The 72,089-nt window shown below is 34.4% G+C and overlaps 1 protein-coding gene across 1 annotated transcript; it reads right to left on the reverse strand.

Moving 5' to 3' along the window:
- Nucleotides 1-1,432: 1,432 nt before the first annotated feature.
- Nucleotides 1,433-26,370, reverse strand: LOC150104716 (major facilitator superfamily domain-containing protein 6-like). Its single transcript, XM_090395615.1, has 3 exons — nucleotides 24,918-26,370; nucleotides 3,320-3,487; nucleotides 1,433-1,560 (listed from the first exon to the last, which is right to left on the reverse strand). The coding sequence occupies exons 1-3, from the start codon at nucleotides 26,368-26,370 to the stop codon at nucleotides 1,433-1,435; spliced, it is 1,749 nt and encodes a 582-aa protein (XP_090251741.1).
- Nucleotides 26,371-72,089: the final 45,719 nt, after the last annotated feature.

Genomic DNA, 72,089 nt, shown 5'->3' on the forward strand with positions numbered 1-72,089 from the left:
TCCGAATCATCACTAACAATGAGATCTACTATTATCACTTCACACCTGATTCAAATGTATTCGATGACATGGAAGCTTCCAGAGATAAAAAAAAAGTGATTCAAATGAGATTAATAATGAGATTCATAATGGAATCTCATTAGGACGTTCTTCCAAATAGAAAGTACGCTAATTGGAACCAATATTTCCAGTATTGGTAGCTAAAACATGCTGGATATATTAAGGAAAGAAAAAAGACCAGGAGTGATGACAAATGGTGATTCTGTCCATGAAAGTACATCACTACATCCTGTTCGAAGATGCAAGAGAACAGAAGAACATTCAATATGCACCGAGTTCTTAGCTATGAATATTTAAAAAAAAATTAGCTTTTGTGAATAGAGATTAATTGGTATTTCATATATTTTAGAATATGATGTTGATTTAAACTTCAACTTATGGTGTTATAATGAAAACAAAGTTGCAAATCATTATTGCTTGTGTTACTTTTAATTATTTTGAATTGATTAATTTTTTGAAAGAGGAATATGCTTGTTTCTTTCACCAGAAACTTTCACCTCCCCAAAAAAGATAATTGCTAAGTTACCATGAAAATGAAAATATTCCATTGTTTCTTCAGTGCATTATTAGTTGCATTTTGAGACATTTGGATAATAACATTCTTTTCGTACTTAGTTTGATTACAGTGATTTTTAGGATTATTTGCATGCAGAAATCTTCCACATTTGTAATAATTAAATACGAACTTTAATAATAATTATAAAGGAAATGGTTTATATAGACCTCTAACTGTCGATGTAGGGAGATGTGATCTGTTTATAGGAAATCTTTAATTATCTCAAGCATAAAATGACATTTTTCTTGAATTAAAAAACAGGTAGAAAGAAAGAAACTTAATTGTCCAGCCGCTATTCAATGTCAACTAGTTGCTAGCGCCTTTTGTTCACACCTCTTAATACTATCTAAATTACTATTGAAAGTACTTTGCTTTTTTTTTTTAGAGAAGAGGTGCAAGAGATCCGGTTTGGTAGTAATTTTTTTTAGAGAAGAGTTTAATCCAGTTTGGTAGTAATACTATAATAGTGTAAATAACGTAAGAAAGTGAAGAATACAAATCGAGTTTTGTACAAATGTGGTAAAACTAATGATATATGTATTACCTACAATCTGTATCTTGCAGCGTTTCCGAAGAAGAAAATTAATAAAATGTGGTATGTTTGTATACAGGTGCAATCTGTTAAGTGTAAGTAAACTGCATACTAAGTAAATCATAACATCTCTCATGACAGGCCTACGCTGTCATGATCGTTTGGGTATGGCATTTGCGTTTTCTCTTCTGCTGTTAATACGCTGGGCTTAAGCTGAGATGAATGGTTGAGTCAACGAACTATGACCTACGTAATTTTTTTCTTGCATGCCTACAGTCCTCAGGCTATTTCGAGTCTTCCTTTCTATCTGTTAATTCCGACTCCTCCTCTGTGGTTAAAGGTTGATGGCCTCTGGTATTTCCATTGGGACGTCTCTCTCCAAGTTGGTACCACGATCCATTAACAGATGGCACTGAGAGAGAAAAGGTTAGGTTTATTATTGAGAACGAAGTAATAAACGATATTTATAGAAAATATCGAATTCGCAGAGTTATAAAAAATCTTAATAACAATTCTTAAAGAAAAATAGGAAACGCAGCTTTATTTTTAGCTGGTCTATAAGAAACAAGTGTTTGCGTTGTTTGATATTTATATTTAATGTATTCTATTAGAATCACTCTTCAAGGAGTTTCATAGTATACCTGTACTATTTTAAAGTATTCCGGAAAGAACTGTAAGGATTTTTGTATTATCATCCGAGTTCATCCTCTTGACCAGTTGACCTCTTGAAACAGTTGACCATACGTAGGTTACAATTTTGAAACACTTTGTCGGTTACAATTTTGAAACAATCTATCATATTCGTCTATATGTCAGGTTGATAAGAGTATTCCTTTCTCATAAAACAGCGAATAAGAATAATTTTCTATGTACAAAACTAGTTGTGACATTATTCGCACATGGATAATGGAGCGAAATTATGAAATAATGCAATTTACCATATGTAATTGTGTATAATAACCGGGAGTTATTTATTGCATTTAATTATTTAACAGTTATTTAAAAATAGTGGGATATTGGAGTCTTTCTTGACACAGACATATAACATCTTCAGCATGCATCTTCATCCTCCAAGAACTTACGTGTCCGGTTCTAATTCTGCGCAAATCCCAACTCTACTTAACTTTAGAACTATGTTTTTACATTTGTAGTGGTGCACCTAAACCTGCATGAGCATTGTCGATGCAATTAAGAAGAAATCTAATATATTATATTCTCTCTCTCTCTCTCTCTCTCTCTCTCTCTCTCTCTCTCTCTCACACACACACACACACACACACACACACACACACACACACACACTGCAATCGCTGTCTCACCAACAGTCTGTGTTGCATTTTTTCCCATTTCAATTCAACTATAGCTATACTGAACCTGCTTCTCCTCACCTCTTTTTTCGTTTTTCTTCTTTCTGAAAAAAGCATTTCTCAAGGATTACGACTTATAGCTGTTCAAAAAGGAATGCTAACAGAGATTCCGTCTATTTCTTAGCTCCTTCTTTAGCACTACTAATTTGGTTTTATTCTGAAATCTCTCGTGTATATATTGTTTATCTATTCTACTCCTGAATTCTGGCCCTCATTACCTTTTCTAAAACCCTATCAACCACTCAAAAATTCTAACTGATGTCTAATGTCCTGCTTATTTTTACACTACAGTATTCATCACAATCGGATCATCATGTTTTCACTACTTTCACCATTCTTCATGCATCCCTTCAGCACACTTTCTGATATCCTATCCATTTACACTGATGTGTTTTATTAAAATGTTGAAATATCATTCCCACAATTAGACATTCCCACGTAATGAAATAAAGCTATAAAATTTCATTTCACTTTAAAAAAGATACACCTTCAGCTAATCATTGATGCATGGACAGTACAGATGTGAGACAGGTGTGACGGAATGTTTCCTTACCAGGTGAGGCCTAAAGCCACAGTAGTGGTTACATATCATAGTCAATGAACCAGGTGACTTTGCCAACGCGAAAAGATACACCTTGTTATTTTAAAATCTTCTGTGTCCAAACTTAACTTACTAAAATTGTTTTAAAGTGTAAAAAAAAAAAAAAAAAAAAAAAAAAAAAACCGAAACTAGTGCTCTGCGCATGCATGAGACTGTATATACAATGTACATTATATATACTGTATACAAACGAACCACTGTACCTGGAATCTCAACTTGATTCTTACGATTTCTTCGCTTGATCCAAAGGTGATATATTCCGAGGTACAGAAGACCCATTATAGCAGAAAACACTGAAAATCCCCGCAAGGTCTTTCGGAATCCATACACTTCTGTCACGAAGCCTCCTGTAAGACTACCTAAAGCACGACCTGAAATAAAAAAATGAAAAGATAATTATTATCATCAGACGCGTGTCATTGCCAATCATTCAATAAGGTACATCTACTGAGAGAGAGAGAGAGAGAGAGAGAGAGAGAGAGAGAGAGAGAGAGAGAGATTGCTTTTCTCATTTCGAAATTTACAGCATATTTCCAATAGGCCAGTGAACTCTAAATTTATTATCTCTTTATAATAAGCCATCGCTCTGTGCGTTATGGAAAGAGTGCATACTAATCTAAATGTACATGCCATAATGAAGAAGAATGTATTCTAAGAAAACATTTGTACAGTTTGAGATTAAAATTTTCCTCACGTGTTTTCAATAGTCTAAAGAAGTGGTGCAATGCTTTCAATATATTCAGGAGAATCCTACATACCTCATTCCGTCATATATCTTTTACTTATTAGGTCAAATATCCAATTGCAGCCAAATAACTTGATTTTGAGAATCACTCTGATGACCATTGACTTTAATATAGTTATTATTTATTAGAAAATAAAAATCGTAAATAATATTTTTGACGTAATCATTAGAGATGATTCCTCCACATAATATAACTCTAATGTGCTGTTTGATTGTAGAGATTTTTAGTTTGGTTAATGTGACAGTCTGTCTCTTAATTTATTCAAATCAGTAAACGATTTCGAATAAGTGTAGTCTTCCTGTTTCGCCTACCTTTTGCTTTTCTGTCAGAAGAAAGGTACCTTTCTCACTAAACCTCTTTAAAATCGCATTAACGGTACATAAACCAACACCACACTCATTGGCAATTTGTCTTTGAGTCACGGATGTGAAAAGTACATATTTTTGAACCCTTTCTTGGAGATTCATCCATTTTATAGAGTTAACAAAATGAATAAAACACTACGAATGTCAACTTGTTTACACTATTAAAAGCGCACAACACTATTAATAAACATCGTAGAGACAGAAATACGCGACACTCAACTAAATTAGTAGTGAAGTAAAACCACAACAGAAAATAGTAAACCGAAACTAAAACCAAAATTATTGTGAACTAAAACAAAAACAAACCAAAACCAAAAACTTTACGAAAATTCAGCTAGTTTGGATTAATTTGTTCGCTACTATATAAAAGTACATTGTTCATAAACATGCTGTCTTCATTTAAATAACCAAGATTGGAGGATAGGATAAATAGCAAGTCCAGCAAGGTTTTATTTCGTAAATAACCTCATAAATTTGTATAGGGTTAACAGTAGTTAACTGCAACAAATCATAAATCCGTCTGACCACTGAATACTGTTTTCCCATTTGGAGATGGCGTGCATATCTCCCTAAAATACTTGAATTGGTACAGAAGATGGCAGAGTGTTTAATGACCCATCTCATATCGACTTACTTCATTCGCTTTCACAAGAGATGTTCACTTATTCCTGCTTGCATTTTTTACATATATTTCCATGGTCAGTGTTTATCGGAATTGCATTTGCGATTCCCCTCCCCCACTTTTCTATGACCTGTTATGACTGTTTCAACGCCTCAAAGATTTTGATACCCAATCTAGCATAATAGTCAACCAAGTTCTGAAAAAAAGTATAATATAAATAGGTAATTCAAATAAAAAAATGAACATAGGTAAAACTGTTTTAATTTGACTTGCTTCAATGCATATAAATTTTATATTACACTTTGTATATTATAAAACATAAATTGAACTCAACGCGGAAAAATAAAATCCAAGTTAATGTGATTCTTCAGCTTGATGTCTGCTGCAAAGAGGTTTTATTTGAGGTACTAATTTAGTCAATTTCAATCTCAAATTTCCACGGTTTGTGATGATATTCAGACGATTTCTTTTTTTTTTCAGTAACAAGTCATTTACAGCACTAAATAACTTGTAACAAGTAATTAGATATATGAAGAGCCAAAGGCTTCAATTCAAAAAAAGAAACGATATGGAATGTAATATCCCTTAACTTAAACATTATAACAAGTAATGTTTCAGTAACAAGTCATTTACCTCATATTCAACTAAATATGACGACGGGAAGAGCAACAGTAATTTTCTTGCAAAACTAGTTGAATTTGGGTATTTCGTTTCTGTCTCGTCACAAATCCATGGCATTGTTCCTTTTATGTTGAATATAATTCTAATAGACTTATCATTTTGCATTTCTGAGAGTTCTTGATACCGCATGGCCACAACCATTAAGTCCACTAGCATTGGCTGAGTTATCCAAGATGGAAAATCAATTTCTTTTAAAGCAGAAAATCTGTCATTTAAATCACAGGCCGTATTGTTCAGGTGATCCGCAATAACAAGTACAGCAGCATCAGTTACCTCCAGGGCCGCGCCAACCCGAGGGCAACATTGATAGGGCGACATTTTATGTAGCTAATATCTAATTTGGATTATACAATGCAGTATTAGGGACGACCGATAAAAGTTTGCACCCGGGCGGCAAATACCCTTGGCGTGCCACTTACCTCACACTTATTTAGCCAATAAAATTGGTAAAACGTTTTGGCTGAAATATTCTATTCTTTTGACGTAATTTCAGAAAAGCCATGAAGTCAAATATTTTAGCCTTTGCATCAACAAGGGTCGTATTTGCTCCTTGCAGGTGCTGATTTAACATATTCAGTTTTTCAAAGATTTCTGTCAAATAACTCACAAATGATTGACCATCAACTGCTTGTAGGAGTTTCATTTCAGTTTTGTCATTGAAAAACTCACTAAGAATATGAAATAGTTTCATGAATCTTCTCAGGCATTTCCCCTGTGACAGCCATCTCACATCGGTGCGAAGCAATAGTCTTACATGATCAGCGGTTTTATCCTCACAACATTGTTTGAACTGAACGCTCACATCATTTGGAATTAACTTTGATAGTGTTGATATATTTTATAAATATCTCATTTAAAACAGATGAAAGTTTTTTGGAAACTAAATTTTCTCTGTTAATAGCACAATGCACAAGCAACATTTCAGGATTGTCATCCTTCATTAATTTTAAACAGCCACGTTTACATAATAGGAGCACCATCTGTAGCACAAGATGTAATATTTTTCATTGATATTTGAGTTTCATCCAAATAATTTTTGAGTTTATTGTATATATCAATGGCAGCAGTGGTAGTTTTCAATACTTCACAGAACAATATTTCTTCAGTAAATTCATGACAGGGTGGTACATGACAATGGTGTACCACCCTGGTACACCATTGTCATGTACCTAGGTAGTCTGAAAAGTTCTCGGCCTAACAATGAAAAAATGAATTTATAATTTCAAAATTATTTTTATTTTTCAACGTATCCTTCCTTAAGACTAATACTATTCCAGCAATGTTCCAGCTATTATTCCGTCCCTGTAGTGGTCTCAGTAAGATCTGCAAAATACTCTTCTACAGCTGCAATCACTAAATATTCTCTTGATTCGAAGAAAAACGCTGACCAGCGAGGAAGATTTTTAGTTTTGGGAAGAGATAGAAGTCAGAGGGAGCCAAAGCTGGGGAATAAGGTGGATGTTCCAACAATTCATAGTGCAGATCACTTAATTTTCCCATCGTATCTTACATAGGCCATCAATACAGCCTCACTGGCTTTTACAGTTGATTCATCCATCTGTATTGAGAATTTCCTTGATCTCAACTTTTCAACAAGTTGTGTTTCCACATCTTTAGCTATCTCATCGATTCTTTTGCTAATAGTGTTATTGCTCAGTGGCATTCCTTTGACACCTTTCTCCAGAACTGTTCTGAGAAAAGTTGATATTGCTGGCTTAATGAAATCCTCCCCTATAGTATGATTTTTTCCTAATTTAGCTATGAGCAGAGAAATTTAATAACTAGCTTCAAGAGTGCGATTTTGTGTAGCAGTTCGTACAGAAAACAATGAATGACTCTATTGTTGATCTTTTCTCAAACGTCTAATTTAGAGACTTCAATTGGTTCAAATCAAAGTTCACATAAGCGTTATATTTCACCATCAAATGTGCTTCGAGATGACCTTTTTTCATTGGTTCGTTGGTCAAACAATGTTCGCACAAAGGACAGAATGGTGACCGTTCATCCTGAGCAGCAGGTATGAAACCAAACTTCAAAATACTCATGTGAATAGTGACGAACTTTATTCTTGCTTGCACTACCTCATTTTATGCATGGGGTTAGCGACTGAAAGGAAACAAATCGGTTTATACAGTATACTGTAGGTATGTGTGAATTATACAAGGAAATTAATGGCGTATAACCAGAGCCGGCTCTACCGACGGTGAAACACGTGCATTTGCACAGGGCGACAAAATTGGCCTAAACTATACGAAAAATAAATCATAAAAAAAGTCATTTATTCCTTCTCTGTTGAAACCAGATTTCAGCATGTCGTTAGTTAAATTTTTACATAATAAAACTTCATTTTACAAAAAAAAATTATAATCAATTAAAATAATGCAGTATTATGTTGCGTTTAATATCGCACTGTCAGTGTTAATATCAGACGACGTGACAAAGCAGAACACCTATCTTGCATTTATTTCCGATTCCATTGTTGCATTGAGTTGATCTCGACCTGAGGGTAAATCTCATTTAACCAATGAGGAATTTCCTTGGATTAGAGAAATTATAATACACTGGTCTTATTTGTGATTTTGCGAATATGAAAGCAAGAAACATTTCGTTTTAAACAGTAGGTTTGCATTTTAACAGTGAAAATGTAAATTAACTTATATTAAGACATGACACGTGTTCTAAAATCTAAAAAAAAAAATTATATTTCCCATAGTTACGTATTTGTGATTTAGCAGTTCTTCATTCTACATGACATGATGAGCATTACTTACATGTAAGTTAATAGTAATACATTATAAAAACAATATTTTTAGGTTGTGTTGATAGTATTTGTGATAGTAATGAATTTTGAAGCAATAAAATTATTGATTTTTCAAATAAACTTTTCATAATTTCCACTTTTGTATAACTTAATTAAAATTTACAGCAGGTGCATTTACTCTGCGTTTGACAAGTACACTCGTCTTCGCTTGTTTTTAATTATCCATGCAGATGCACATTTTCGGAACAAAATTCCACCGTTAAAGGGTTAATCGTCTCTCTCTTTCTGTAAAAAAATATAGTTTATGATCATTTTTCATTAGCTAATGCTATTTAGAATTTATGATCAGACATGTTGAAGCCTAGCTTAACATCCTGGCTTTTAAGACGTCATTAAAAGAGTTTTTTACGGAGAAGGGGCAGCAAAATATGCTATTGTACGGGGCGACAAAATTCCTAGGGTCCGCACTGCGTGTAACATGTATTTATACTACTACAAACACATATAATAAATAAAAAGTTAAAATAATAAAGTAAAATTTTACAACTATACCGTCACATGTAGAGAAAAAAAAAATATGAGAGATTATGTTTTCAACTGTCAAACGAACCTAATACAATCGTGGCAAAGTGTTGATTTTATTTAAATTGATAGAACGTAGCGCAACTTTTGGCTAACCAGAAAACTAACAACATGTAAAAATGTTACATAAAAAATCGCCCTGCTAGCATAAAAATATTGACAATATATATAAAAAAAATTAAACAAACTTGTCTGGTTGTTTCTATAACAAAAAAACTGCACAAAGTTACATTGGCATACTTTTCAGAAGTGACAGATGTTATTATCTAACCTTAATACACTTACGCCGCCAAGTATTTATGTTGCCTGCTGTACTACTATTGCCAGCTTTTTTCTCTGAAAGTCAGGGTTGCAACATCGATAATTTATCGCCAAAAATTATCGAAAATACTATGTCGGTGAGATGTGACGAATGCAACATGATTTTCTAATTGCCCCCCAAAATATTCAAATTGCCCCACGTTGGGAAACACTACAGCTAAGTTGCAAACTTGCAGAACAAAGTTTTCTTTCTTCTTATTCATTTCTTATGCTGATATATTGTAAAACAGTTTCTTCTCTTATGTTATGTATTTCCTGAAAACATCAATCTGCAGATCTTCAAATCATGTCAGTAGATTTCTATTTTCCCTCAGCCTTCTACCCATCCACATTTCTGTTATCCTTTAGGATGAACAACCCCATACCTGTATAGGATTGCCATAAAAATCGCATTTAGTGACCGATAGTGATATTTTACCATGTTATATTACTTAGCCTTTTATTATGTAGAAGGGGGTTAAGTAATATACTATATTATATAATACATATAGGCATACTGCTCAAACCAAATTTGAGGTCGTTCGAAATTTCATGAAAGATCACGGATGCAAAATTTCATTAAAATCAGTCTGGCTAGAGATACAGATAACTACAGAAAACACCTACTTTTAATGGTACATATTTTGCGAAACAAACGAATCATTATAGGAATATTCATTAATACTTAGATTATGAGAATGCTCACAAGATACGAAAGCATGCAGTATCTATTTTTACATTAATCTGTTGATTCCATCTAGGAAAATAAATCAAACTTTATTTTTATTGGATATAAAAATTCTTTCCTTTAACGTCGGATATGTCAGTTTTTGATAGCCGAAGAGAGTATAGCATACTTCGTGAAAATCCTATACATTGCTCGATTTTCTTGATATTTATTACATGCGATGTATATTCATTTACAACTTTCTTGGCTAATTGTCGATATCTTTAAATGAGTAATCCAGTAGACGCAATGGAGATATCACTTCTAGAGGTAGAAGAATGTCGGATGTCGGATAGATGTATCCTCTTGCATCAGTGTTCTCCGTTTGGATCATTGCCTCCATATATTGTTTTAATATTCCAAGAGTTACTGTTTTATAAGGAGTAGAGTTTGCTGTTTTATAAAGAAACGTATGCGGAATTGCCAGTATTTTTAGTGTATGTTAGATTTTTAATATAGCATGCACAACAGACCGATGCTCGCAAAGTAAATTCGTTTGTTGAATTAATTAACCCAGTACTTCCTTTGCACGAATTATTCACCTAATTTCACAGCTGCATTACGACGTACATTTACTTTGACCAAAATCTACAAGTTGCATATATCATGTAGAGTGGCGTGATTACTTTGGCTCTGTGCGTATATTTTTATGAATCGCAGTGATATAACCTCATCACCTTAAATAGTATACATTCGATACAATTATCTAATTATCTGACCATAATTTTAACGATTTTGTTTTTCAAATTCTGTTCGAAACCGTTGGATCATATTTTAAAATGTTTATAATTTGTGCTGCATTTGCATTTATAAAAAAAACCTTCATTATTATATAAGTAATAGTAATTTTAATTTCTTTCTGAGAACTAAATTTATACCATTAAAATCTAAGCTAAGTTAAGAATAATCACTTAATGGCTTTGGAGATTATGTAAGAAGGAACCGTGTTTCAGTATTTATGATTAATCTACAAAATGTTTTGCTAGTAAGTTTCTTTCGGGTTGTATCCAAAATAAACAACAGTCTACTTATATAATTTAAAATGTTTCAGAAATTAGATGTCTATATCTTAATATAACCTTATTTTCTTAAAGCCTAACGTTTTAAGAAAATGAGATTATATTAAGATTATCCTATTAGTATTAATATCTATTTGTATCCTATAATATTATCCCAACGATTATACCATATACTATCCTTCACTCGGTCGTTTAAATAAGAACTGTCCCTACTTTCACCAATAATTCAACTAATTTCACAGACGCATTGTGACGTATTTACTTTGACCAAAATCCACAAGTTGCATATGTCATGTAGAGTGGTGGGATTAGTTCGGTTCTGTGCGATAGTTGAGGTTTTAGTCGTTATCTAGTTAACCTGCTGTTCCTTGTTCATGACGACAGTGCATTGCGTAATCCTATCGTCTTTCTCCAACTATTTCATCTGACGCAAGGTTTGGTGATTTTAAATGTTTTCAGTTTTTAATATAAGAGCTCAAGTCCTTATAAATTAACATACGTGATTAATGAAGATGCATTCTGGGTGGAAGTCATAAAACTTACTGCATTCATTGTGTATATTAATTTGCTTTGAAACTGCTGCAAGGTGTGTGTGTGTGTGTGTGTGTGTGTGTGTGTGTGTGTGTGTGTGTGTGTGTGTGTGTGTGTGTGTGTGTGTGTGTGTGTGTGTGTGTGTGTGTGTGTGTGTGTGCGCGCGCGCGCGTGCGTGCATGTTCTCTGACTGTTTGCCGGTTTTTCTGAGAGAAAAAAAATCGAGTTTCCGTGAGAAATAATCCTATCACCTCGCACAAGATTAAATCATTTCAGATGAACACTGCCTGAACGGGATTCGCCTGTGTTTTTCCACTCCAAAAGCAAATGCCGCATCGTCCTCTCACTTAAGTAGGATACTCTAACTTATAAATACTACTCTTCTTTTACCATTATTTATATTTATAATGCTGTGCGACTAAGAAGTTTAACACTGCCATATTTTCCTATCATCACACATGATATTCATATCACCATTTTACGTTTCTCCTGATGGCGCCAATAGAAGTGTAGACTTTACCCTCGTGGAAAAGTGAATTCACTCATTGTCAAGAAATAAACTATCTGGTAGTCATAAAAATCAAAAGTTTTGCGACGAAATCAGATTTTTTAGGACACACATCCATTTCCTCAAATAAGTGTAGCCTTAGGCTTGCCGCCTGTTCTGTACCTCGTGTCACAAGGAAGAGAAACATATGTTATGAAGATATGTTTCAAGATAAAAGTGCGTAACATTGCATGTAAAATAATAAAAAAATGCTGCATTTTTCAAAGTGTCAGCTCTAAAGATAATCCATCATCCCCTTCTAGAAATAAATGCCCATGAATAAGATTGTGAAGTGCTTGATTATATAGCGCCAGACTTATTGTCATGCAGTTACTTCTTATTTCTTCGATTGAAAGAGACCACTGAAGACAGCGGTGATTTTATGAAAGCCTTCAATGAACCTTGCGGTGTAGACTGAGCATGAATGATTGCAGCCCTCCAAATGTCTCGTCTGTCTTATCAATAGGGCGTATTGATCTTAGTGTCTTCTTTAGAGTTTGGTAAATAAGACTCCTTAGAAGAAAAAAAAACTACAAATTTTAGCTACGTTTAACTATAATTTGTATTTGGTGAGTAGATATAAATAATGTACTGAATGAAAAAAAAGGTACATTGGTCATTCTAATAGCTTTTAAAGAGTCGAACTATATCTTAATTATGAAATGTTTATTTTCATTCTCAATATCAGGTTCGACACGTTCAGTGATATTCTTTAATGTTGATATTCATGTATACACATGAACAAAGTATTGATTTTTTGCAGCATGTGCATCAATATCTCTTTCTCGTCTATTTTTCTGTCTGATACAATATCTCTTTCTAATATCAGTAATCCGTTTTCGTTTCAACCAATTTTTTATTGTCGCGTGTCATTACTTTTCTTTCCGTTTTGTGCTCTTCCACAATTTTCATTAAGTCGCTTCCGACGCTGACTACGATAATTTTATTTTCCTCCTTCCTTCCTTCCTTACTTTATTCTGCGCAGAATCAATTGATTTTAGCTTTTGTAACTGAAGTTGCAGCACTTAGCTACCAGTTTCTAGGTCATAGAGTTTTCTTTTCTTTTTTTTTTTTGTCATTGACTATTGCGTATCTCTTACATACTATAATCTTACATCTCTTACGTAATGTTGCGTATTTCTTACATTCTATAAAACTTTCCTTATTTAGTTATTTTTATTTATAGTTTCCTATAATGCTTGTAAATTTTGCATGCACACACACACACACACACATACATTTCGTGCACGCACACACACACACATGCATGCATGCATGTGTGTGTGTGTGTGTGTGTATGTGTGCGCGCGCGCGCGCGTAGTGGAGAAAGATGTTTGCTTGAGCACGCAGGCTTCTTTGGAATGTAATGAGTTAGCGAAATATGATTCCCTTATCTTTTGACTGCTGATTTTTAAAAATCAGTTTTAGTAAATGTTATATAGTCTCAATGTACATTTGTTTCTGAATATTTCAGTGACTTATTTTATCACATTACAAGAGTTAATGTTTCTGAAATCATGCCAACCCAAATCAAATTTCTTTACTTGAACAGGAAATAGCTTAGTTTGTTTTTTTTTAGACAATAACATTATTATGAATTAGTCTTGTATTTTATAGTGGATGGAAATAGGATCATTGCAGTAAATAAGGAAGGGAAACAGATGATATACCCAAGTCAATTTTGACAAACGTTATTGTAAGAAATTTCTGGAAATAACTAATGTTTGGAGAAAAATAACTTGAATTGCCCTTGAAGTTTGCACGTAAGAAAGATAATCCAACATTACTTTACTGTAAACTAAAGTAATACTAAATTAATTAATCTAGCCGGGGATCTCATAAAAAAAACAAAATGAACAAGAAATTGCATGTTTTCAGTTAGCGATTGCGATGTTTCAGTTAGCGATTTGGAGAAAAATAACTTGAATTGCCCTTGAAGTTTGCACGTAAGAAAGATAATCCAACATTACTTTACTGTAAACTAAAGTAATACTAAATTAATTAATCTAGCCGGGGATCTCATAAAAAAAACAAAATGAACAAGAAATTGCATGTTTTCAGTTAGCGATTGCGATGTTCAAAAGTCCTGTTTTTAGTATTATTATAACTAATTGCTGTTGATAATTCCCTCTTACTCATGTAATTAAACAAGCTATGATAAATTAAATTAAATTAAAATAAATTAAACAAGGAATGATAACATTCTTGTAAAGTAACTAGTAAATTTGGATCAAAGCGCATAGCTAATAATAATGGTAAATATAAAAATAATGCCGGCCTGGTGGGACGAGTGGTCAGCGTATCCGCTGTCCAGCCAAGAGGCTGCGGGCTGGAATCCCGCCGTAGGCATGGATGTTTGTGTGTCTGTGAAAATACTAGTGACGATGGGTGGTAGATGGCATTGGTGAAGATGATGTAGTTGCGGTTCATTGTAGTTCTTGGATTGAGTGGTGGAGATAGAGTTGTAGAGTAGGTGTCTTCCCTCGATGAGTCTTTGGACTGCCTGGAATTATTATTATTATTAACGTAATAATAATAATAATACCTACTGGATTTCTGTTCACGATATACTAGTCGTTACTAATATCATGTTACAACATAAAAATATGAACAAATGTTCAATTTCACATTTTCATGTACAGGAGATTTGAAATAGGAAATGGTCATCATTTAATTTTAATCGGGTTAAATTGAATAACATATTATAAGAAAGTTCTAAAACGAAAGTCAGGCAGTTTACAGAGATAAACTGTAGACTTATATACGCAAATATTATTATAAAAAACAATTAAAGAGTTTGATAGCATGAACCAAACATTTGAGATATTGAAGGATTCTGAAGAAAACGTTGACTGATTGTATCACAGGTAAGCATGCAATGAAGTTGCTTGCAAGAGGGATGCCCTTAGAGAATATAGAGAATATGTAAAACAAAGCTAATCCGTGTGTAAAAATAGGTACACAAAATTCATGAGAATAGCTTAGTAAGAATATGGAAGATTAAATATCAAATAGATGGTAAAAGATTCTAGAGGCTACTTCTAAAAAGCTTAGAAATAGAGGAAAGAGTAACGTTAAATCACACTACTCCACTTTATAAAAACTGAAGATAAAGATATGCTGAATCTTTTGAGTAATACTTTGAAATATTGTTAAATGAAACAAGAACCGTCAGAATTGTGATAGAAAATATTCAACAGGAATGCATTCATGAGAACATGTTAGTAACATGAACCTGTGCATGACTTAGTTTCCTTCCGAAGAATTCTGTGTTCATAGAGTATATAGCAAGTTATAGAAGACCAAAATACTTAAATTGAACTTGTGTAATGTTTATGTTTTTAGCAATGATCAGAGGCAAACCTTCCGAATTGTTCGAAGTATGGCAAACTATAAGAGCACGGAATCTAGCAAACAGCCAGAACCACGAAAGAAGGAAGTATACTTGTCCTTTACTAACGGAAAAAAGAGGGATCTTTAGGCCATGTCGCAAAGACACTTCGTTATTCATTAGTGATGCACTTGGTCCTTTGATATGACCAAGGACTAAGTGCATCACTTAGTGCTGCATGTGGGTGGGTGGGTGGGTGGGTGGATGCATGCATGCGTATTTCTAATTGATAAGGAGTGATAACAGTGAACCAAGTTTTTGATAGTGCCAGATTTTTGATTTGCAGGATGGTGAGATTGAATGGATTTTGGAACTTGCACGCGTTGCTCTTTAACCGAAAGATCGAAAATGGAAATCCGCCATGTAGGAACACATAAAACCGGCAAACGAAATTTTTGCTCTATTTACATAGTAAATTATATCGTTGAATGAATAGCATTAATCTTTGTAACAAATAAAGATCAAATGTAGAATCGCTCCAAATAGCGAAGATGTTATCACGGTACCTATACCAAACGTCGCCTCCGACGAATATCAAGTCTCTGCTAAAAAGTCTCTATTAAATAATTAGCAAGATTTTTATAGAAAGGGAAGAAGGAATTCCTATACCATCCCCCTCTCATTGTTGGTATACTTTGATAGTTAAACTATCCAGAATGAACGAAAAAATCAAAAAGTTCAACGATGTCGGAAATAAAATGAAATGTGAGTTAATCTAGAGTTTCATCTAAAGGTGTGTTGGTAAACAGGGAAAATATACCTAAATTTGTTATGATATCAAACGACGAAAACTAAGTCTGCTAAAATTGCTTTCAACATCAATAGTGTTCTTAACATAAGTAGCAGACCTATCTGTGAATGCTGAGAGGTTTATAAGTGGGACTGGTAATGCAAAAGACAGCCATTTAACGAACACTTGGTATATGGATCTTAAGAATACCATGTGGCCTGCGGAAAGTCCATGGATAGTCTTAATTTTCCTTAATCATCTTATCACAGACATCATATGTTTCCTTGTTTAGAAATTGATCTGTCTTGATGTGGCGTCGTAAGATAGGTATGTAGGTGGACTAATCTCGGAGCATTCAAGCAAGCTTTTGTAGTATTCTTTTCTTATTTTGTATCACACGTTTAATATTTTTTTTATTTTAGGACTTCTGTCTTAGCACTTCTGTAGTTGGATTGCAAGCCTTCTGTCTGGACACACACACACACACACACACACACACACACACACACACACACACACACACAATGTGTGATGGTGGATGATTCCTTATCATCTCACCATTCAACTAATGCCGGGGTTTCACAAGGTTCTGTTCTCTTACCAGCCCTCTTCCTAGTATATATATATATCAATGACCTACTTCAGTTGACCTCCAACCCAATACACAGTTTTGCAGATGACAGCACATTACACTCCTCCCTTTCATTTGATAAATCTTATTCTACTCAACTCACCTCAACCTATAGAACATCAACTACCACTCCACTCTATTCTGATCTTCAAGCCATCATCCAATGGGTTTCAGATAATCTCGTCAATTTCAATACTATTAAACACATTTCTGTCTTATTTCTCACGGAAACTTACCTTTTTCTCCCAGTATTATTCTTGACAACACCCACATTTCCAGACAAGACGAGATTTATCTTCTTGGAATTACACTGACATCGAGCCTCTCCTGGCATAAACACATCACAACTGTTCCATCCTCATCTTACAAATCCGCCCAGCTATTGAATACTGCTCTCATATATGGAATGGGGCCCTAAGAGCTCCCTCAAAATGCTTGACTCAATGCAGAGGACAGCAATTAGACTTACTGAACCAACTCACTCCTCCCACTTTCGCACAGTCGTTTGGTTTCTGCAATATGTGTATTCTGTAATATTTCCATGGCAAATGTTCTTCTGAAATAGCATCAATAATTTCCCCACTTAGTACTAAGCCCGTTGAAACACGTGTGCAGCTACTGCTCAACATTCCTTCACAGTGCACCTTGAAACCTACAGAACAAGTTTCTTTTCCTCCTCCTTCATCCCTGCTACTGCTGTATTGTGGAACAGTCTTCCCCCTGTTGTGTTTCCTAAGTAATACAACATACAGTCTTTTAAATCCAATGTAAACAAGTTCCTCCTTTTCCAATCCACTACCTATATACGGTACTAATGTACTATAGGTTGATCAGCCAACCTCTCGTGTATGGGCCCAACATAAAAATAAAAAAAAAATTAAAAATGAGAAATTATCTTTACACCTTGTTGCCCTATTTAATAACACTTCTGCTCTTTCCACTGAATAGGCCATGGATTCTAAATCTAGTGCTGATATGGATGTTTCTGAATGCCTTTTCTTTAGTTAGTAGACGAAGTTCATTTCCGTTATATGATCACTACTATGCTTATGGAGGTCTGAAGAAAAAGGAAAGAAAGAAAAAGATCATTGAAATTACACATACTGGCCATTGAATTAAAAACCTTTATGCAGATGTATGTGCAGCGTATACGCAAAATACTTGTTGTTGTGCGTCACCACGTGTGCCTCACCAAGCAACTATTTAAGAATGCTGTTGGTCAGTAATCGTCAAATTGTTGATCAAACTAGGAAAACGCAGGATCTTTCGGAATTCAATAAAATGCTTATTGTTGGTGCCTATCTGGTTGAAATCACTATTTTGAAAACATCAGAGCTCACTGTTTTCTCAAAGGTGAGATATCCCGAGTGTGTAATCAGTCAAAAAATAGCCACATTGCTTTTGTAAGAGGCGTGATTGCGGTCATAAAGAGTGTCAGGAACGAGATCTAAGAAGGCTTGTACGGACAAGCAGAATTTCCTGTGAGCAGCAGTTGACTGAAGATTTAATGAAGGCTGTTCTCGATCCATATCTCACCGAACTACTCGAATGGAATTGAAGAGGATCGGTATTGGTAGTCGCATGCCTATATGGAAACCACTGATTTCTGCGAAGAGTTGGAACGTCGTTTTATGGTGTCAGGAACACCGTGACTGGACAGTGAAAGACTGAAAAAAGCCATGTGGTCCGACGACTCATAGTACACCTTGTACTATACAGAGAGTAGGAAGATAGTTTATAGATTGCGGTCATAAAGAGTGTCAGGAACGAGATCTAAGAAGGCTTGTACGGACAAGCAGAATTTCCTGTGAGCAGCAGTTGACTGAAGATTTAATGAAGGCTGTTCTCGATCCATATCTCACCGAACTACTCGAATGGAATTGAAGAGGATCGGTATTGGTAGTCGCATGCCTATATGGAAACCAGTGATTTCTGCGAAGAGTTGGAACGTCGTTTTATGGTGTCAGGAACACCGTGACTGGACAGTGAAAGACTGAAAAAAGCCATGTGGTCCGACGACTCATAGTATACCTTGTACTATACAGAGAGTAGGAAGATAGTTTATCTGGAGCCCCCCCCCCTCATGAAGCAGTGAATCCAGAATGTCTTGTAAACACAACTCAAGGTGCTGGAGGGTGTGTCATGGTGTGGGGCATGTGTTGTTGTTACAGAAAGGTTTGGTATCCTCCAAGGGAATATCTGAACATTGTTGCCGATCAAGTCCTTCTTGCAATATTGAATTTTTATCCAGAAGGTGACGGTTGTTTCATGGACTACACTGCTACTGTCCATCGCGCAAGACTTGTTCAGCAATGGTTCGGAGAGCATGACAGCGACCATCTTCCCTGGCCATCAGAAAGCCCCAATCTGAACCCATTGAGAATGTATGGGAAATTTTAGAAAAACAGATCCGGAAACAAAATCTTCTTCCGTTAAATGTGAGCCAGTTAAAGGATTGTCTGGTGAATTTCTGATATATATGCTGGTATATGAAGGAGGTCCAACGCAGCATTAAATAAACATTTCTAATTCAGTGGCCGGTATGCGAAGTTGATTATGGCCACGCAGTCGTCTTTAATTTTCCTTTTGCGCAGTATTTTTGGCGAGACATTAGAGTCTGATACATTTCCAACCAGTTTTGTGTTCCAGTGCATGATCAGAAAGGAGTCCTTAGATTTGCGTGTTGATTGCCGGGATTGTTGCATTATCCACTTTCACATATATACAGCAAACTCCATATCCACAAGCAGACAAATGAAACTTTAAGTTAGTCAAGTTTGATTAAAGTAATTTCACTACAAACGTTATTTTAATGGAATCCCATGCACGAAAATATATAAACCTACCGTACATTTGGTATCCTAGGGAGACTGAACCACATAATCCGGCACTTTTTTAAGGGCACGCTGCCAACGAAAATCGTATGCTAACCAAAAAAATAAAATATTTTCTAGAATAGTATTTGGAATCCGTAGCTTGTTGGCAAGAAATAGACGCACTATTCTCTGCTAACTGAGTAGGCAGTTTTGTTAACAAATTTATTAGAATGAATCCTAATCACTGTTTATACATGAAAGAAAAAACTTCTAAAATAATTTTCTAGATCTCCTTTAATCCAAAAGTGCATTTTTATTAAATTAGTTGTATTAATTTAATATATTGTTCTATACTTCAGTCAATTGCAATAATACGATGACTTAACTTTATAGTTTTCTACATTTAACCTACATTTTGGGTGAAATTTTATTGATGAGATGGGAGAGCTTCACCTTCCTCAGCATGGCCAGTTCACATTAGGATCTTTACTGTTTCATGGTCTTGGATCGAGTAATCGATTGACTGGAAATATTGCATAGTGACTATTTCTAGTCGAATGAGCTAAAAATTTAAGTAAACAGAGTAACATTGGTAGCAAAGTACCAATGTTAGTCTGTTAGATTAAGATTGCATAAAGAACAAAGACCTTTAACAGAACTTGATAATTTTTTCCGAAGGTTTATTGATCTGAAAAAGTTGCTCAAGTTTTCTGTAGTGCAAAACGTGGATAACTTGTTTAGGAGAAAGCAGTAGGCTGTATTTATTGAAGATTTATGTCAAAATTAATTTCAAGGTAATTATTATATGTTTGATTTTGGGTGTTTGTGCGTGCGTGCGTGCGTGCAGTGCACAATGTTCTATATATATGTACATGTAATTAAAAGTGTTACTAAATATCCACTTCCAGTTTGGAAGTTGATAGCGCTTTCACTATCCACTCTGAATTCGAACTCTACTACTTAAACTGAATAGATATTTGTAGATGTCTTTAGATGGTAAACGAATTTCACTAAGAAGCATGAATTCATCGTCCTTCTACGTGGAGGCCTGAAGAGTGGCTTGAAAAAGCTCCATGTTTGTTCTATTATAGAGGAGTTTCCAGATTATCTAGCCCTTCTTTACCCATGTCACTATTATACTCTAGGTTTACAGCCTTCTCTGGATAAAATTTGCATAAAAAAGATATATAGCCACCCAATGGATAGTATTTCAAGCCGCTGAGTTATTTAAATATATATGTTCCATGTTATAGATACAAATCGTATTCTGTAATATATAGATAAAGATGCCAGGAAACTGAATGTCGATAGAGGGGGAAAGCATTATATGAAACATTGAGCATACTTTCAGCTTTAGCCTTTTTGAAAACTGTTTCATTCTTAGCATTCTTGAAAACTCCTGGTACAACAACAACGATCTGCATACATGGTAAGAGGAAGGTAGTGTAATATCGTAACTTCGCAGAGGAGGGAATGTTGATTTTCCTCTGCCAATCTTTGAGAAGCATACAGGAGGTGGAAAGCGAGCAGAATATTATCTCATCTGTATATACCATACAAGTTTTTCTCACTAGCTGTAATACAAGATTTTTTATGTCGGAGAAGAAGAAGACAAATTTTAAATTATTTAAGAGGCACTAAAAATCGATTTTTAATCCGTTGATTATTTCCAGGAAAATAAGCAATCAATTTGTCATCGTCATAAATTTCACTTGAATATGGGGAAAAAAAGTCATATTTAATTTTAAAAAATAGATATTTTTTTTAAATTAGACATTTAACCTATCGCAGCCCACACATATTCAACCATAAAATTCTGGATCAAATTGTGTTTCTTCTGTTGCTTATTACACTTTTTTCCAGTAAAGCATTTTTTAACAGTAACATGTTGTCTCGCATATGTTTGGGTAGATCTGGAACAGTCACGTTTTATAAATACCGTTACTAGTTTAACTCGTATAACCTATGAAACTAAATTATTGTGCAAATTGTCGACAAGTTTCACCAGCTAACCTTAAACCATTAGTATCATCGGGTCACGAATACATTAATCTAAACTATAACATAATACATTATCAAATAATCATTACTCACTGCTAAAGGCAACACGACATGGAGTTTTAGTTTTTCGCTTTAGGTAAGTATACTGTTTGGTCAAATCACATCTATTGATTCCTTAAAGAGTTTCTCTCAGTAATCGTTCGTTTTGTAAGACACAGTTATTCCAGTCCATGCTGATCTATGATAGTATGTGTTGTTAACATGCCAAATATATGCTTTCTGCGTTTGTTGTCGCTCGTATATGTTCACTCGCCCTAATTCCAAGGGGGGGCTCCTCCGATCATATCAATGAGATTTATACTTAATTTGTATACTGTATTGTCCACAATGCAGTATAAAGAAGTGTGCTGTAGAGTATTAAGCTCTTGATTGGAACAACAGGATGCGAATTCTCTCCAGGACACGAAGAACCTTTATAAGTTGAAGATGCCGAGTGGCAGAATTCCTCCCCCCGGAAACTGGTGTTTGTTACTCCGCAAAACAAACTGGCCAGAAAACACACGCATTTAATACACTGGCCTCATCATCTTTGTTACTTCAGCCGTAATTTTAACTAATAATATACAACATAGGAGTTCGTCACTATAAAATTTAAACTTAAGTTGCCTTTAGGGTTTTGTTAATTCAAATCATTCAACATTAATGAAATGAACTTTATAATAAGCATCTGATTACAAATAGAATCATAGTGATCTCACAAAGAGCAATCCTCTTGCATGATATTTTAAGGTAACTACATAAATGCCAAAGTTACACGAGAAGCATTCAATAAAATAAATGAAATCTTTTATTCATATTCGTTAGTTCAAAAAAAAAAATGAAATTTGTAGACAGATAGATTAATTTCTGGTTGTGAATCATTTCGTTATATTCCAGATATGAGAGTTTACATAATGTTTGTAAAAGTATGTTCAAATTTATTTCATATTCAAATTATATTCAAATATAACTCATTCAGAAATATAGTTTAAATTAACTGCAATACACAGTACCATAATATATATATATATATATATATATATATATATATATATATATATATATATATATATATATATATATATATATATATATATATATATATATATATATATATATATATATATATATATATATATATATATATATATATAACACTCTACTTTGCACTCTCTCCACTGTATTAGAATAATCACAATGGAAACTAGAACTGAATGCAATAGTCCAAGTGAAATCTTAACAAGGCCTTGCAAAGGGGCAAAATGACCTGTTTATCTTTATATATCAAAGTTCTTTTCAGAATTGCAATTATCTTTTGAGTTGTATTTGCAGTCTTTGCTAGATGGCCCCTAAACTTCAACTTCCTATCTATTAACACTTCAAAATGTTATTATCATAGCTTCATCAGTTTCTTCTAGCCTAATCCCACCAATATAATACGACATTGGATATCTAATCATGCCGAAGTGAATGCCTTTACATTTACTGACATTGAATTGACACCCATTTTCCCATGCCCACAATTCCAGCGTATTCAAATCATTCTGCAAAGACTGCATATCAGCAGCATTCCTGATTACCCTACCTATCTTTGCATCATCAGCAAATAACTGTATGTCACTTGTCAAATCCTTCCCAATATCATTAATGTTCAGATTGAATAACAGTGGACCAAGCACTGATCCTTGTGGTACACCACTTGTTACCTTAAACCTTGCAGACTCAGATCTCCCGTATATCACTTTTTGATATCTGTCAGTCATCCATCCTCTTAATCACGCTAATATTTTATAATTCAAACCCATATTCTCGAATTTATGCAACAGTCTTCCGTGCTATTCTTAGCAAAATCCAAAAGTATCATGGTGTATCAATTCCCCTTGTTTAGTCAATGGTAACATTATTATAGAATGTAAGCAAGTTGCAAAAACATGAAATTCCCCTTAGTAAACCCATGTTGTTCATTGCAAAGTAGAGGTTCACTGTCAACCCATTTCTGAATGCGAGCCCTCAATTTTTCGAAAATCTTCACCACCACTCCTGAGATACTAATTGGTCGATAGTTGGGTACATTGGTCTCAAGGAATGTATGGTAATTCCTTGTGCAATGGAATTACCATACATTCTTTCCATTCTTGCGGAATCTTCCGTGTTCTGAGACAAATAAAATATCATTATATAGTTCAGTTCAGTTGATCACTCTTATAGCACCCCTGCTGATATATCCCATCAGTCCCTATTGCTGAATTGTTATTCGGTTTTTGCAACAGCTCTACACCTCTTCATTCACCCGATTTTCTTCAAAAGAGATAACAGTGAACGCAGTGTTTCATATACCAGGTTGATAGTTTTTAGCAGCAAAATGGGCACTCATTAGTTGAACAACCTCTTCTGCATCTGTCACCTCACACCATCTGCATTCAGAAGAGTTGTTCTTTCGTATTCGTTCTTTGTTTTACTTGCAGCATATCGATAGAATTCTCTTGGGTTGTCTTTGCTTGCAGAGCTTGTTTCTTTTGATACTCAGTATTACAGATACTCAGTATACAGATACTCAGACTTAGCTTTCCGTAAAACAGTTGTTACTCTTCTGGTGTGCTGCTTATAATTTTAATAACGGACATCATCCTTATCCAGATGGCATTCCTTCTGCACCATCTCTTGCTTAATAAGATTATACATCCATTTGACTCCTGCCCTATTTATTCTTCGAACTCTCTGGACACATTCTGATATTGCATCATTTACGGATTTTTTAAATACTTCCCATGCACTCTCGATATTCTTCCCTTCCAGCAACCGATACCATTTCATTAAACTCAGTATACTCCCCGTAATTTCCGGCTTTGTAGTTCAGCATGTAACCTCTTCTGAATGGAACATTCATAAATTTAGTCACTTCCCAAGTGAGTAGTACTGCATGATCACTGTTACCAACCGGAAGCAGAATAGTTACGTCCTTTAACTTACCCCCCCCCGCCTGATACTATAAACCAATCTAACACTCTTTGACCTCGAGTTCCTTCTGTCATAATATGGAACATTTCATGGCGCGCTGTGTTTAAAAGAACATTCATATTTCAACTAGTTAAAAAAATAAATATATGATGAGAATAATTTAGTAGTTTCAAAGTGTAGTTTCAAACAAGCTAACAGAGGGAGAGAGAGAGAGAGAGAGAGAGAGAGAGAGAGAGAGAGAGAGAGAGAGAGAGAGAGATTATTAATTATTAATGTATTTATTTCTGAACATGGAAAATTCAATACTATCTTTCTGTATATTATTTAAATATTACTGGAGAATATATTACTTACCTGCACAGAACTGTAGCAAGATCATGACATATTGTGCTGGTACATGAAATCCACTTGTGACAAGACTATGGATGTAAGCAACTCCAGCTAGCCACATAACACTTAGTGAAAAGGCTTCCATTGCTTCGAAAGGTAGGGTCCACCACGTGTTGTTTATGAAAGAAATGCCAGCAAAACGTATAGCTTGGAAAAGGAAAGCGAATACAAGAAGATTAGCTTTGCCAATGTTGTGTACAAGCATCTTGGAGATGGAAAGAAATGGCAAGCTGCACGCAAACGATATCGTGAATGTAAGTCCTGTGAAGATATTATCGCATCCAATTTCGGCGTAAAACAGAGGCAAAAAGAATTCCGAATATCCCCATAATATTCCTAGTATTAACACCACGAAGAGGAATATCCACATCTCTAAGGTTAACAGGTGGCCTTGACTTGCTCTTTGTTCTCTGGAAATAATGTAGCGAGCTTTTCTTCCTGCTTCCAGTGGTAAAGCAATCACAAGGGCACATGTGATTAGAGCAAGCCCGTCAAATATGAACAATGCAGGGGAATAATCGGGTCTTTCAGCAACACCGCTATAATAATCAATCAGTACTCCTGATATCGGTGGGAATACTAACAAGGCAAATGCTACCCATATACGCGTTCTACCATACATCCCTCGGTAGTCATTGATACTTGATACTGTTACTCCATCTAGAAGGCACAGAGCAGTGACCAGAAAAATGTCAGCTAAGCACCGAGTTCCCAGATAACTCCAGAAAGTAAGCAGAGGGTTACCAATTATCTCAAGACACGGAGAAGGCCTGTAGATATCATCATCAGGACGGTACGAGAGTAGACATTTTATGGTGCAACCATGAGGAAGAGGCCTGCAATATATGTCCTCATGAGATTTTTTGTTTACGAAAATAGGAGTAGCTGGTCGGTAAGTGCAAACGTCAACAAAGAGTGGCGAAGTTCTTGGATCTCGTGCGAGAAACTGATTGACAGAAACATTCCTAATTTCGTGATGGATCCAAGAAGAAAACTGCGATCTGAATTCCAGAGTCCCACTATCTTCAGCGTTAGGATCGTACACGAGACAAATATTTCCTTCGGCGCTGCGAAAGCATATATGAAGAGGGTAAGAGTTGTTATAGCCACCTGGTCTTCCAATACATTGATACCGACAGTGAGAGAGACGGAACACTGTAAGATTGCCTGCATGACGAGTAGCATCTCCGCAAGTTATCCAGTTAGAGCACTTCTCGAGATTCACTGAAGGACCGCAATCGAAGTCTAGTAGCGGTTGTCTGGGAAGGCGAATGACTCGTGGGACGAATAGAAGGCAAGTATATGTCAAGCCACACATCACTATTGAACCTACAGTAAACATCTTGTACATTGCACGTCTTTCTGCAACCATTCCCAAAAGAGGGGGAATTATGAAGGAAAAAAGAGCAGCAGCCATGTTGATCATTGCCGTTTCTCTAAGAGTGAGGCCGAGATCATGCATGTGTGGCGTGAGGAATGGAACGAGGCTGGCTACCGCTGTAGAAAGAAACAAAAAATATCTGTCATTCAACAACCAAATGCTTATTTTATGCCAGAAACTATAACTTACTCTCTCATCTTCAGTACTACTACAGTTTATACGGAAAGTATAAACTGTAGTAGTATTCAAAAACTCTAAAGAATGACGCATTTACTCCAATGTATGGAACTTTAAAATTGATTTACTATGTTCTGTTTATTATTTGATTTTCGGTAGAGTATTTTAGAGAGAAATGGAGAAGAGCTGCTCATCTTCTGCAACCCTCTTGCTAGAGGATGCTACCGGACGACGACGAGAGTTTTTTAAGATACTAATCAGAATATATGGCTGAAATTCAGTCATATGCACAGTAATTTAGTAAAGATTCAGTCATTAATGGTACAGAAAAATCAATAAACATCAATACTGAAAACTAACTAAAGATGAAGACATAATAAATGATATCCAGCATATTTTGACCTTTCTTTAATATAATAATAATAATAATAATATGTTTTTTTCTGTTGGCAGGTTGTGTTAATTCACAATGTACAATAACAGTTTCTTTTTTGTTAACATGCAATATGGAATGCTTAATGCATTCATTTCACTCTTTCACAATGCTATTTTTTTTAAATAGATGATAATGATAATGATTATAATTTTTATAATATTCGTTAATATTTATTTGTAAAAGTGTAATATAGAAAGATAATAATAATGATGATGATACAATTTTCGTTTATATAACTTCTGTATTCTGTACTTACCAGAACTAATAAATCATTGCTCTTCATTCCTATCCTAAGCATGTTAATTCCTGTCTTAACTTATACTGGATTAGGCAAGTCAGTAAAGAGAAGGGTGCAGATGCAAGGTGGAATAGTTCTTACACGTTACTGTGGAAACATCACAGTAACGTGTAAGATATGGGAATTATACGAGTTGCCATATACATAATAAAAATTTAACTAGCGGTTATATACAGAACAAAAATTAAACTAGCGGTTATTTAAATAATGTAAAGTTACGAGAATTCTGAATGATATCCGTATTCATCATTATAATTGCATTTCTGTCTTGTGGTTGCTTTATCTCCTTAGCGTGTTAGGCTGATTGACCTGTCATGGAAAAGACACTGGCTTCATGTGTATATTTAATTAATATTATTGCAGGGTAATTAGTTTTCTAACAACATTCTGCTGTTTACTAATGCATGTGTTCTCTGGCTGATTTGTTTGTTTTGCTGAAAAAAAAAAGAGCATCCGGTTGGAAGTATCTTGACACTTCCATATGTGACCGACAATACACTTATACGACAATAGAAAGGTCCTTAAGAGAAGTTTCTGGCGTCCTAGCCGGATTTCAAACGTGGGTTTTCCCATTCAAACGACGTTGCTATCAATTGCTCTCTAGAATCACTAACATTATATTTAATGTTTTATTCACTGACGAAATTAGTTGTTTAGCATAAGTAATATCATAATTTTTTATTTCGCGCGCGCGCGCGTGTGTGTGTGTGTAAATTATTGCTGAATTTATTTGAGTCATTCTCAGTGAGTTTTCTGCTTTAACATTGTCTTTTTTTATTTTTTCTGAGAGATCTTTCATCATAGACACCATTGTAGTGTGTGTGTGTGTGTGTGTGTGTGTGTGTGTGTGTGTGTGTGTGTGTGTGTGTGTGTGTGTGTGTGTGTGTGTGTGTGTGTGTGTGTGTGTGTGTGTGTGTGTGTGTGTGTGTGTGTGTGTGTGTGTGTGGAAATTATTGCTGAATTTATTTGAGTCATTCTCATTGAGTTTTCTGCTTTAACATTGCCTTTCTTTATTTTTTCTGAGAGATCGTTCATCATAGACACCATTGTAGTGTTTAACCAGACAGCTAGCTAGACAAATGAGTAATTCTTTTCTTAATTTCCTCACCCCATGTAACTATAGGATGCTCTGCTAAGAAGCTAAAATGAAAACAAATGATCGTGCGTGAAGATAGTTCCTAGTTTGACTTGCTAACTTTAAATTGGTTGTTGCTATGAGACCCTTTGAAATTGAATGTGCTCGTAGTTTATACTGAACACAATGCTGCACGAGAATTCATTACAGTTGTCACTCTTCACTTGGAGAATCGATGGCGATTCACAATTGAGTAACATCTTAATCTTAGAATGTAGTAATAAAGAGATTAGATGAGTAGTTGCCGATATCTAGAAAGTCATATGGAATTTCCTTACGGTGAATGAAATCACATATTCTAGATTTAGACTCTGACAGAAATGCACTCTCAGAAGCCATCGTAGATTTTAATTTTAGATTACTTATTTCAAGATGAATATTCAAAATATGTTATGGTGCGTTCGTAAATCAATAATCTTGAACGTACCAGATGCAAAGATGTTGGTAAAAAAATACAAATATGTGTACTTAAAACAGGTTTGCAAATTATGAAAAACTACGTTCGAGTTTAGTTTAGTTGAAATTTTGGCCTGCGACTATGAGGCTAATATATGAGTGTGAACTGTATGTGTTCTCCGACCGGTTTTTCATACTGAGGTGGAAGATTTTTTCTTACGAAAACTCGTTTTGTTTTGTTTTTTTTCCCACAGTACAGACAAGCAAGTTGACTAACATAATTCAATGGTGTTATAGTCGTAGACCACGATGAAAAACCCAACCCAAACTTTCTTTCCGCGAAACTAGGCTTCGCGTAAAATGACTAGTCAGGTTTATATGTATATAAACATGCCACCGCAATATGAGCTGACTAACTCGTTGTCAGTTGAAAAAAGTATTATAAAAGTTCCTAGGTGGAATTTAGTCCTAATTTATTTCCAAGTGCAAACAAATGTTGGATCGACCTCGTGTTCTCGTGACCAAGCTACTCAGTCTGTAAGTTTAAGAAAATGGTTATTTTCTCGGATTGTAATATTTTGAAACTAATAAAACTCGTCATTATATTGCTTCAAATTGGGAAAGGTCTCGGAGTCACAAAACTAATTGTGATTTATTAATACTAGCACAAGTGTCTTTTGTTTTGAGCAATAAAATATGGATTTGTTTTGATCTTTTAAAATACTATTATCGAGTATTTTTATCACATGTTGAGCTCACCTCTCTTTATCCTCTTTTGAAGAATGACTGAAAGTCTGAACTCTAATATATTGTATTATTCTCAACACAAAGTGCTGGAGAATTTCCCCCTTCCACTCTATGTGTGCTTTCTGATAGTTAGGGGTAGGACACCGAAACAAGTAAATGGCATCTTTCCTCCACAAGATGCTGTACTATACAATGGAGATGTCTGAACTTCATATATCTATATATAATTTAGTTTCATTATCTTTATGTACTACCTGAATTGAAGTCGAAACGGCCCATATTATTATAATTATTATTATTATATGAATCTTCCACGCAAAAGATATTAGTCCATTAAAGATGGTAAGGAATAACCTTCTGCGTAATGTTTTACAGCGTAAAACATTACGCTGTAAAAACGTTTAATTGTGTTCTTATTCTGTAATCATGTTCATCCGGGGAAAAATACCCGAAGGGGAACTACCATCAAAATCATAGCCCAAAACAATTGAATCATTTATTGATGATTATTTCATCCAACAGTTGTAGGATGAAACAGATACCTAGCATGAGATTGTCTCATTCCTTCCATTATTCGTTTTACCATTTCTTTTTATTTTTATAATAATTTTTAAAAAAAACGTAAACACTGTCGTTTTTTTTTTTTTTGAACAATGCTGATTATCTATCAAATTAGCTATGCTTTAACAATTATGAATTAAACGTTAGTAATCAAAAATCGTAATTAACAATAATAATTAACATCACTAGCATGTGTTCAATACTCTTAGTTATTCATGTTCTTTAACTTATCGTCCATTATAATAAGTCATTAAACTCAACTATAATAATTAAAGATAAAGGCTACCAACGAAGTTCTAATTCTTTGTAAATCTGGTAGTTAATGATATTAATAATGAATAGTGATAATAACGGTGGCTAATTTTTATGACTGTATTAATTATCCGTATTGTTAACAATATGTTAATAGTGACCATTGTCACTATTAACATATTTTATTTTATTAACATATGTTAATAGTGACCATTGTCACTATTAACATATTAACATATGTCACTATTAACATATTGAAATTATGGCATAATTTCATACTAATCATTCATACGTTAAATGATATTATTTAATCATCAGTATTGTTAACAATATATTATGGTGTAATTTCATCCTGATCATTCATGCGTCAAATTTTATTAGTTAATCTCCTATTCATCCGTAGAATTCATGTAATTCTTTCTTAAAATTATCTAGTCTGCACCCACGACTGTTTATTGAGATCCAATTTATGTATTCTTCATATTAATAATACATTTACAATATAATTTAATTACAATTTATTTTAATTGCATAATTCTTCACACGTGTTTTATTTAGTATAATAAAATTCCATCTTGAGTTGGAAGGAAAACAAAATAAAAAACTCGCCACCTAGCAGTAACATTACAATACGAAACGCCGGAGAATACTACAACCAAGTGTTTCGTATTTTTCTTTATTTTTTACTGCTTTTTTTCTTTGTTTCTTATTCTTAGTTTTCTTTATGATTTCTTAATGATTTGAAAATATGATCATGAACTTCTACGATTATGGTGTAAAATTTTAGTATGATTCTATGGTTACATAGAATTGTATCACATACATTTGGTTTTAAAAAATAAAGAATAGTTACCCATACACGGTGCTAACGTACTATAAGTTGATTGACCAACTTTTTTGTGTATAGGCTCAAAATTAAAAAAAACCCACTCATCTATTTTAATTACAAAAATTTAATTGTAAATAAATTTATAATTATCAAAGAGGGAAAGAGAGTAAAGATTAAGACAGATTCTCCAGAGAGATGCAAGTTGCATGTTCATTTAGATCACAGTTTTCAAAGTGTGGTGCTCGTCCGGCTACTGGAAACAATTACCTGTACTTAGAAAATATAAAAAGTTCCAAGTGGCAGATGGGCTATCAATAGAGAAAATCAAGGTATAAACGGTAACGGAAATTTAAAAAAAAATTAAATTAAAACCCACAGAAATGTGTGACTTGTTTATTCAAGTTTAATAACAATGACATAAGCTTTTGCAGTCAATGACATATATATATATATATATATATATATATATATATATATATATATATATATATATATATATATATATATATATGCATTAAAGGCAATGGTCACTACCTATACCGGTTTCGACCTTTATTGAGGTCTCGTCAGTGGGAGCCTAACCTGACAATGTTAAGGTTGAAGTAATACAGAGCTTATGAATTTTACTTAAACAAGTTGCCGCAAGGTGCTTTGACCTTATTAAATAAAATATCAGGATGAGAGATAGATGTAGAAAGTTTTTTAACTTGGGTATATATATATATATATATAATGTCATTTACTACAAAAGCTCATGTTGAAAATAAAAATAAACGGGAAACGCTGGACAAAATCACATCACGTTAATTGCATTTTTTTTTCTTTTGCATTTGTATCTCTTGAATATGCAGAGTACTCCTTTTATGCACTGCAGCTATTATATCTAGATGAAATTACGTGAAATATCTCCATACTACAATTCTGTCTCTGCCAAACTTCCCTAGAGAACAAAATGCAATCTTCGCAACGATATCCCATGATTATGCTACGGGAAGTGTCGCTCAGGTGTTCTTCATCTGTACATTGCGTTGAACATCTTAAGCTAGGGATGATTCCAACAACATCAACTCAAAATAGTGTGTTGAGTTGATGTTGTCATTATTCCGGTTAGCTTTTACCTTCTCAAGAAAAATTGTTGGATATGCTAATACAAACTGCATATGAAATCAGGTTATTCATATTTACTAGTGACGTTCACTGTTCGCAAAATTCTACAGGATGATGAATAACTGCATTAAGACAAGCGCTCAACTTTTTTTTTTTTCAGACATTTCGTAGAACATGTAAATAAGAAAATGCAGGATAGTTATGAAGCTTGTGTCTACTACAGAAACACGAGGTGAGTTTTACGACAGTTGTTAATTAATCCAGCTATTTCGACTGCAAGTCTTTGTTTCGTTTTCGGCTGCCTTCAGTTATTTTATCTTTTCTTTCCTTTAGTTCTAACAGGAAGCTGCGAAAAATACCAGCCTTTCCAGTGTTTTAATCATTTATTTCTAGGGTTGCATGAACAAAATTAACTAAAATGATACAAAAGAAGATATATTCCTGAAATATTTTTGAAAATATTTTTCCATTCAGGTGATACTTATGGAACACACACATATTATTTATGTGTTAAATTTATAAGAAATAATGTTTTGCACAACTCCCACCCCTGCGTGATGAACTTGACTAAAACGCCGTAAAGCTGTTTCGTTCAGAATGGTAATTTGTTTGATTTGCATTTTTGATGTGATCTCTTGAGTGTAAATCACGAATTTAAATGGCGAGTTTATCATTTGTAAAAACGCTTATTTTTCACTACCTGTTTCACAGTTCCCTTTTGTGCTCTCTGTTCTGGTGCTCTCTCTCTCTCTCTCCCTCACTCGCACGCACACACACACACACACACACACACACACACACACACACACAAAGTATCTGTAAGTTCCCCTCCTTCTTCGTCTTTACTTTTATCTAGCTATATATGATGCGCTCTTTGCTTCATTTTATTCTGTTTTTTTTTCTCTTAAAATATACAGTCGTTAAGTTACTGTATTACTCTAAATATATGATAAACAAGTAAGTTAAAACTGAATGGTTGTCTAAAGTATGATTGATGAACCGTATTTGTGAGGTATTTCTTTATTCTTGGTGAATCGGCACGTGTTCGTTTTTGGTAAAGTTTCAAAGCATATCGAATTTGAAAATCGTTATCCCTATTGGATTAAATAACTGTTTTCTATATAAAGTTTTTTTTTCTTATATTTTATTTTTTTGATCCGAAGAAGGGAATAGAAATTCTGAATTTGATTCCATGAAATTTTATCCTCTACATGCACCATTATTGCCATAGTAAGTTTGTTATTCGCGTGTGACTTGTTTCTTCATTCTGGCTTTCTGTTCCATGTGTCTACATTGAGGTAGAGTTTAGTTTCATGATGTTTGTAGAGGTTATGTGCTGTTTATTTCTGCAGATATTTGTTCGTTAATCCTGGAACATGTTTCTGGATTAAAAGCATTTGAAATATGCAGCTTGTGCCCAATATGGCATCCCCAACAACACTCTACTTGAGGATTATTTATATGCATAAATTTGAATTATACAAATGAGTATTCGTAACTCGAGAGTACTATCAAACTACATTACATCAACACATTGTGCATATTGCTGATAGACTGTTAGATTCACCGCATGTCTGGTATTAGTACGCACAATGATCAGTTCATGTAATGTACTTTGATGTTGTCTTATTTAACTGCCGAATGTCATGCGGTTAACTTTGTTTTCTGCAAGACATTTGTGTTTGCCTGCTAACTCTATATAGATAGCTTAATATTACAGATGAGTGGAGGTATGAAAAACTCAGTTTGGATTGAGGACTGAGGACTGCATCTAATAACTAAATCACAATCGTATGTGTCAGGTTGGTGCAGTCATCCACTCAGAATGAAATATACTTCATTGAAATGTATTACAACAATTTATTAGTGTGAAAAGCACTTATAAACGATGAAGAAACTCGCTCCGATAAACCAGTAACTTCAGATATTTTTCATCATCATTTCATTATAACGTTTGGGCTAACTATAACAATTGAATATGGGCTTGACTAGCTTATAACTTTATTATAATGAAATGATCGCTGTGTGTATGTCTCTGCGGATGTTATCATCAGTAGACGTCTGTAACTGAGTCAGTAGGAGACCCTATGGCCAGAGAAAATCGGGAACGAATCCCATCTACGACGCGAAGAACATAAGTTTATTATTAGATGAAGATGAATTAGCCAAGCTCATTCGGAAGTAGCAGGATTTTACTCTCCACATCTTGGATTTTTAATTCCACAAAGCAGGCAAATCAGCCAAACGAACACGAACTGTACTGTCTTCATAGCCATAGTTGCTTCACACTTAATTCCAGACAACCACAATCCTTAACGTAATAATTGGTGAAGACGCTATACGGAAGATGGAACAATCCAAAGAATGAAAAGGTTAATGAACCTGCGGATCTTGGACAAGTTGATGTAAAAAATATTTACCGGATCACATCTGTGGAGAACTTTTTAACAAGCGAAAGCGACACACGGACATATGAAAGATTTTTTTCCGAACAGAGGTAAAAGGTGACTGTTTAGTTCAGCTCCCACTCTGTTATCAATGACTTAGCCGAATTACATTTTGCCGCACGAAATCCTACACATCCACGCCTCTCTTGTTCTTTCCGTCAGAAGAATTTTGACCAATCAAACTTTCCCCAGTTTTTTCTCTACATACTCTCCAGAAATGACCAGTTTTTGTGAAGGAACTATTCTATTGTTTATTCTACAATCCGAAAATTAGCCATATATAATGTTTTTTGTTTCTTAAAGTGAAACAAATCTTTACTCCGAACTCCGATTTCACTGCACTCATTTCAGTCGAAATAATGAAGAAAAAAATGGAAATTTATAACAATGAAATATCCTTTCGTATTTGTTTACCTAAGAGTGAGCAAACAAAAGTTTGCATGTGAAATATCTTCTCAACTACACTGTATGGAGTAACATCAAATTACTGTAGTATTCCGTAATGCACCCCAATGCCCAAAATCGATCAATAAAGCGACTCTTCCCATAATGCTTATAGCTATATACAGCTGAAAAAGAAGGCATGTACATTACAGTGCAATGAGGCAATTTGGTGAAGCTGTCTACTTCCATACACAAATATTTCATGCTCGAACATTCGCTTGCTCACTCTTGTGCAAAGGATTTCAAACTTCTTTTTCACCGTTATTAAATGCTTGAAATGGCTTCGTTTTCAAAGCCCATCCTGCTACTTTTCCTTGGTCTTCCTCTATTTCTCTTTCCCTTTGGTATCCAGTTCTTTACTTGATTTGTCCATCTGTTATCCTACATTTTTTCTACATGATTTTTCCATTCTTTCCGTTTTGGATCCATTCGTTTATTGGCTGTATTTTACGATTTTTTCTGATGTAAAAGTCCCTGATATTTATTTAATATTGTTACACCTTCAGCTTTTCTTACGGTTTTCATCTCATAGTTTCATTTATTTGTATAATTTTGATAGTAGTGGTCATATTAGGCCATTACAGGTTCTTAGTTTTGTTTCTTTGGTTATGTTCTTATTCCTCTAGATGAGGAGGCTGTTGAGACCTCATATTCTAAGCTTTTATTGCTTGTCCTTGTACAGCTTCATTTTGTGTGATGCCACAATTATGTTCAATTCCTATTTCTAAACATTTTATCTCATTTTCTTGTTCAACTATTTTTCCTTTAATTGCTAATTTGCATCTTATGAGTTCCTTGGCAACTGTCATTGTTTTTATTATTATTTTTTTATATTATCTTCATATTTTTCTGTCCTGCTGTATTATTGAATGTATTTAGTACTCTTTCTAGGTCATCTTCATTTATTGCTAGCAAGATTATAATCATCAGCATATTTAATTATTCTTAATTTTTCAATTTAGTTTACTTTGTTATTTCATCCATCACTAAATTAAATGATGTAGGACTTATTGAATCACCTTGTCCAATTCCTTTGTTTATTTTAATTTCTTCTGTCCTTGTTTAATATTTATTAAGGAACTGTTACCTCGTGCGTGCGTGCGTGCGTGTGTGTGTGTGTGTGTGTGTGTGTTCTAAAATTTGTTTTGATTCTTCCTCATGTTTAATGTGGTTATGTCTTTCAACTGTATTCTATCGAATGCTTTCGTTAAATCGATAAAGCGCATATAAATTTATTATATTCCAATGATTTCTCTATTTGCTTTAATATAAATATTGCATCAATTGTTGATCTGTTTTTCCTAAATCCTTCTTGTTCATCGGATAATTCAATCAAATTATTTATTATATTTCGTGCACAATTTTAATGTAGTGCAGAGCAGATTTATTCTTCTGTAGTTCTCTGGATTTGTCCTGTCTCCTTTCTTAAATATTGGTATTGTTAAGCTCTTTAGCCATTCGCTTGGTATTTTTATTTCTTTAAATGCTGTATTTAGAATACCACATAGTTCCTTTGCTAATTGCTTTGCTCCATATTTTATTCCTGTTGATTTTTTGTTTTTAAGTTCTTTAAGAGCTTGTTCAATATCTCTGTGTGTTATACAAAAGATACATTACCCTCATCGTCAACTCCAGATACCCCCGATGAGTCCAAAGACTCATCGAGGGTATCTGGAGGTGTTACGTAATAATAAATAAATAATCAATTTAGTTCCTTCTTTTGAATTTGTATTATTCTACAAATTCTTCTTTGAGTACTATAAATTCATTCTCTAATAATTTGGAATAGTTATTCCAATATTCCTGTATAAAGTTTCATTACATGAAGTAAATTAAATGGCAACATAGTTTATAGTCTTCATAAATCAAGCTATTTGATTTTTTATAGATATCTGTGAAATGCGGTTTGCTTTTCTTTCAGTAACATTTTTACTTCTTTAAACCACTGTGCCCATCTTTGATTAGTTTTTGTATTAATTTTTTCTCTCCCAATGATTCTTTTGTGCTTAATGTGCAATGTCTTCAAAGTCTCTCAATTTTTTCTTCTACTGTTTGTTTTTGTTTTTAATGTTTCTAGTTTATTTAACAATGTTTTCTGGTGCAGGTATCTTACGCTCATCCTGAAGTAATTCTGTCTCATATTTTATTTAATGTCTTCGATAGTTTTTTTTTTTCTGGCATGATTTTTATATTAGTTTATAATGTAATCAATTACTGACTTTTACCCTCTTGTATTATCTCATGTTATTTTATGTTATATCAAAGAATGTATTATTTATAATTAGAGATTTAAATTTAAACTCTGTCCATCATCCCAACTCCTTTTAGATGTTCTTTAATATTTTTCTTCTATACTCTATATTAGTTGAGTCAAAATATTAGTGGAGTATTCAATCAAAAAAGGATTGAAACAAGAATATATAATTTCTTTTATATTATAATTTAACTCGTAGCTATAGAAAAAAAAAACAATTTAAGCATTGAAAGTTCACTAGCTGATCAATGTTATTATGGATTTGTGTGTGTGTGTGTGTGTGCGCGCGCGCATATTGGCTGCAACTTTTGTCCCACAGTCTGTTTATACTTTTTTCTATAGGTACTCATTCGCTGTTCAACCGAAATGTCATCCAAAATTTTTCTACTTTCACGAAACTCATAAATATCCGAGCACAACTTGATTAATATTCATACACTCTGAAAAATATCGAAATGGTTTCTCTTATTCTTTTCACTTAATGCCTATAATTATATTCGCTGGAGCATGTCTCACTTCTTTACTCCCCAAGGAATTGGAGCTGTTCAAGGGGAAAGGTCGATATGCCCTAATTTCCAACCCAGTTACACTGATTTTGCTGTAGGTTCCGAAATCTTTCCTCTGAGGGTGACATCACGTGCTTCATCCACGTGATGTCACCCTACGTTAAGTCATTATTTTCCATTCTTAAATAACAGACAGTCATTATAATGACTGCCTCTTATTTAAGAATTGCCCGATCTTGTAGTCTCGAGTTCTGATCAGTTTAAAAAACCAATCTATTGTGAAGTTGAAAGCAACGTGTATGTTTTTTTTTTCTTTTAGAATGAGGTAGGACATTATTGTCAAAAACGTTAAAAGACTTCAGTTAGGCAAGATTAGTAAAGTGTGACGAGGATATTAAATTATATCGATCATCATGTTAAATCCAAATACATGAAACATGAAGTGTCCAATTTTACCGGCAAACCTTCGATATTAAAGTTTCCTTGGCTGACATGGACTCTGTCCGGGAGTCCATATATTCGGCTTTTATTATAAGTGTTGTTCACTGATCTGAAAGCTGTTTCGAACTGTTGGTTCTCATTAGAGACCAGGCGGAAACCTAAGATTTATTCTCATAAACTTTCCGGTAAAATTCGAAACTTTGTTTCAATTATTTGTTTTTTATACGATGACGTGTATTTAATATCCTCATTATATCTTACGCAATATATTATTTTAAACAACTATTTAATAAATGTGAATTGATATTTGATAACTGAACACACGATAAAATTGGTACAGTTTATAAGCAGCACCTGTGTGTAACATGGGATATGCAGTCAGATTGCGTACACTTCTACACAGCTCTTCCGTTCGATATAATTCTTCGGAAATATATTACATTTAATTAACATTATAATCATATGAAATAGTTAAAATTTTTACTGCATTTCAACTTACCTGAAAAAAAGAAAAATAAAACTACTTGGAGAGGCAGCAGTTGGCGTTTTCCTGAGAACAGAACCATCTTGTTATAGCTATGGGGGGGAAAAAAAAGAAAAAGAAATTCAAAATATTCCACCATTTTAAACTGAAATAATTTCTTTGAATCTCTCTTTAGAGGAGTTCAAAGATTATTTGAATCTTTCTAAGGACTGAAATTCTCGAGTTTTCTGATATTTACATTAAATTTTCCCCAAAATAGGCTGTTGAAAACAGTTTTATGTGGCTCACACCCACCAAAGGTTTATTTGTAAAACTATAGTACATTTGTACCACGTTCAGGCTAAAGTCTATTTTCTATTTTTATTGATTTTGTATATATTTTTTATTTTTACATAGTCCGGAAACCCTGCTCTACCCGACTGTACTACACTGGCACAAATGTTACTAGAATTGCTTGAAAATAAATTTCTAATGTTTAGTTTAAACAAGATGAACAATGAATTATTATTTTAAAAATAGTGGAATAAAAATGTGTTACCATAAATAGTTCTGTAAAATAATTTTTATGGATCCCACAGCGGCACCATTAAAAATCGTCACATCACCAAATGTCTATATGGTGGCGCCATCTGTTGATAAAGCCATAATTAGTTAACTGTGCGTTCAGTAAATATTGTCGATATGCAACTAGATGGCACTCTTCTCAGTATTCCACTTCTCACACCATCACAGATAATTAAAAATACTCAAGGGAAGTTATTTAAAAACTCAAGTGATCGTTAATTGTTCTGAACTGACTTTCTTATAATGGCAGCCTCTTATAATAACTTGAAACATAATTGTAAGTGTTTGGAAACTGTCATTTCCTGAACTATTTCGATTTCTGCATAACTTGGTTAGAAATTGCTTTGGATTCAAAATATTTGATGATGATATTCATATATCTTTTTTAACAAAATCGACTCTACAAAATCCTTGAAAGATCAGAGCTGTGGCGCAACAAGAATGCTGTAGCTTATCATAGCAACATTACGCAATCAACACTGCCTAGCTAGATGAAACAATGGCAGATCTGTGAGGTACTTTAGGATGTTGACTTTGGCCTGATATGAAAGGTCTATAATTTTTACGAAGCGTCTGCTGTCACACCCATAAATAACATCTTGAGTGCTCTTTAAGAACAAAGGCATAGCTATGTATCATTTATTTTTCAGATTTTAAAGTAAACTAAAAGCGCCAAGAGCAGCTGTTATTAACTGCGATAAAGAACGAATTTACAGCTTTATCGTCTTGGTTAATCCGAATTCCTGTGATTTTCAGTACTTTTAATAGACAATCATTTGATTTGCTGTACGAACTGTAAAAATTCTATTTACGCTATAATGGGTACCTCTAAATTGCATCACTTGGTTTTCTTATCGATTTTCTGCACACAGGTGAAAAGAAGCAAGGTTTCTAAGAAAGTGAAGCGATAGAAAGTGCTTATCACCCTTTTGGGATTAATACATCACGAGTACAAGAATAGTGTTCCAGTAGATTGTCCGCACGCAGAAACTAGAAATAACCTGTGAGGTTACATTCATTATAGTAAAAGCGATTCCTTGATAAAGGTGGCTAAAAGCAAAATAATTTAAGTTAGATGCTCAGGTATTTCAGGTGATTTCATAACCACTAAGTTCTTTTTATTTACTAGATGGTTCTGAAATTCCTGTACAAGTGAATATTAAATTGCACCTAATTACGAAACTGAGTGTACTATATTCTCCTCATGTACATATGTGTCTTGCGATACGAATATGTGTTGTATTCACAATTGTATGATTATGCAAAAATATTCATAATGTTTGAACATATAGGTTAATAAAGACGTTATGTTTTTCTGTCAAAAAAGGGTGTCCAATGTTTTCAAATTGAAGGAATAAATATAGGCACATTATCTTAATTTCCTTATATGTATTCTTCAGCTATGTACGATATCAACTGGATGCTGAACGAACGAAGATGAAAGCTAAACACAGTATATTCTGTATTCTCTTAGGTTACACAAATATGATGGTACAATGGTATCAAATATCGCTAGGTTAAACAAAGACCCTTCCGTTGTTTCCTTCAGGGCACATGATCGAAAAGTGTAAATATATACCCTTACTCTAATAAAGAAAATTACTAATGGACTGGTAGTCTACAAAACTAAATAATGTGTTCAGATACCATATTTTTTATTACTGATGATATTACATTTCTCATATTTTCTGTTTGTTCATGGACTTTTCTTCCTACTGATCTAATCAAAATGACAGAAAAGACGAGCTGTTGTCAGTGTGTGTGATACCTGTTTTATGCTTTTCTGAAGTAATTCATTTACTTTGTAAGAAAAGATGATGAAATTCAAATTAAAGCTAAACTAACCTGTCCGTTCAGTTAGCAATCACGAGGAGTGTCAGTATAAACTCGTGCATATCGTTTTAGCTCCATTACATGGTATAATTCATTCAGAAGTAATTTTCAGTGTTTTCAATGTACCAAACGGTTCGATTTTGAATGGCAGTAAATGTTTTCAGCATGCCAGTGTAACCATAGGTTTCGGCGCTTATCGCACTGCTCGTAGTCTACCAACTTCATGACTTGAAACATTACACCTGAATTATCTTGAAATGAAAGAAATTTCATAGTATCCTTCAAATGGTCTAGGTGAAAAGTCTCCTTAGTCTATATCTACTGAATTCCGTCCGAGCCGTGTAAATTCGAATTTTAACTGATCGAAAAAATTTTCAGTGTTCGTGTTTCATTGATCTGAATCCCACATAGCATGTTTTTGTCCAATTTAAATGTGCAGGTTCTAGGATGATACTTTCAAGTATGCTGTTCAGTAACCGAGGTCTGACAGTAATGGTACGTGTTATGACTTCTCTGCCAACAATTTGTTGCTATTTCAGTTTCATTTGATGTAGCCTGACGATTTTGTAATGATCATCACTTCAAGGAGCAGATCTGCTCCTTGAAGTGATGATCTGTAGATTGCTTATTCCTTTTACTTCCAGGTTTCCTTTCCACATCATCTGTCACGTTTTTTTTATATAATCGAAAAGACGCCATACTGTTGAATGATGGAAAATTCACTTTTATGCTAATATCTCGCAGTAAATATTCCTTCTCACAAAAATCAAGCACGGCACTTTCTACTCACTTTAAGAAGGATGCCTTCACACTCACAAGTCCACGACTTGACGTTAGCAATTACCAACTATATTCATGAATGACGTAATGCCGGATATATTATAATATTAACCGTCATTAGTGCATCTCAATCGTGAGAGCTGTTGCGAAAGTTTTTGCTGCTGTATATTTCGGTGAAACAAGAAACTTGCCCATTTCCGTTGTGTTGCATTTTCTGAATACTATCATAAAGGTGACAAAAAATTTTTAACGATATCGTATAGGTTAAAGTAATAGATGATTTTCATTTCCTGTTTATTTGGACGCCTTAAGTGGGTGGCTTGAAACTTATCATGCTTGCTCTCTCCATTAGTTACTGGATTAACTAAGCTTAATCATTAGTGAGTGTCAGTGATATTAAATAACCTTACAAACACCTCTATCCCTTCATCAGCAGCCCGTCTAAATATACTGTAGAGAAGTTATTAGCATACGCATTTATTAAAACTATTAAAATGTGATACACAAGAATTATATCGAGTGTTGAGGCTCCCGAAATTTCTACAAGTTCACCACTGCTGGAAGTAATAAATGCGTGCAGTTTCATCAGATTTGTTGGCCATGAGTCCCTGTCACGAATATCTCATTCCACTTCACCCCAAACACCTCAGTGATGCTGACATTAGATGTCAGCTGCATTGGGGAATCTGATTCATAAAGATAGTCACTAGCTGGATGACATGTGGCATGTCCTGTCATTCTCTTAAGTGTCCATCACACATTAATCACATGATGGGCACTTTCAGAACAATAGATATTGATATTCTATTGCTATTAAAGAAATATAAGCAATGTCAGCGAACCATGCCCCAGCTCGTCACTTGATTGACTCCACCTTTCATTATCTTGACCGAGCATGACTTATTGCTCCCTATTTCTCCCCATGTTTTTCCCCTTCCCTCCCAATGAAATAACAGGAAACGGGATTCATTATTCGATGTGACCTTTCTCGCATCTTATGGTATCAAATCCTATTGTACTTTCGTCCATCTTTACTTTAATTGTTTCGTTTTTTTGACAGGCACAGTGCCCGCAGTAATCTCCTGTTGATATGCACTATTCGGGACAGTTCAACTTATGATGTTCAGATACATTTCCTCGCAGTCCCTAGTGGTATCACTCAGTCAATGGACTTTATGATCCCTTTTATCAGTTCCTTTCTTCTGTTTCTATCCTCATGCCTTGAGGTTTTCCGCATACCAGCATTGTCAGTATATTCAAAATTCTGTTGCGCCTAGTCATCCTAGTAAGGCAACGGCTTTCGAAATACATTTGTTGGCCTGTGTTGCTCTACTTTCCCTCCTTTCGAAATCCCTCGGTCATCTTTGTCTATTATCGTAGATATACAACCATGCAGATTCTATCCCTCCAGAAGGCAGCTCAGTCCACTGTCTGTTAATGGCTAGTGTTTAGCACGTAACTTGATTCCATTTCGTATAGGGTATCTCTAGGAATGCATGGTATGCAAGTTATTATGATATGATATGTTATTATGATATGTATAAATTTATTATATTATATGTAGCAAGTTATTATGATATGTATCAATATACAGTAGCTGTGTAAGGAAGGAATATTTGTATTGGAAGAATTTACTAATTTTCGTCAGATAAATCCATTTTAGAGATTTATCTATTTATCAGTATAGCCATTTTAAAATCTATTATGGTTTAGTTTTAAATATACCATATATCATTTAATGTTCTGAATAGTTTTGTTTTCTGTTTCTGATATGGTTCTTCATCCAGTCAAAATTCCTTCCTGATCTGGATAAATTTCCTGCTACGTAACTTTGCAAACACTCTGCGTTCAGTGCAACTTTTTATTTGTTCATTTATTTTTTTGGCAGAGACAGAGAAAAAAGATTTATTTAATGTGAATGTCGAAAAATCGACGCTATTTTTCTGAATGTAGATGCATTATGTTGACTGTTAGTTCCTGTTAAAACAGATAAAAATACATAAATTTCTCTCCTTTGCACTCTTCTCTTTCACTGGTATAAATACAATAGATTAAAATTATCCTAGCTGAAATTATGCTTAAGGAAACACAAATATTACCACCAGAGCTAATGTAATGGCATGGACAAAGAAAACGTTACTAATCAAAATCAGATGGTAGTGTAAGTTGGTGAAACCCTTAGATAAAACCATAACAAAGTTAAAAGCAACTCAAGTATACTGCTTTCGATATCTATAAGGCATTTGAATATTCTATTATTTTTGCTATTATTTTTATGATGATTAGAGATTTATCCTCAAAATCTTCAACTGATGCTAGAGCATCAGATAAATCGCAACGTCCTGCTGTCTGATATACGAAACGCCAAACAAATTATGAGGCATCTTCTGCTGTACTTTGATTATAGAAATATAAATTTCAAGAACAAAAATTTGCTAACCTATTATTCATATAATTGGCCTATTAATATGCGAGTCCTCTGATAATACCACTTTCAAAATTGTGAAGTTCTCCACGTCTAGAAAGCGAAAACGCTTTTAAGTCGGTTTTTTTTTTTTTAATTTGAAGATGAGTTTAGCCAGCCTCGTATTGAGGTAGTATTGTTTGCTTTTGTTTACTTTATTTTAAAACAGGGGTATCCCAGTACTTTAGGCATAGTGTACAACGCAATACACATGAAGATTAGTTTTATTATGTTTTCGATTAAAATGCACAACAAATTAATCAACAATTGTAATTCATTAATCATTTTCATATATACTTTGGAAATAATATCTTCAGAATTTTTTTTATTATTTTTGTTATTTGGCGTTGAAAATAGAAAACTACACTGCACAATCCACGAAAATAAATCCAGCCTTTGTTGTTGCTTTTCACTGAAAGATTCAACATAGCTTTCTTGTTTTTCCCACTGATACCTAGTATATACAGCTCATGTATCTCAATTTCCTTCTTTCTCTTAGTCTTCAGGCCTGTCGGGATTTTCATGTTTTATAGGATCCGACTTTTCTCTTTGGGAAGTACTGAATGGACTGTCCAAAGAGAAATAAATAAATTATGGATGTTTAATCCTAATCGTTCTGTAGACTGCACAACATCCTTATTCTTCCTGGCGTTCAAATAAAAATACGAACATTTTCCATATAGTTCTGTTATATAGGAAACTATAAAACATCAGTGAAATTTAGTTATCAATTCCTATTACTGTTTTGCTCACCTTTCTGAGAATTCATTTCGCAGCATTGCTACCATTTAAACTCTTGAGAATAGAATAATACTTTATCTTTTCGATGAAGAATATAGTAGTTTCTCCAACAAAAAAATTATTTTTCGTGCTCGACGTCTTCGGTTTATTTTTTTCCCATCGTGTCAATCCCTATCAGTGCAGACAGTGTTTAACAATAGTTTACCACCGTTTTTTCTCTTTTTAATAGACGTTTTTTGCTAGTTGATGTATGCAATTTAGTCCTCTCTCTCTCTCTCTCTCTCTCTCTGACAATTCTAGTGAAAAATAAATTCCCCTATACTGTGCGTTCACTAGTGAGCTTGTCATTGGTTGAATACAGCTAATAGTCTGTCGATTTGTCCAGTTGTAATGCAAATCTTCTTTAACCTGGGCTGCTTTTACTCAAGTCTTTTTCAATAGATTCGTTTTAAAATGCATCTGCTGATTGTGCGTGCGTGCGTGCGTGCGTGCGTGCGTGTGTGTGTGTGTGTGTGTGTGTGTGTGTGTGTGTGTGTGTGTGTGTGTGTGTGTGTGTGTGTGTGTGTGTGTGTGTGTCTGCTGCATACAGTGTGTTTCTTGTTATTCGTAAGAGTTAAATTGTAAATAAGTTCTTGCTCAGTTTTTTAAGTGGTATTCGAATATTAAAAGAAACTAATACATTTTCACTGAGCATTCCCAAAATTTATTATGCATTATACATCACGGTGAAATCAAAGCATAAAATTTAAATAATCCATGCTTTATTGTGAATATTATTCTAGTCATTTTTTCTGTATTCTAAAAACAATATTCTAATCTATGTTGTTTTTAGGTGGGGAGTACGCTTTACTTCAAAAGCGTATTCTACAGTACCGATTGCAGTTAAAATAAAAATAAATAAATAAATAAGAGCAATGAGTGACACTCTTTTTGTGCTATTTTTAATAATAGGCTTCTTGTTACTGCTCTTTACTTTCGTTCTTATCATCGATTCTGCCTGGTTGTGTATAAATCACAGGATTAGACGTAGAAAGAGTTCCTGCAGTCAGTGACTAGATCGAATCTAATCGAATTTAGAACTAAAAAATTAGACTATAGCATTGTACTCATAACGTAATTTGTTTTTAAGTAATTTAGTAGCTCTTCAACTATTAATTAATTATGGTAATAGATGAAGCGCGTATATTGAGTAAATATATTGCACACGAGTCTTCGTCCATACATCCAGCCTGTATTTTGATTACGGGCTTTCAGCTAATGCGCGTTTAGTTAGAACTTGTAAGCAAAGATACTTATATTTACACTCGCATTGAACCTAGCAAATCCTGTTATGTCTATACCCGTACACTTCTGTGTACTTAAAGTGCATCATTTTATACTATTTATTTTAAAATCATGTTTTGTTTTTCGACATCAGGTATAAATGCCGAAATGGTAACCCCTTTAAAGATTTAGTGCATTGAGTATAGTTCAGTATTGCAATGCAGGTATTTCTCTTTGCACACACCCTTCTATATAGTAGTACAAATATAGTACTGCATAATCATTGTCGTATAGAGGGTTAATCACACTGAAAAATGATAAATAAAATGCAGAATTTATATTTTATATGACATAAAATCAATATCAGCCTTATGTACAATAAGACTACAGCGTGATGTTGGATCGGGTATACCTCTGAAGTACAGTATTTGGAGATATGAATGAATGATAAGCAAAATTTTACCTCATTTAAAAGTACGTCGGTACAGCATCCTAATTACGAGAATTATATACTTATTAGAATCATAATATTCTAGTTTACTTTTAGATCTTGTTTTTCTACCTTGTTTATCGTCTGAAACAAATTGAAGTTCATGCATTCCAAAGTGAAATGAATGTATCCTCTCACCCAACAAAGGGTGTGAACCTATTGTACATTAATGCCGCGGTGTGCTAAGAGTTAAATATTCCGAAAACCCTACTCTAGAGACCAAATATAGAATATTTTCAAGGTAATTCAGGCTACTTATAAATAGAGTACTGGTCTTACACTGGGCGATGAATATCATCTCCTAGCTAAGATATTCGCACACATTCATGCGTAACGAGGTTCGAACCCATGACATTATTTGCAGAGTGGTGACTATTCCACTTGGGCAACTAGGCTGGCGCGCGCTCACACACACATATATTTTATACACTGCTTGGAAAGAAGTCAACGGAACTCCATGGACAAGGTGCATCGTGCCATATCATGAATCACACGTTTGTAGCCGCTATAAGTTGGAGGAATATGATGTTCCCAAGTCAGTGCAACTGTGTCCGAGTGAAATGGTTGCGAGAAGGGAACTGACGAAGTTTGAAAGAGGCGTTGTGATAGGATGCAATGTTGCAGGCCTATCTATTCGGCAAATTTTTGACAAATTGGGCCACCCTAGGTGAATAATCAGTGATACCATACTGAGATAGAAGCACACGGAGTCAACTGCAAGTGCTATCCGCAATGTACGACCCATCACATTCAACGGACGTGACTGTAGGGTGCTGCTAAGGATAATGCATAAAACCACCATTCGTCAACCGTTGAATGCTGAGTTCTAGGCATCGACTGGAACACGAATCTGCACAAAAAAAAAACATTCAGAACTGAGGTTTACAGCACGCGTTTCAGTGAAAACCCACATTACCCGAACCAACATCTTCAACAAACGTCGTCTTCAGTGCAAAGAGCGTGTACAGTGAGACGTGGAAGCTTGGAAAGTTATGTTATGGAGCGACAAATCACGTTACACTACACCCTCTATCAAGTAGATGGACGGGTGTGGCGGATGCCCGGTGATCTTTTCTTACCAGAGTGCGTAATCCCAACTAAAATTCGAAGGTGGCGTTGTGATGGTATGATCATGTTTTTCCTGGTTTGACTTCGGACCTTTTTTCGTGGTGCCACGAATACTGAACTCCGAGCGGTATCTGGACATTCTGGTAATGCAGTGCTTCCTACTTTGTGGCATTTCTACGCCACTGTCTCATTCGGCAAGACTATGTAGATACTTGATGTTTATATTCGTTAAAAATTATGTACGTTCACCGTAAAATTCATCCAAATCAATCACTCAGAAAATTTAATTGAAATAAAGTCTTAATTAACAGCAGATAGTAACTTGATTACCAAACTGTTAATTGCATGATTAAATATAATCTCTCAATGATGTTTTTTTGTTTTTTTGGGAAAACATATAATTCACCCTAATTCTTGAAAATTGGGGATTATAATAGCTAAAATGGGAACTTGGCTGTTTTTCTTAGACGTGTCTTAACTTTAATTAAATTTTTGCGCAAAACAAATAATCGAAATTCTTGTCATGTTATCACATTCTAAAGAAAAGAATTTGTATACTAAACAATTGAACAGTATGCTCAGGTAGCAACCAGGGTGAATATGTGAGAAGTAACTGTTCAAGACGCCAGTCTTCGAAGACTTGTAGAATTATCTCATTACCTTAATTGTTTGCCCTTAGGTTGGTAATTAGCTGCCTTACCATCTTTTGTATTTACATCAAAGAATTGCGTCACCGCCTTTAGAATGACCTGACTACATAACATTTAATTAATTATCTCTTTTGTTTCAGCATAGGCCTTCCTATTCTAGTTTGAAACCTCGTTCCTGTTCGTATATCGATTCAAGTTACCTTACGAACAGCTTTAATTTTATACTCAGTATTGTGTGAATCTTTCCCCTTTATCTTTCCACCAATTTTGAAAACTTCATTATTCTATTATTGTGTAGTTTCTCAAACTATGCTCCTGTTCTCTGTAATTTGGATGAAATTAATAATTCTACTTGTAGATATTTTACTTGACTACACTTTTATTATCTAAAATGCAATTTATAAAGCATGAGCTTATCATTTCCTATCACTACCACAACTTATTTACTCGCGTCACCGTACAGTTCTGTTGTGTTTTGGGCTTACGCGTAGATCCATACCGTACTATGCAGAAACCAGATCTGACGAAACATGATTAATCCTTATTTCCATAATGTAGTCGCCTCAAGGTGACAGCGCCACCACTAAGGACACCATGTGTGTACTTCTGGCCGGTTAGAATACTTGTGAATTGGTTATTAGCCAACGCACAAGGTGTCCTTAGTGGTGGGGCTGTCACCTTGAGGCGACTAGGTTTGTCTTTTTTAGTAAGCAATGGAAAACATAGTTTGAGAGGAGAGAGTCACTCCCTCGTCCTCGAATTGCTCTAATAGCACTGGGAGGAAGAAGTCAGAGAGAGTATAGGAAAGAAGAGTAGAAGACCATTCTACAGTTATAATATACCAAGTGTATATTATAGGATGTAAGATCAGGTCTAGCTCGAATATCTCGGGTTTGTCATGCCGGTACTCACCAGTAAGTTGAGAGAGAGAGAGAGAGAGAGAGACAACATATAGACAGAATGAGTGAAGGAAGACACACACACACACACACAGAGAGAGATCGACCCCAAGGGAGAAGGTATAGAGCCTTTGAAAAGATGGGAAGAAACCGTAAGGCCACTAGACCTATTACTGGGAAGAAGAAAATTTCGTTATTTCCTTTGCTGTATGTTCAAGTGAAATAAAGTGATCGAAGAGTTGAAACTATTGATGATAATCATATTAATGTATTTAGCTGAAGATAGAAAGAGAAGAGAGCAAATAGAAAGGAATATTATATCAAATAACGAATCTTATTATAAACGTCGATGCACATGTACACTAGTTGTTTACATAATGCGAACTGCACTAATAACATGAAACAAAATGAAGCCAGTGTTGTTCATTTGCAAAATTGTGTCACGTATGCGCTTGCTTTAGTTATTTTCTGGGTAATTACAAAATAGCATAAGGTATCTTTTCTATGTGGACAACTAAGAACAGGAAGCGATCCACTCTACACCCATAAGTCACCATTCTTGACTTCGTTAAGAAAACGAGTTGATTTATAATACAGCCATCACGTTGTTCTCCTATCACGAATAAAACGAGAACATATCTCGTGAAAACTTGTAGTCACGTTCTCACTGTTTCTAGGCACTATTTCATGATCGTAACCACCTGGTCTTTCTCTCTACATATATATATATACACGCACCTACCTGATTAACAGATGCAGATCCGATCAGATGAAGTTTCTTTAAAGAATCATTTGCTTACGTCATCGAAGACAGGTGGTTAGACTGCGCAGCTAATGGAATGTTAAGGTAGAGGCTGGGATTTAACTCACTCACTATGTCTTTATTATACTGTAATCGTTTTATCAATTAATTCAGGGTTGCTAATCATTAAAACGTAGTTGTGCAGAACGAGTTGTTTTTGCGATTTCTTCAAATTTGTTCGATATCTTGGAAAGCGTTTTTATTTTGGAGATGACAGTCATTTACCAATTTCAAGATGATGCCATCTTCAGATCAAACACGGCTACAAACGCTATTGGAGGTTTCATGGGCTAAAAATCATGTTTAATCTCGTGAACAGATATCAAGAATTATTTTTAATCGACTATATTGTCATAAAAATAGTCCAAGAAAAAGGGGCTAGTAGAGTGTAAAATGACAATACCTTTCGTAATATTTTTCATATTATTTTTACGTAGAAATGTTTTACATAATAAATTTTGATGCTCTTATCTGGACACAACACACTCATGGATTTATTTCACATCTCTATAGGTGCCCGATGTGGTAATTTCAGTCATTTAGCAAGTATTTAATTTGGATGAATTTTTATTGAGTATATAGTTTTTATATTAATATAATGTACCCTCATCGAGTTTCTATGTATGCAACTATTTTTATAAGACTGCCGTTAAGACTGGGTATAGATTCATAATTCAAGAAAAATAGTATCATTTTATCAGTTAATATGCGAGGCATGCAAATTCGGATCTCGAGAATTTTTTGGCGAACTTCTTTCCTTGTAGACATTTCTTGCATGGCTTTCCTAATCTTGCATTTGTATGTGTGTGTGTGTGTGTTTGAGAGAGAGAGAATTATGTTTTTTTTTTGTATTTCAGTTTTTCTAATAGATTAATTTTGAACTATTCAAATTGATATTAGCTGGCTGTTTGTTATAATTAGTAAGTAATTTTATAAGTAAACAATTCAGACTTCCTTAAGTTTTAAGTTGTTTTGATAAAAAATAGAAAAATATTTTAACTTTTAGATATACAAGCATTAATCTAATAACACAACATTGATCGTCAAAATTTAATATAGTTTAGCATTTAGTTACCATACGGAAGATTGGCTGTAAGTCGCTTTGTGGAAATTGTATTTACAGGAACACATATGGGCCTTGCGCTAAAAACGAAGAGAAAAAAATGAAACCTGTGAAGGACATTCTTCAGTTAATATGTAGGGAAAATATCGACAATAGATTTGAAGAATCTAACCCGTTTTCCTGAAACAACCTCAAGGTACCTCTAGATTCTGAATGACTTATATTGGCTCAAGTGCGCTATTTCACTTCTGCCCGAAATGGAAGAAATGAAATATATCCTCCTGGAGGGGAGATTTATCTTTAGCTATGCTGCCACAAACAGTATGAAATGTTACCATTCCAAGCTACACTCACACACACACACACACACACACACACACACACACACACACACACACACACACACACACACACACACACACACATATATATATATATTGGAAAGCATGCATATAGAACTTTAATTTGAATTCAAAAATCTTAAATTTTAATCTGAGAACCAAATTTTAAAATTATTCTTAAATTAGCAGTCTTCTGATAAGTTTGAAGAATAATTTGAATATCAGTAGACATTAAAAAACTTTGTCGAAAACTGTTGTTATAATTAGAAAGAATATAAGTACATATAAAGGATGAAACTTAAACAACTCAAACAAGAATTTCTAATACTCTAATTGAAAAGAAAAAATTAGTTCAAGAAATTTTCCCCCCTTTTAATCTATTCATCAATAATTATGTATGTGAATGTCATTTATAATGTGATGCCTATTTTAATTTAATAATATGTTTATCTTTTTTTTTGCCTTTGATTTTGGGTTAAGTGCCATGGTTGGTAATCTGATTCTGGTGTCATCACAACGCTTAACTATTCAGGTCGTACTTAAATGTGCGTCCACCTTGACGGTAAACACACCTCGGTGTCACTTGTAAATTGACTACTCATCGAAAATGACCAACCATCATGCATTATGTTTAGACTTAGCAAAAATGTGTAATCACCATATAAAAATATTAAAATACACACAAGATACGTTCATAGAAGATCTTGGAAATCTAAAATAAAATAAATAATATGCATCATTATTTGTCATTACCACTGACCTAGTACAACATTTCATGCAAGACGTTCAGTCGCTAAATGTCAATTTTATCATCCTCAAGCATATATAATGATACAAACGCCTATTCATGTTTGATAATAGCTCCTTTGTGCACGCCATACCTGACTGACATTATAAACATCAAAAATGGGGAAAAAATGAAATAGTAACTCGAGACACTTACAAGATGCAATGTTTTCGGTGATATGCCACCTGCACCACTTACTTTACTCTTTTACTGAATTAACCTAACTTTTGTCATAAACCGATGTTAAATTTTAAAGGTCAACTTACGGCAGCATATCAGAGGCGACGATGTCCGAGGAACGGATGCTCAGGCGGCAGTACGAGATCCACGTATCTTTTCTATGCAGCCATCTGACCAGCCAGCAGGGAACCGGTTTGGTGGTATACACCTAGCGGCTATGTTGATGGTGGAATGTACGGGAACGGGAGGAGGAGTGGGGTCACATGCACCTTTCCACATCAGAACGTGTTGGTTGTTTTCCTAAGGTGGCGACCTCACCCCCAACTGCACCCTCACCTGCTTTGGTTTTTTTGTCACCAGGTGGCAGAGTAGACTGACTGCAAAAATGGATGATGGTGGTAGGGGGAAGGAAACAGGGAAGATTGGACCGCAAGGCAACTTGCGTAGGCATGTGTGTATGTGGATACGAAGAAAGTTCAGTGTCGGGGCCATCATTTAACAAACTCGAACAGCCTCAAGGTGGATTAGTCATCTCTTGTAACTCAAGGTCATTGCTGGGAGCTAACAAGGTGATACAGAAGTCTTTATTGAACACCTAACGGTTTCATGAAATTCAAATCGGTCACAGATAAGCAGTGATAAATAATGAAGTACTATATGAAGTACTGTTAAATGCAGTACGAAGAATGACGTATTATATATAAAAAAATGCAATATTTTTTTAGTGTAACACGAGACCGAATTAATGTTCTTACAGGCAATTTTCTTGCTGCAGTGATTTCTGAAAAAATTCAGTCTAATATCCATCTTTAACTTCAATTAAGATTTATGATCGTTCATTAGAAATAATTCTTATTGACTACATCTTTGAAAACTCATGATTTTATAAAATAATAATTAAAAATTATGTTGATAAATCTCCAATAAGAAATTAGTAGGAATAGTATGGTCTCCGCATCATCTCTGATGTTCATATTCAGTAGTTCAAATATCTTTTTTAAGTGTCTTTTTTTTTGAATGAGTCACAGCTTTCGTAAAAATGTAAGTGTACCGACCGACTTAAAGTTTTCCTTATGCTTTCATAATTAAAGGAATGTTTGGTCATCAAACTGAAACCATTTACCTATACTCCATTGTAGATTCTGGTCGGTTAAATAAGAGTGCACTTAAGAAAATCTCATTGCATTTTAGTTTTTTTTTTTTTTCTTTCTTGTAATTCATATATTTCCTCTCTCGCTCTCATTTTGAAATATCATTGTGCCCGCACTATTTCTCTTAGTAAACTGGTTGCTATGATACTAAGCTAGAATCAAGATTCTCAAATTTTGTCCCTGATTCATAAATCAATAATAAAGCAGCATGAAAAAAACGAGATGCTCGCGATTAGAATGGTTTCATTAATATAACTGCAAAACTAGAAATAACTAAAATCTATTTCCTGATACTCATGAATTGGTTATGAATCAATGGACTAAATGTATTAAATGCTTTCCCCCCGCCTATAAACATGGTTTTGATTCTGACAGCAAAATAACACTGTATTTAAGAATATAAGTTACTATAAAAAATTCACTATTATATAAGCAGTTGTAATATCCATAAGCATTTTGAAAACATAATGGTGATGGAGGGATCAAAATAGTTATTGGAATGTTTGTTTAGTAGGAGTATCCAGATGGCTTTCACCTAAAGAGCCAAATATTTTTCGTAGTTTTTTTTGTATTTACTTAATATAGAAAACTTGCCCAGAATTGACTTTAAATTTCTTCTTAAATGCTTCGTGTTTGATAAATGTGTCTGTTCTAGATTATTTAAATAAAATAATAATTAAAACTATCGATTTTTGTGAATATTACAGATAGAATGAAATGGGTCTGGGAGAAATACAGCTGAACCAGCAAGACAGTTAGGCCGTTATATTATGTCTTATTTGTATTTGTTCAGTTTTGCTGATTCAGACATTCGAGTTGCCCAAGAAGAAGCATACAAGAGTGGGGGAGGAACTGTAATTATATATATATATAACGAAGTATTCATGTGCACAGCTGAATTCAAACGAATTCTGAATACGAGAACCAAAGACATTGTTCACTGTGCCAGTGAGACTTAAAAATATGGAAGCTTGAAAATGATTAAATAAATATAGAATCTTGTTGTTAGATAGAGCCTCCGTAGCTCAGTCAGTATAGACGAAGCCCTTTGGTCGGAAAGACCTGGGTTCTATTCCCGTCAGTGACGTGAGGAACCTTTATCTGGTCTCTTTATATACGGAGGTGGAGGGCTTTTCCCCCGGTAGCTCGGGTTTTTCATCCCTCAAAACAGGCAAACCCCGTCTCTACAGTCATAAAATATACTACGGCAAGGAAGGCAACGAGAAACCACCTTGCTCATAATCATCTCCCTACCCCCGTCAGCCGTATGGCTGAGGGAAATAGGATAAGGATTTATTAGATAGAATAGCGCACTAGGCACACGTATTTACATTTGCAACTCATTGGTATTCAACCAGTTACTATGCAGGCTTGGAGTGAAATTCTACTCGGCCATAATCATCGCAGTGGCGTTAATGTATGAAAGCAAGAGAGGAAAGTTTCTAGTGACAGAAAGTATGTAAATATTTCTTTGCACTTTCTTTAGTCGTTATAAAAACAGTTTTAATGTGTGGAAAATCGGTCATGCGTGATAAATGACAGCGGCATGATGTACCTAGTTATGTACTCGTCTGTTGATTATTTTAGAGCGTTTTCATGAACTTCAAAGCGCTAGTTACCAATAAAAATCTTCGATAGATCCGCTCTATCTCGCTATTTCTTATATGGGAACGTGCTGGCTTTGTTATCTTAAAATATTAATTTAATGTGAATGATGTCGAAAAAAAAAGTTATACTTACCAACAAAATTTTATGAAAAGGTTCCATAATCCTTCCTTTTTGTTGTTGTGTTACTGTTCATTTCCCGAAACTTTTTTTATTGATTAATGAAGAACATAAAAGAGGACTCATTTATCATTTTTAGTATGTTAATTGTACTGAGGTAGAGACCTTAGCTGCCAAAGTGATTTTCTTGTGACAACGGTTTATTTTTGTTGATCATCTTCATCAGTGCCTCTAGGTCCAATCCCCATTGGTGTCCGATGCAGTCATTCTTTGCCATCCCCCACTTTCCATTGCTCGGTGACTCAAACCCTGCAAACCAGTCATTGGCCGTCATCAAAAAGTTTGTTTTCTTAGAATTATTTTACGCATGAGATTCTTTTTGTAGTTTAGTTCGCCTTTCTGTATAGTTCTTCATAGGTTACTTATTTTGCATCCATCCAATTCGTAAACGCCTTCTATAACAAGTTATTAGAAATGCCAATATTCTACTCAATCGCGATCATTACTCGTATTTCATACCCATACAGAGCGCTTGTAATATGCATGTTTTCAACGGTTTCAGCTTTGTGGCAAGGCTCATTGAAAAAAAAAAAAACCTGATTGACTGTAGGTTTACTTTTGCTTATTTCTTTTTTTGCAGTCTAAATCGTGCATCATGATGTTTTTAAGGTTCGTGAAACTTCTAACCTCATCCTCCTTATGTTCGTTGACCTTTATTTGAGTTTTGCATAATCTTTTTTTTTTTAATATCATTGTTTTCGTTTTTTCAATGCTCATTTCAATGCTTGATTTTTGGACCTTGAATTGAAATTTTCTTATATTCCTTTATGACATTCATTGTTCTTTCCAGAAGCATGATAAAGATGCCCGAGGACATTGGATTTCTTTGTCTTGCGCCTGTTGTTGGTCCGGACCCCCTCCCCTTCCTGTTTCCCCAGAATTTCTCATAACATAGCAGTCTCTCTATTATTGATATTCTGTAATAAACATATTAGGTTCTTGTCCACTCCATAAGATTTGAGTACAGTTCATGGGACGTTTTGATCTATACTGGCGAATGCTTTCAGAAAGCCAACGAAAAAGCCATGAATATTTTTATTTTTATATAGAGATTTCTCCACAATTAATCTTAACATTAATATTTGGTGTAGAGTACTCCTTTGTCTTCTGAATTCTGCTAGCTCATTTTCTGAATTTTCTTCCATTTAGTTTTCTTATTCTTTTTGTTAACATCATCATCTTATGACAAGTCATGTGGGAAAAGAACTTTTTCCACATGACGTGTTAGAGCTATTGTTCTGCAGTCTATTTTTGCTTCCTTTTTTATGATTTGATATTAGAATCAACCTTGTCCGTTTTTTTCGTGCTTTTCCTTCGTCTCATGTAATGTTACACAACCAGTGTAATTCGTCTTTCATCCCTCGCCACTGTGCTTCAGCATCTCCCCGGTGATATCAGCAGTTTATTTCTGATAAATAATCTTCTGACATAATGCAGACGATAAATATGGCAGACATCCCGCACAACCCAATGACATCAATCTTAGCACTCTATGCGGATGACACAGTAGTACTAGCCAGTTCTCTGCAGCCACATCTCGTCACCAAAAAACTGTAAGAAAATCTGCAAAAACTAGAACAATGGTTCTCCAAATGGAGATTACAAGTGAATCCCCAAAACAGTATAGCGATACTTTTCACCAGAAGATTGGCAACTCCCAAGGCCTTTTTCTATTCAAAACCAAAATCCACATGCAAACAGAAACAAAATATCTTGGGGTAACACTGGACAAGAGATTAACTTTCAACTCACACATCAAAGCCTTATGCACGAAAGCATCTAAAACCATCGCGCAACTTTACCCTCTAATAAACAGAAAAGCAAGTTAAATACAAGAATCAAAGTACTCCTCAACCTGCTGACGATCCGCCCAATAGTTACATACACATCGCTAGCTTGGAGTCACACATTCAACACCAACATCTTCAAGCTACAGAGAGTGCAAAACAAATGTTTGCGCATGATCCTACAAGCACCATGGTTTGTAAGAACCATCCAACTGCATAGAGACACAAACATCCCTTACATCTACTCCTTCCTACAAACTACAGCGGCAAAATTCTTCTCAACAATCTCTACACATCCCAACGATCTAGTGAAACATGCAGCAGGCTACGACGAAACGGATCTCTTCAAACACAAGTGGCCAAAAGCCATCCGAAAAAATAGCAACGCTGAGTAATCTCCATGCCCCCCCCCCCCAGGGCGATCTTACAGCTCATAAATCTTCCTTCAATTCCTCCTCCTTATCAGACAGGAGGGAGGGATAAAAAAAGCATCTTGCTTCACCCTTCTGGTCAGTGATGTTATGGTTATGGTATCACTTCTCCAAACCTTCACGCTGTTGCTTGTGAATCCCTTATCGTGAATATTTTAGACCATTCTTCCTTCTACACAAACAATTGCCAGTCCATTTGTCATAATTGGAAATAATTGATCTAATCGGTCTCGTTCTCATCTATAACGGCTTTTTAATTGAAGGTGAGTTAGCTCTCATACGGCAGTAACTTCAAATCACAATAGTCTCATTTTCGTCTATCATTCTCTTCTTTATGTTCTGCTGGGTTGATTTCAGCACTCTGTGGAAGTTAGTTGAGTTTTTTTCCACGCATCATTTTCCTCAAACCATTTCGCAATAGCATGTCTGTTCCCCAAAATGCGGCAGTGTAGAAAGCATCCTTGCATAATGCACAAGTATTGCATATCCATCGGAATTCATTGTTCCAGCACTGAAACCAGAGGATATACACAAAGACAGACATCTCATTCCAGAGCATTACTCCTCCTCCTCCAGTTCCTCTATTTCTCACCTTTCTGCTCTGATTACTAATGCCAGCATTACTGGAGAATTTCAAGTCTCATTCTGATACATTTGGAATATCACTGTGTGATGCCATAAAATATCCATATGTTATTTTACCCTGCTGTGTGTCTGGACCATGATTTCTTGTTCTAGTGATATTTTTTGTTATCTCTTTCATTTTTCACGTTTTCTGTATGTTGTGTTCCATGCGTTTTCCTTGACGTCTTGTGTTTTAATTATATATGTCGTTATTTTAATGTTATTTCGGTTTTCGCCGCATTAGGCTAGGGATGAAATGATGTTTGTTAACAATATTAGATCTAATTTTGTTATTAATGTGTAGTTTGTGTTGAAACTATTTAAACTGAGTATTAGTGTTATCTTCATTGGGCTTTAATTAGTATTTTTTCAGTACGCTTAGGGTTGCTCGCTACCCCACTCCGGTAATGTATTTCACTTATTCACCACCCTCGAAACAAACAAAATCTCACTTCTTTATTCACGTGACCATTACGCAATTTCTTGGAATTACTCCTTATTCCCTCACTGTTTTTTCTCTTTCCTTGCAATAATTCGCCTGTATCAATCCGAAAGGCTCCTCTAACCAGCTTATGTCTCAATGGCATATTGATGCACGAGCTGGTATTGTTCGCTTTCTATCTGCTAAGTTCTGAAGAGCACATTTTTCTCAGCCTGTCATCAGTATTCCATCGCCCAGAGACAGAAAGTCAATCTTCGCCTCTGAACTTTCTCGAATGTTTCCTTATCACTGCAATCTAGGTGATCATATCTGCTCAGAGAAATCTATGTGACTTGATCAATCCCTCATAGTTGTACTATTACCGCTTTGTGTGTATACTCCTGAACACCTTTTGCATTAAAGAAATTTTACTAGTAACATTTATAACTTTCATGATTAAACTTGAATTATCCAACAATATTCCCGGATGATCCTTTGTCTCCTCCATCTGTTAAAGCGGAACTTCACCAATATACTATTCCTTGTCCCATCTCCTTAATTCAAAGCGCATGTCTTTACACTTAGCAACGTTCAACTGGTATCCACTATTTATCTAACCAAAACGCCAACCTACCCCAATCCTCTTGTAGCAACATCCCATCATAGCTCTCCGATTAATATTTCTCTCCCCAATTTGGTACCATCAAAAAACAATGGAATATCTCATTTTACATCTTGAACTAGATAGTTGGTATGTACATTAACAAACGATCCAATATAATGTGGTTAAGAAGAGCATGTACCTTTTTTTTAAAATATATCCTTTTTTCATTTGGAGTGCTTGTACAAAGTTAGTGTCGTTACTAATGTTTCAATAATGTTCACAGATAATAGAGATTGTATAGTTTCAACATTAGTCGTTTTCAAAAATTTTAACCTGAATTTATTTCGGCGTACTGTTGGTCCAATCTTCTGACACTCTTGATCTGTTTAATTAAACGTTGATTATAATTATGAGGAACATTGGGAAATTAATATAATATTATTAACAAGACGAAATGCTAAACATTTCTACATCCTCTTTCGATTTCTGAAATAATGTTTTCAAGAACTACTGTGAAAATATCAAGTAAAATCATCTTCGGCGAATACCACTGTATTTAATTTTCTTTACCTGGGTCGGATTCAAGAAGTAATATCGGGACTTCATTTTGTGTGGATTTCTTTTGTTCCTTTATTGAGAGAGCAACATTGTGTTCTAAGCTATCGAACTCTTTCTTCAGTCAGTAAAGAGTAGACAGTCAGTGGTATAATGGATTGTATTTGGTCTGTTGTTGACAATCCCCATGTGCATTACTTCCTATTAATCTGCTTTTATATTCATAGGTCCCGTAATAAACTTGACTATTCTTTGTTTTAACAGTAATGTGCATTCTACTTAGAAAGTATTCGTACATTACTAGCTGCAAATTTCACACAAAAATCAAAACATACTAGTTTTTATTTTTATTTTTTTTTAGCAAGTGACTACTTGTACAAGGAATTAACAAGATTACGATACAGATTTTTATTTCTACTGAAATTCGCGCAGGAGTCTTTATTTACGTTGCAGCACAGTTTCAGAACAGATCTACAAGAATCAACGATAGCATTTTTTTAAAAAAAACGGCTTTCTAGGTAACTTTCTCCTAGTTTTGGTCATTTTCAATCGACTCGTCAGAATGTCGTGGGCACTTCTTCATTCCCTCGAGATTAAATCGAACGCTGCTAGCAATACTTGCTACGACAGCTTCCGCGTTCAAAAGCTATAAATAACTTCGGATGTCCAATTCAGAAGCTTAAAACCCATCAGTAGTCTTCCTGTAATGGAGAATTATTGACATAAACTATTGATAAACTGCACTTTTCGACGAGACATAAGCAGTTACTTGAAACACATTGGCCATATATGGAGTACCTAAGCTTTAAATAAGAAATAGAATCACGCACATCTGTTCAAATAATTCACTTTTATTAGTAATCACAATAAAACTCGATTGGCAGAACTAAATTGCAATTCTTATCTTTTTCTGTCGACAGATGGCACCAATGTTACCCGCTATTGCCCCTTAGAGTTAAGTTAAAGTTTATATATCTTATCTCATGAGCTTATCCCTTTCACTCCGCGGTCTGTTAAGGCCAAGTGCTTTGGATTCATATAAACAGAATTTATATATAATAAGGTAGTCAATCCTAAATACACAGGCTGCTATATCTGTCAGTTGCTTCATTCTCTGGAAGTTTACCTGACTTTTTTTGGATGAAAACCCCTGTCACTTCCATATGAGGCAGTTTCAGTTTCACCTTCAGTTAAATCTCTTATAAAGGTTCGCATTTAATTGGTTTCGAACTCATTAGTCCAGCCTAATAGAATCTGATGATACAAAGCTTATCACCTGCGAAATGTTATTTGCATTACATCATTAATGCAATGCCTGTTCTTTTCTCTTTGTTTGTTAACCAAGACAGTTAAGAAACGTGGTCTAAAATTATGGTATAAATAAAATTTTTCTACTTAAACCTTACAATAACATTTGTCCATTGTCGTTTTCTCTTTCGTGATTGTATCTACAGATCGCATGCATTTATTTATATTTGAAAGACTTCATTTTGGTTATTATGTAAACGACGAATAAAACATCCCTTTTTCTTCAAGTAATCAAACAAATATTAGCGCTGAGAAACTCAAATTCTTGAAATAGATAGCGTTATCGATAGCTTACAAAGTATGCAATTCGCTTGCATTCCTTTAAAGTGTCCTAAGGAGGATTATATTATCATCTTTTTTTTTCACTTTATTTTGATTTCACTGACATCACTTGACAGTACTATTTCAAAATATTCAATTCTCCTCAGAAGGAAAATCAATGCAAATTTTGAGTTTGAATTTTGAATTTTGAGTATAGGTTTGAACACACTGTTATAGAATATTTGTGCTGGTGGACATATATATGACTCCTGATGTGAACCTTTAAATGCAGCTGTTAGGTCAGAAAATACTATAAAATGACTATGAAAAGTGAAACTGTTCCCTTTTAAAATAGTGCAAGATTTTCACCTGCGGTCATGCATACCAAGTAAGCTGTCTTTTATTGCTAGTCGTCTTTTAATGCAATTACTTGCAGAATAAGTTCGGTTTCTTAGTTCAAATGTTAGTTTGCGATGCTGTTTCAGAAATTGATTTTTAATATTCTTAAAGATAATAATATTATTTTTAACACTGAGTACATATTTAAAAAAAGGTTTATATGCAAAAACTGAATTGCTGTGCTAAAACGCCAATTAATTAATTTAATTAAGTCCATTTTTGGCAAATTTATTCCAAAAAATCTTTTTTTTTCTTGCTAAAGAAGACAAACGTTTGCAAGTCTGATCATTTTGATTATTTTCTCTAAAGCTCTAAATTAAAAACAAATCATGTTTTTAATTTAGACCTTTTTTTTAAATTTGAAATTGCATGACATCTTAGTATTCTGAAGTTTACATTACTGTTGACTTTCGGCACTAAGTGACAGTTTCCGTTTCCGGGTAAAATTCCCGCACAAATGAAATAGCAGTCGCAATACAAAACTACTGCATGGCGCTGATAGGATCATTTTATTAAGGAAGACAGCTGCTGCTAAAAGGCTTAGTTCTTTATAGACAATACCAAAGAATCAACTTCTAGATTAAGGTTAGGCAGTGTGATGAAATGAACTGACGATCGAAACTATTTCTTGTTTTTAATTTATATAAAATGCGAGAATATTTTATCGTCAAATTATTCACATACTGCTAAACATGATATAATGTTTTTATTTATGCACTTATACGCAACATCTGGTTTCAGTAAGATGATATAATATATAACACAGCCAATTATGGCTGTGTTGCAGCAGTATTTTTTTCTGCAGGCCTGTTTCATGTTTTGGCGATCTGCTGTTGTCACTCCTATGGGGTCACTTACAAAGCTGAAATTTACAAGCACACCTATACAAAGAAAAAAAAAACGATTAGAAGTTATCATGCCAGAGATAATCCGCTGGGGATTATCATCCTTGGAATGATATCTCAATCGTATTACGTAACATTAGATTTCTTTTTAAGAATCTTAATCTTCATTTTCAAGTTGATAATGACAGCAGATTTTCAGGTTTCCAGAAATCTCTATTATTTCTATACCGTTATACTGAAATGTTTCTTTAATCCTACGAGATGTTAAGTAATAATAATACGCTGGTACCAAGAATGTTGGGATTATTATTTGTATTAAATTATAAATTAATGATCGCTTGTTTTTCGGTTACTTTTAAATGAGCTTTCAGTTGAATACTTTACGATAAAATGGGTGTAAAAATTGTTTTCATGAATTACTAACATGATAAGAAGGCAGTTATCTGTGTAATTGGAATTAACAATTCAGCAATGCGTAAGGGCTACTAGAAATAAACACCTATATTTATCTCCAAAATGGATTACTATGACCTGAAAGAGCCACTCGAAGAGGATGGCAAACGTTCGTCTTGAGACGCGAACATTTTCACAGCAACAGCAACTCCTTATTTCCCTAAAATTGTTTTTATGTCAAAAATGGATATTTAAAATGTTCATAGTTTTAACAAAATATATCTTAGCGCACATATTGTTCAAAATTTTTATTTAAGTCAAATAGCAGCCAGTATTTCTTTTCTACCTTTATTACTGAATTTAATAATTTATTGAATTTTATTAGTAGTGTAGATTAAGTCATTAAATGCATAAGTCACTCTTAAATTAATAAGAATGTCTGGAGGAGAGTAAGGTTCGTGATATATATGAGATATATCTCGAATGTTTTAAATTTTGTGTAGAAACACTAATTAGAATATTGAAATGATATTACAGTTATCTGCATAGATGATTTCGTGTATTGCTTGCATTCAACAAATTTTTGCTCTCATCCATGACTATAGCATTAAAAATAACGTTGTGTTTCTTCTCAAAAACTAGGGAAGCACTGTTAGGTCTCTTTTTACGTGACTCCAACCCACGAAAAGTTGTAAACCTATAGTCACATTAGTTTGTGGACGGGCTAAGAATTTTTTGCTTTTATTTATTTTTACATATTCCGGAAACCCTGCTCTAGAGACCAAACCTAACTTTTTCAAGCCACTTCAGACCTCCAGTAAGTGGTCAGGTGGTCTCACCAGGCGATAAAATTCGCCTCCGACCTAAAGACAATCATTAACATCCATACCTACTAGGCCATCAAAGTTTAATAATCATGCATGTATTCTTGCTCTTTTTCCTGCTTCCCTTCAGTTTGGCAGTGCCGATTATGGTTTTGCTAATCCTGGATTTTTATTCTTCTAATATACTGTTAGATACATCATATGCCTGTATCACATTCTTATTCAACTTCTGACTAGTTCTTTCTTTGTAAAACAATTTCTAAAATATATTGGCGTAGAGATAATTTCTCTATCACTGTAGCCAAGAACTAATTATTAATTACGTAATCAATCATAAACCAAAATTTACAGATTCATAAAGGATTAATCGAATATATTCCCATCGATATCCAATTTCAAAATATTCAACTAAAAGGTACTATGGTTGAAAACTGAATTCATTTCCAAGAGAAGACATGCACCTTGTCGAATATTTCTTACGTGTGTTTCTTACTTTCATATATATCCTAGTATTCAATTATCAAAATGCTATTAGTTTCTTAGGCTTTCATGGCGATTACATAGTATCTAGTTGTTTTCGATACAGTCGCGCGTATTCTATCATGATCCAGTAACATTTTCAATATTTCCATTTTCCGTAATTTTAAGACATTATTTTAACTGTTGGCTACACCGCGGTCAATGATTTGCTAATTTTTGGAAGAAAAACAGACAGGATAGTCTTTTATTTTTTCTTAAATATATTTATTCTATACATTTTTCTAGATTTTTGTAGCGTTTTATTGATTTTAGTTTAGCTGGGATTTGAATTTTTGGATTAGAGATAGTTTTAATCGATGTTTATCTAGGACTCTTGATTTGGTTATTTTTCCGAGTTATGTTTGATACGTGAGCTGCAAACATGTCTCCATCCAATAACTGGTAGTGAGAAGCTAGTGCACCACGAAATCTCAACGACAACACAGGAGGACGCTACGAGCAGAAGTATGAACTGAATTCCATATAAAGATTCATATGGACGATTTCTGGCGTGGTTCCCTAGGAAAAACATGGAAAAGAATACGCGAGATAACGCATAATAAATAGATCTCTGATTGAATAATTATATCGCATCAAATTATGTTTTTTTTTTAGTTATGCAAGCTTTTTAACGACAAAAGTTTTTATAAAATATTGTTTTTTATCAATTATAAAAACTGAGTTTATCATTTATTGAAGAATTTTAATACTATATATATATATATATATATACAGGGTGTTCGGGATAAATTTGACATATTTATAATTAATTATATTTTTCCGTAAGTTACATGTATTAACACACACTTCTCTTCATTTAAAAGTTTGGACCCTTCTTCATTCATATACAAGATGTCAGAAAGGATGGATAGCTGGAACCCACCTGAATCATGGAAGAGAATAACTTGTATCATGATGATTCGTGCCCGCCATCAAAATAAGGATATTACGACTGCTTCCCAATGCTCCCTGAATACAGTAAAAACAATCAGGCATGAACTAGAGACTTGCAATGGTGACTACGAGGATGTAGCAAGAAGAAAGATCCCTAGCAGACGATCTGATTGCGTTCGTACAGCAGAATTCCTCGCAAATCTGCAGGAACAGGTGTTGACGAACCCTGGCATTGGAATTCGGGCTTTGTTCGTGGAGTTGCTAACTGTAGTCAAGCCCTGGATAACAAGGGTAGCCAATGGTAGGCCGTATGTATGGCAGCAGGATTCGGCCCCTTGCCACACCTCTGGGAAAAGTCAAAAATGGTTTTCTGAAAATTTCTACGACTTCACCAGTCCAAATGTTTGGCCTCCAAACTCCCCAGACCTTAACCCCATGGATTATTTTGTATGGGGCGCAGTTGAAAAAGACACCAATCGCACTTCCAGTAATACAAAAGCCCAGTTAATGGATAAAATTAAAACAGTTTTTGCGGCCCTTCCCAGGGAGACTGTAGCATCAGCTTGTTCGAGGTTCCGAAGCAGAATTGAAGCTGTGATCGATGCTAATGGTGTAAATTTATTTTGAGTAAATCTTGTTGATAGTATTGTAATTAACTCTGCCTGTAATGTTTTTTTGTCAATTCATTAAATTTAATAGATACAAAGAAGATTTTCTTTTTCCTTACGAAACTGTCAAATTTATCCCGAACACCCTGTATATATATATATATATATATATATATATATATATATATATATATATATATATATATATATATATATATATATATATATATAAGGTAGCTGAGGTAAATAAGGCCCGTTTAAAAAAATCACAAATTAAGGTAAGTTGCGCCGGTTTGGTTTCTTACACACACAAAGGACGCAATACAATGGCAGATCAGTGGTGCCATGTTGTCTCTAGCGATTGTATTATGTCAGTTTGACCTAGACCTTTGTGGGAGGTGGTTGTGTCTTCCGATTTAATAATATTACGCTGCAATAGTTCGTAAGTTTTAATTAAAAATATTGTTCTTTTCGCATTGTTTTAATGTTTTAATAAAATGTTTTAATTGATTTGAATTCATATTTTACGTGAAAATAGATTTGATCTAATCTAGTTCGCGGCAGTTAATAAGGCCCAGTAAATTTGTTGATGGGCTTTATTAAACTGCTATAATTTATGATTTTATTTTTTGGTGATTGCGCATAATAGTTACTTATTTTATTGCTAAAGGCCTCTGAAAATGTCAGAAGTTAAGAAGAAAAGGGGTCTTTGGACTGATGAAAGACTAGAAGCAGCTATGAAAGCTGTGCAAAGAGGACAACTATCACAATGTGCAGCATCAGAACGCTATGGAGTACCTAGAAGAATATTGAGGAATTTATTAACGACGAAAAGATTAGGAAGAAATACTGTGCTAACAAAAGAACAAGAGAAGAACTTGGTAGAAAGAATAGTAAAGTTTGCTTCAATTGGCGTCCTTTTAACTCCAAAAGCTATACGCAGGCAAACTTTTATATTTTGCGAACAAAATGAAATTAGGAATAACTTCAATAAAGAAAGTTGTCTCGCAGGAAAAGATTGGTTGAAGTTATTTTTAAAGAGAAACCCAACAATTTCTAAACGTAAAGCTCAATTTTTGAATCCTGCTCGAGCTGTAAGAACATGTCCTAATCCTCCATCTTGTGATTCAGATTCCATTGGAAAATCAGATTCAGATAATGAGATTCCATTGGAAAATCTAAAAAAAAAGAACTCTTTGAAGTAATCATTTCAAGAGTTAATGCCAACGTCAAATTATGCATTTGTAAAGGCAACACCACGAAGAAAAGGGTTAAATTATAAGGGCCAGAGAGTGACCAAATATCTTTTCAAAGAAAATGATAGTAAGAAAGAGAAGGCTGCCACTAAAAACAGGAAGAACCAAAAAAAAAAAAAAAAAAGGAACAAACAGAGTGTCAAAAGAGGGGTGGTATTGCCATGGACGCAGAGAAGAAAAGGTTGCTGATATGAGGCAATGCACACGGTATCTTGAATGGTACCATGAAGAGTGTGTTGGTCTTACCAAAGAAGCATGTGACGTATTTGTATACCCTTATGACTGTTCTTAATCTAATAATTATGATTAAAATTAATAATAATTAAAAATAATTATTATATTCTTTTTTAAATATTTAATTTTGTGGAAGGGCTTTATTAAACTTTATGGTTTAATAAGGCCCACACAAGGTGTTTTTAAAGACTTGGTTAAAATATAAATTACTGCATGAATTGTTCTTATTTGCGTTTTGTTTTAATTAGTGATAATACAAACTTTAATATGAACACTGTTGTTTCAATTAATCTAAACAATTATCTAACTTATTCAAATTTTAAATAAGGTGGGCCTTATTTGCCTCAGGTACCTTATGTATATAATTGTTTGCTAAGTACTGGGACAGGTAAAAATTTTCAGCGTAAACCCGTATTGATAGTCTTTTTGAATTTTTCAACACCGAATCCGAAAACTTAAGAGTTCATGCGTATTGTGACTACTTAGCAATGGAGCATGAAGCAGTGAACTCTTTTTTCAACTTGTTAATGTTGGAACTGAGATGCATCCAAGACAAATTTTACAAATTTTATTATAAATAAACGAGAACATTTCGATTATCAACTGAATAAACTAAATTCGGCCTCAAATGAAATGCATTTTTGTTGAAATCACAGCCAATAAATTAAGGATCCAGATCATTTTACGATTTTTAGCTATATTTAATATTATTTTTACTATATACTATATAGTAAAATTATTTAATATTTTGCTGGATTCCTAAATAAGCCTACATGTCAAAGGCCACTATCCATCAGTTCTTTCTTGCCACTTTTCACAACACAGCACCAAGATGCTTCTTACCCGATACTAGAAACTCTGAAGCGTATGTGATTTCTGAAGAGCTACCATGATGATAAAGATCCAAATGATGGCTCGTAAGAATCTGTATCACCTAAGAAAATCTGATAGATATTATCCGGTTCTCTTTTTTAAATTGAAGTAATGAATATTTCTTTTCATGAATTTTCGATTTTTTATAAATGTCTTTTGTAATGCTATGTAATATTAGCAGTATCACGTCTATACTTGTTATCATTAACCAGTTTCCCACACAATGTGAGACTGGCACTCGACTCTGCTTACTATCGTCTTGCTTCCCATGGTTTGTAAGTAGACACCATTGACTTCAGTCCTCTAGACTCTACGTTTTTATAATATGGTTATATTACACTGCAGTTTAACATTAGAAATCAATTACTAATCAAACGTGCATTACATAAAACACGGAATAAGTTAGTGTTTCGTTAAAGTAAAATATATAAATTAGTCATCTTAACTGTAATATTTTGTCCATTAAAAAAACGAATTTACATATTTATGGTAGATTTGTGAATTGTATTCCAGAATTTCTGGTAAATTAGGTACAGGCGCTATTTGGATCCACAGAGTGCAGAGGTAATGTGCAAATACGGAGTGGTATTTGCATGTTACCTCGAGTTTTCGGACGACAAATTTAGGAATTGGATCTCATCAAGTTAGTTTAAAGAAATATTACGAATAAGTTGGTTCGATGTTATAGATTATGATTATATAATAGGAACTTCAGGAATGTTTTGCAAAAGTATAAGATGACACCATATTCTTTCTGAACCATTTTTAATTTTCTGTTTGCCATATTCCCATCATCCACTTCCACCTCTCTCTAAAACTTATTTTTAAATTTTAATTTGAATCTGCATAATACACCGTATTATTTTCACCATTCGTTTTTGTCATGCTTCATGAAAAAAAAATTCCAAGAATAACTTCCATCCCCCAACAATTAAAAAAAAAGATGGTTATACGGTTTGACACTTGCATCATTCATTTTGGTACCATTATGGAGACTACCACACACCATATAACTTTATATTCCAGTTTTAATATTAAACATGCTATTATATTTACGGCTATTTGCCTGCTTCTGTTTAGGAGTGCCCCAGTTTAAATGCCATTGGCTCTTTTCTCACGCATTCTTAGGTCATTGTAGATGTATATTTATCAATATATATATGTTGAGGACAAGAAATTTGCACATACCTTTTTCTGGGTGTTGTGGCTCTTCTTCTTTCGCGTTGTCCAAACTACTGTGTGTGTGTGTGGGGGGGGGGATTTTGGTAAGTGGGAGAATTGAAATAACAAATGGAAAAAAACCCCGTTTTTTTGAATCACATATATATTATAAGGGATGGGCGGAGCGTTTTTTATATTTATATGAGGTGGGAGGAAAGGGTGAAAGGGGTTGAAAATAGCAACTGATTTTTAGAGGGGGGAAGGGGGTTGACGGGATGCGGTCCGTTTCGACTATTCTTGGTCGTCGTCTGAACACATGGAGGAAGTGGATGCTATGTCAGGTCGGATAGGTGCTTCTGCTTTTGAAGTGTTTGTGTTATCGCCTATTGGTCGGGGTTGTGACCTCAATTTTATGTTGTGTAGCTTCCAAACCTCGGAGATTATGTAGGGCCTGCGTAGTGAAGTGTGACGCGAACTCTATCAACCCCTTTCCCCCCCTTTAAAAATCAGTTACTATTTTCAACCCCTTTCACTCTTTTCCACCTCATATAAATATAAAAAACGCTCCGCCCATCCCTTATAACATATATGTATATATATGTGATTCAAAAAAACCCGGGTTTTTTCCATTTGTTATTTCAATTCTCCCACTTACCAAAATCCCCCCCCCACACACACACACAGTAGTTTGGACAACGCGAAAGAAGAAGAGCCACAACACCCAGAAAAAGGTATGTGCAAATTTCTTATCCTCTATGCAACATATATTTATTGATAAATATACATCTACAATGCCCTAAGAATCCGTGAGAAAAGAGCCAATGGCATTTAAACTGGGGCACTCCTAAACAGAAGCAGGCAAGTAGCCGTAAATATAATAGAATAGTTTGTTAAGAGGAGTAACATGGGAGTTTTCCCAGAAATAATATCCATATTAAACGTGCTTTAAAATATCCACCGCCAGACTTTAAACATAGTGACGTATGACATTTGCATCTTTCAGAATTATCAAACATCTTGTCACATTCTATATCTTTCGTTTTTTTAATAAGAAACTTGAGTGACAGTTTCTGGCAAAAAATTTGCCGATTAAAAAATAATCTGACAAGAAATTTCGAAAACGCGTGCGTTTTTTTCCTACTTTGATAGACCAATCGAAGTTAGATCTCGGCTCATTTGAAGAAAAGCACGGGCTAACATTTATTGACAGACTGTTGCAATGGTCGCGTCTTGATATTAACTCAAAGTTGGAAATTCAAAGGTATGACGTGAAGTACAAGAAAAAGAAATTAAAGAGAGCAGATGACCTTTAAAGGATAACTATAGTTGGTGGTTGGAGATCTAGAAGCAGTTGTAATAAATTCTAATGGATACTTCTTCATATTACATATGATAACAAAACATTTACTTATTTAATTTATAAATAATAATTTAATTGTTATTAACACTTTCATTGCCAAGCTGAAAATTGGAATTTCGTGTGGTGGCCAAATTTTTTTTTATTATTATTTAGTTAGTGACGTCCGCGCGATAACGCGTGATCGGCCGTTTGGGTGAAATCTCGCATCGCGCGATATCGCGTGATTGGCAATGAACGTGTTAATGACAATAACTACATTTATTATTCATTCTTTGCTGTCTAATACATTTTAATTAAAACGCATTTAACATTCAAGGCCACTTCATTACACCACAGCAAGTACAAGTACGAAAGATTATGCCTTGAATCAGCCTCAGCTCTAAAAAACTTCCCAAACCTCAACAAATTTGGGTGCATGAGACTAACCCAAATTTGGGAAGCATACACTCTAAGATCGTCAGCCCAACTGCCAAGAAACCCGATTTAGCCGTTAGGAGGCATCGTTTTTGGACTCTAGGACCGACTTCAGTTGCCTTTCTTCAACCTCATCTGCTTGGTGTGAGTGTCTGCGTGCACCTATTATTACGGGCAACTCCAAGGAGTCTTTAGACTCATCGAGGGAAGCCCTAAACATCATGTCCAGAACAGCTATTCAGCATACACACAGTATCTATCATACTTTGCGTTGAACTCACTCACAGTCATAGCACCCACGACAGACATTGGAAGCTTATTACACTCATTCACCACTCTCCAAGCAAAAAACCTACTTCTAACACCCTTGATAACCACATTCTTGCCCAGTTTCCTTGGATGGCCCCCAGTTCTCCCACTACCAGACCTGTTCTGAAAAATTTCCTCTGAATTAATCTTGTAAAAACCCTTGAGTAAATTGAATGTCTTAATCATATCACCCCTCTTCCGCCTATGCCAATTTCTAGAACCCACAGATCTTCAACCTGTTCTCATAAGGTTCATTCCATGGACCAGCTATTATCTTGGTCACTCGCTTCTGGATCCTAT

Source organism: Typopeltis vanoorti, chromosome 7 (assembly GCF_054136105.1).
Source record: "Typopeltis vanoorti isolate ZY-2024b chromosome 7, IOZ_Tvanoo_1.0, whole genome shotgun sequence".
Taxonomy (NCBI): domain Eukaryota; kingdom Metazoa; phylum Arthropoda; class Arachnida; order Uropygi; family Thelyphonidae; genus Typopeltis; species Typopeltis vanoorti.

Coding starts and splice junctions, on each gene's coding strand:
- LOC150104716 (XM_090395615.1), bottom strand. CDS start 26,370: ATGGCTGCTGCTCTTTTTTCCTTCATAATTCCCCCTCTTTTGGGAATG. Junction 3,488..24,917: donor CTTGCTACAGTTCTGTGCAG/GTAAGTAATATA, acceptor TTTTTATTTCAG/GTCGTGCTTTAGGTAGTCTT. Junction 1,561..3,319: donor GAATCAAGTTGAGATTCCAG/GTACAGTGGTTC, acceptor TTTCTCTCTCAG/TGCCATCTGTTAATGGATCG.